This window comes from Benincasa hispida, chromosome 3 (genome assembly GCF_027475165.1).
Source record: "Benincasa hispida cultivar pf3 chromosome 3, pf3_genome.v1.1, whole genome shotgun sequence".
NCBI lineage: Eukaryota > Viridiplantae > Streptophyta > Magnoliopsida > Cucurbitales > Cucurbitaceae > Benincasa > Benincasa hispida.
In genome coordinates, this window is record NC_143480.1 from 9,779,841 (window position 1) to 9,851,929 (window position 72,089).

Consider the following 72,089-nt stretch of genomic DNA (forward strand, 5'->3'; position numbering starts at 1 on the left):
CGCAAGTATCCCAAAACATAGCTCTAATTATTTCGATGTAAAATCAAGGTTTACGACTTTTTATTAGAGTCAGTTATGTGTTGGTTAGTTTTAACCTTTGTATACTAACTTAGTTACTTTTTATCTCCTTTGTATATATATATGTATGCCTTTTCTGCACATTAATAAAATAAGGCAGATATTTTGTATCTCAAAAGTTAATATGGTATCATAGCGGAAATTTACGCTTCCTTTCCTTTGAGATTTTCCCGCATCTGTCATGGCCAACAATGAAAAGAATCCGTCTTCCTCCTCAAACCCTAATCTTTCGACGAATTCTTTTGAGTTGAATCTGTTGATTCCGCCAATAATGAATTCGTTACCGTCGGTGAATCCTACTGTTCTTGAACAATACACCATTCTGATAGTACCAATCTTGTTCTTATTTTCAATCTACTCATTGAAACAAATTATACTTCTCGAAGTCAAGCTATGGTTATCGACCTCACTGAGAAGAACAAATTAGGATTTTTTGATGGATCCATTCCACGACCGACTGCGGAGTTGCTCAGTTCATGAATTATCTATAATGGTAGAGTCACAGCTAGATCGATCTTCAAGAACGATACTAGTATAAAAATCGACCAAGAGTATTTCAACTTCGTCGCAAGTTATCGATCTCAAAATCAAACTTCGATAACTGTTTATTATGCAAAATTGAAAGCTCTATGAAACAAATTAGTTTCTTATCGACAGATGTGTTCATGTGATCGATGTGCCTATGGTGGAGTCAAGGATCTTGGTAATTACTTCTAAACGAAGTATGTCATGACCTTTCTTATGGGTCTCCATGACTCTTTTAGTCAAATTCGTGCTCAGTTACTGGCGATGGAGCCTGAACTGACTATTAATCATACTTTCTCTCTTGTTGTTTAAGAAGCAGAACAACACACGATTCCATCTTCTCACTTGACATCCTCTGTTTCTTCCACCACTGCACTAATGGTCAACAATTTTTCAACGACTAATACAACTTCTATTGATACTTCTAATCATTCAAACATGTCTAAGAAGAAAGATAAACCTATATGCTTACATTGCAGTATACATGGACACATTGTTGATCGTTACTATAAACTCTATGGTTATCCACCAAGGCATCGCCTTCATAAAAAAAATTCTTCATTTGAGAAGATAGACTCCTCTGATTCACTTTCTTCTTTGATTGATGAACAATGTCAAGGATTTTTGTCTTTACTACAGTCTAATCTGGCCAAATCTAAGGTTGAAACTGAGCCATCTACTACTACTTCACATTTTGCAGGTATTTGTCCTCATTCCTCTATTTTTGAACTTTAATCTGGTGTTTGGTTTTTATATTCAGAAGAAAAAACTTATATCTATTATCAACGAGACTTATTTGCATCTCTTATCCCTATTACTAATGTTTTATTGTCCTTACCAAATCAGCCTAAGATTGTTGTTCATTATATGGGATATGTGAAGTTATCTGTTGGTATTGTTCTCCAAAATGTTCTATTCATACCTAATTTTTTATTCAATTTAATTTACATCAGTGTTCTTACTAAGCATTTACTTGTTATTGTCAAGTCTGTTAAAGCTTCTTACTAAGCAATAACTTGTGGCAAAGTCTTTATTTGTTTCAAGTTGAGCAATAAATTAAGCAGGTTCTTAAACCTGCAATTGTTTGTAATGCCTCTCCTGGATTGGTTGCTACTTGCATGCTAAGCTTAGACACTATTCTCATAAATATTTGAATGCTTTTAAAGACTTTGTTGTCAGTTGATTCTTTTAAAGTTTCTTCTCATGGATCATGTTTAATATGTCTTTTAGCTAAACAAAAAATTTTGTCTTTTCATTGCAATCAACATTTAGTTAATAAGATGTTTGATTTGATTTACTGTGGCATTTGGAGGTCTTACCCTTATACTACATATGCTGGTTGTCAATATTTCCTAGCTATTGTTGATGATTTTTTAAGATATACATGGGTCATCTTGATGAAAAATAAATTTGATGCTTTAACAATTATCCCACAGTTTTTTACTTTGGTTGAAACTCAGTATGAAACCAAGATCAAATGTTTTCAATTAGATAATGCACCTGAATTGCCTTTCACTGAATTTTTCTTATCCAAAAGTGTCATTCATCAGTTTTCTAGTATGGGATGTCCTGACAGAATTTAGTAGTTGAGAGGAAACACCAACACTTATTGAATGTGGCAAGGGCTTTAATGTTTCAATCTCATATCCCTATTCAATTTTGGGGAGAATGTTTATTGACTATTGTTTTTTGTTTTTTTTTTTTAAAAAAAAAAAATCAATAGAGCTCCTTCTTTTGTTTTGAATTGGAAAACCTCTTATTATCGGTTGAATCAATCTTATGTTAATTATACCATGCTTCCAGTGTTTGGTTATCTCTGTTTTGCTGCATCACTCCCTACTAACAGATCAAAATTTCATCCTCGTGCTGTTCCATCGGTTTTCATGGGATATCCTCCTAACATAAAAGAATCACTAGAAGAATTTCGGGCTTTAATGTCGGTTGGAAAAGTGAAATCGGATGTATAATATCGGTTTTTTTAAAAAAAAAATAAAATGGATCTTTAATGTCGGTTTTAAAAATAAAACGGATCCTTAAATCGACATTAAAGGTGTAATCATTCAGGATTAAGGTCAAGTTACCTATAGTCATTCTAGTGAAATGTAAGTCTTTTCTGAAAGATCTCTTACCGAAGAGTTCCATGAGCACGTTTAGATCGCTCCGATCTCACTGTGACCGAAATACACATTATATATTCAAAAAATACAATTATGCAAACAAAAAGTAATTATCGGCATGCTAAGAATAAGATAATAACAATGGAGAGCGTTCCATACCAGTTGAACACGATCTTCAAACTTTGGAACTCAACGCAGCGGAACCCTCCACGCGATCTACCAACGTCTAGTAGCAGTGTCAATAATAGCAGCATAAAAAACTTCACGAACACGAATGCCGCGAGGACGACACCACCAATAAAGAGGCCCGGGTATTCTCGACGTGAGAACCCAAAGCATGGTCTTTGATAAATTTGGTAGAGGAAGGAGAAAACACGGATCGTGTAGGCGATAAGCAAGTGGGAGGGAAAAAGGCGCTATCACATAGCACGATGCTTATCGTTTAGGAGAAGCTATACGATCGTGTAGATTTTACTGAACGATCGTTTAGGAAATTTTATACGATTGTTTAGCAAAATCGGCACACTATACAATCATTTAGAGAAGCTATCCGATCGTGTAGGAACTAGTGTGTGATCGTTTAGGCGTGAGGTAGACGATCGTTTAGGCGGAGAGGTACTATCGCATAGGCTCTCGAAATGCTTAAGCAGTTGATTAGCTTTTCACCAACGCGCGCCTGTGATTTCTTTTGGACGATGATTGAACGAATTATTCAAAAAATGAAACAATTTCATTTTTATTTCATCAGTTACAATAACCAACTCATTTCCACTAACCCACGTCCAAACGTGATTTTTAGATTAATTATCATATAATTAATCAATTAAAATATTAATAAATATAATCATATTATATTTTTTATCCTATAGTTTGATATCACATATCTACTATAGTATTTTCTCCTCTACTTGATATACATCATATTTATATCTAATTTCCTCCAAAATAATGTATCTCATACATTTAGCCATTATATCATATATAATTAACCAATTCAATTATATCATATATAATCAAATTTCCTCTTGTTAATTTGAACATTTCAAATTAACCCAAACACTGGTTCTCAACTTTATCCAAGCTACCCAGAGGACCTAATGGACCTGTGGCTCGAAGCTTCAAGGGTCCATGAATAGCTGATTAAACTCTTTAGCCACGAGATCCACCATTCGTTAACTGTCAGGTATTCCACTAAAGACCAACAGCTGAACTCTTTTCACCACATATATATTTCTGTGTCCATCGAATATAATCAATCATGAGTACGATGACCCTTCACAGATGCTCGTAAGTACAGCTAGGCCAAATTACTGTTTTACCCCTGTAGTTACATTTCACTCCTTAAGTACCACTGATTTCTCTAATGAACAAGATAACATAGTTCAACTATGTGTGAACACCTCTTAGGCCAAAAGAAGGTGTGTGGCGCCACATCGTCCAAGCCCTGGAATCAGCCCTTAAGGGAGCTATCTATCTACTTACCCCTGCTTTGGGAAAGGAGTGAATTCCATCTTGTATAGCTGAGTTCTCAGCTCCCAAATCATACGAATCCGGTAAGTTTGAATAGGCGACTTGGCCACTCGCACCCATACAAATCAAAGGACCGCCCTTAATGGCAGAAGTTCTCAACTCACTCAGGATTGAGATCATGTTACCTATAGTCATCCTAGTGAAGTGAAGTCTCTGTCATGAACGGTATTATATAACGAGATGTAACACTTCGTGGTCAGGTCTTATACAAACTCTTTGTATAGGACGCCCCCGCTCGCATGTCCCCAACATGAAAGATCAGAATCAAACCATCTGTGACAAGTCACAACACTTGTGACCATTCCATAAATCGGGTCACATCTGTAGCATTACCAGGATAATGTTTCCCTCCTATATCCATATACTACAGACCATTTTGTTTATCACTCAAGACATGATCCACTTGTATGTCACCACATACATGCTTGAGTCACATACATATAACCAAGAATTTTATGTTGATTGGTTTGTGGTAAAACAAATAAAACAAGTAACTGAGCAAAAATACAAGATGTAAAGTAAATATGATATATTAACAACACAAGCTTTCGTACAAACTATTTACAAACTACAGGACACGAGACTTTAGGGCATCAACCCCAACATTTTCAAGTAACAACGTTATAAAGAAAGACTAATCATTTCGGCGGTCCGGTCTTATACAAACTCTTCGTATAGGATATCTTCACTCGCATGTCTCCACATGAATGATTAGGATAAAATCGTTTGTAACACTTTACAAATATTGTAACAATTATAAAATGGGTCGTATCCATAGTGTTACTAGGATAAGGTACGCTATCTCATCCATATACTATAGACCATTTAGGTTATTACTTAAACATGATTCACTTGTATGTCAACCACATATATTTTTAAGTTATATAAAATAACCTCAGATCTTGTTTATTGAATTGAGTTATTCAATTCTAAATGTCAAATAAAATAACTTTTTATTTTATCAAATAAATTAATTTTGTTTTATACATTAAAAACCACGAGATTTAGGGCACAATCCCAAATATCGAGTTGTTCAGCCTTTCATACCTGAAAGACTTTCTTTGTAGTCTTTTGAAGTCCCATCTATTGGATCCCTTAACAACCGAGTTTCCATTACACAAATAATTAGTGTATGATAAGCTCTCCTCTGATTACAAACACTTTGCCTTGACTATATTGTTCACCTTTGAACCTGATTTTTATCAACAAGATGCTTCTAATGAGCATTGGCAAAAGGCAATAAAAGAAGAGCTAACAGCCAGGGAAACCAATAGTACTTGATCTATCCTTCCTCTACCAACTGACAAGCATTAGACTGGGTGCAAATGGGTTTATAAAGTTAAATTCAAAGTTGATGGGACTATAGAAAGGTATAAGACACGCTTAGTTGCAAAGGGATATACTCATTAAGAGTGTCTTGATTATGTTGAAACCTTTTTTCCAGTAGCAAAATTAGTGTCTGTTAAAGTCTTAATAACAGTGGTTGCGTCTCTAAATTGGTCTTTGGTTTAGCTGGATGTGAACAATGCCTTTTTGCATGGTGACCTTACAGGAGAAATGTATATGGATTTTCTTTTGAGGTATAAACATTACCATGTTGCACCTAAGGGGGAGAAATTGGTTAGTAAACTCCACAAATCCATATATGGTTTGAAACAAGCATCCTGACAATGGTTTGATAAGTTCTCTCATGCTATTTTGAAGCTTGGTTTCAAACAGTCCAAAAGTGATTACTCACTTTTTGTTTGTGATAGTGGTTCTTCCTTCATTGCATTATTGATGACATTATCATCACACTAGAGGATTTGATGTTGATATCAGTCATTTAAAACAGCATCTAGATGATGTCTTTAAGTTAAAAGACTTGGGATCTTTGCGGTATTTTCTTGGGTTAGAAATTGCTCGTTCAAGTACAAAAGGCAGTTTTGTGTCCCAAGGAAATTATACCCTGGATCTGTTAGAAGACATGGGTTTCTTAGCAGCCAAACCCTCTTTTTTTTTCCTATGGATCCAAATGTGAAGATGAGTAGTGATGAAGACACATTGTTAGAAGATCCAAGTTGTATCATTGGTTAATTTGAAAGCTTCTATATTTGACTATTACTTGTCCGGACATCACTTTTGTTGTTCATAAACTCAACCAATTTGTTTCCAAGCTAAGGAAGTCACATTTAAATGTTGTTCACACTCTTTTAAGATATTTGAAGTCTTACCTTCAGCAAGGAATCTTCTTACAAGCCTCTTTTTCTTTCTAGTTGAAAGCATTCTCTAGTGTTGATTAGGCTTCATGCCTAGATTCAAGAAAGTACACCATTGCTTTTAAATTTTCCTCAATGAGTCCTTTGTATCTTGGAAAATGAAGAAATAAAACATTGTCTCTCGTTCCTCTATTGAGGTAGAGTACCAGGCCTAAGCTACTACCACCAATGAGCTGGTTTGGTTGAACCAATTGCTATCTGACTCTTAGGTTCCTTCAATTCAACGATTTTGATATTCTGTGATAATGATGCTACCATTCATATTGCAACCAATCCTATGTTTCATGAGCGCATGAAGCACATTGAGTCGGTTGCCATTTTGTCCGTGATCATGTTGTTAAAGGAACTATAAAGTTGATGCCTGTTCGATCCTCTCTTCAGCTTGCTGATGTGTTTACCAAACTGCTTTCTCCATCTTCTTGTCTTCCTTTATTATTCAAGATGGGTGCTGTTGATATTCTCATTCCATCTCGAGGGGGAAGTATTAGAGTTAGTTATATGTTGGTTAGTTTTAACCTTTGTACACTATCTTGAGTTACTTTCTAATTCCTTTGTATTTGTGCACATATATATATATATATGTCTTTCCTGTACATTAATAAAATAAGGCAGATATTTTATATCTCAAGAGTTAATACTTTTAAAGCCAACTAATAAACATTCATGATCGTCAATAATTTTTATGTTAAAAAAAATTGTCAATAATTTAATATGATTATTCCAAAACGAAAATAATAACAAAAATTGGGTTCGACTTTCTCTAATGTCCTACCAATATTATATCAACTTATGTTCCACCAAAATTCATTGAATCAAAGAATTAGCATATTTTATAGTAAAATTTACAATATATCTCTTTAAGTTACTTAAAGTTTGAATATCAACATTTACTCCCGCTTATGAAAATCCTCCATTCCAAAGAAATGTAAATATTTTATTTGGACAATTTTTCACAAAAATCTCAACACTATATGGAGGTGCTGCAGAAGAGATTGCCTGGTATCGCTTTAAATCCAAATTGGTGCCCTTTATGGAAACAGAATGGAAAACATCGACCATCGTTTTATTCACTGCAATATGGTAAATCTCCTCTAGAACAGACAGCAAAATTTGATGGGGATTAATATTAATAATAGAATGGACCTTCTCTCTGCAAAAGCTTGTGTTGTCTGAAGTTAACTTCCAAAAAAAATATCATCATTTTCAATTCCTCTATTATTGTTTGTTGGACTATTTGGCTGGTAAGAAACAATTGCACCTTCCTCGACGGGTTTCTGGTCTTATGGATCAAAGCACTTCAAAGATTATAGTCCCTCTACCATCTCACGGTGCTTTTATGTAACTTTTATCTCTCTTTGCCTTCTGTAGGGCTTCTCTCTAGCCCAGCTCACTACCTTTCTGCTCTTGGCTTCTTTGACTATCCCTCTATACTTATTGTTCTATTGATGCAAGTGAAGTGGGATATGATGATGGTATAACATAATTGAGAAATTTCGGTGCACCTATTATCCTATACTTTTGTATCTTTCGCTAAAAAATTATTTAAAATTTTGAATTTCCCACCAAAAGTTGAATAAAAATCGACATATACTTGTGCATGACCCAAAAATGAAAGTTAGATAATTGGAAAAGATGCATTTTTTTGTTTAATTTCTATTTTGTTCTTAAGTATTACATGTTGCACTTTTACCCAAAGTTTAGGGTTTAAATTCTATTTGATCTATAGGTTTCAAAATGTTACATTTTTATCCCGGAGTTTTAAGTTTTGTTTCCATTTTGTCTTTTAAATTTCAAAATTTACTTTTTTTTATTCTTGATTTTTCACTAAATACTCACCTAGCTAGAATTATTGGTGTTAATACCTATTAACTAATTTAAAAGAATTAAATTAGTTTTCACTAATTTTCCATCACTATTAAAATTAATCTTGAAAATTTACATCATAATTATTTTAAATCAATTAACTAAAAAGTAATGCAAAAAATTAAAGTGAACATTAATAAAAGTCGAAGATAAAAATATAAAATTTTGCAACTTAAATACCAAATAAAAATTAAACTCATAACTCAAGTAGTAAAATATAATATTTTGAAACTTAGAACCAAATTTGTATTTATTTATTTATTTTTAAATATTCTTTAATATAAAAACTGAAATTAAATTAAACACAGGCCGGCTTCCATACATTAGATAAAGTGTTAAAATAAACACAGAGATTTAAGTGATGCTATCCAGGCAAAAAAAAGAAGTAGCAACTAGCAAATATATCTCTTTATTTTTTTTATTATTATTTTTTTAAGACTAAACATCTCTTTATTATATAAATATAAGTGTAATAATTAGACGAAGATAGGTGTAGTCTAGACTATAATTAATTATTATTTTTAAATATAAAGAAAAGTTTGGTCTAATTAATAGAGCTTAAGTTTACATTGATGGAACAGAAATATAAGAAAACCAAATCGGTGAAAAAGAGGCTAACTTAGGGTTTTCTTTTGACAGAAGAGAGAGAGCATAAAATTCATTTTCATGACAGTGGCCGGTGACCGGTGCCTCTCTCTCAAAACAAAACTCCAATAACGCTCTTTCCTTCTTCTTAATTCTTTAGTATTATTATTAATTGGGTGAGTGGAGAGTGAGTGTGGTCAATTAGTGGAGGATTGGCCATGGAAGTCTGGTAAGATTTTACGGCGGCGTTCATTGTGACCGGCCAAACGCCTCCGGCAGCTTCTCTTTGTGTCATCGAACTCTGATACTGCATGAAACCTGTCATAATAATACAACAAAAACCATCTCCATTCCATTTCCCATCCAATATTAATAATTTAATTCTGCTTTATCAATAATAATAGAAAAATACCTAGATGTAGTATGGATTGCACTTCTATTGCATTAATTAAATTGACAATATTTTTTTAAAAAAAAAGAGTTTTCTTTTACAAGTACAGAAAAAGAGAGTATAAGCACTTAAGTATTGCTCATAATCATATCACTTCTTTTTTTTTTTTTCCTTCATATCAATTTTCCATTTTTACTTCTACTTTATCCAACATTATTCAAATTTACTCCCTCTAGTTTTTCTTTATTATCATTATATATTACAACCTTATTCACATTGTAATGATTTACAGTAATATTTTTTTCAATTGGAGACCAATAATTTTAACTCTAGTTTAGCTATTAAGATTAAATTTAAGATTTATTAAAAATAAAATAAAATAAAATTATAAGCAAAGACTACAATAAAAAAGAATCCAACAAATTAAACTTATAGCTACAAAAATCAAATGGATAAAAAAAAATTGCTTCCAAATCCAACTATTTTAGGTATCCAATTTGAAGGGTTACCGCTAAAATGAATAGTCTCATCGATCATAAAAACACCATACACAATTATTTTTTTAAAAAAAAATATGAAATTAAAAGTTTAGAGTTAGAATTGACTTATCAATCTATCTATTTATATTCCACCTAAATATATATAGTAGTTATGTAAAATGTCGATTAAACAATTTCAATTTTTTTTTTCACAAGAGAGAAAAAGAATCAGTTTGCCACCTTTAAACAAAATTATTTTTTTTTATAAGAAAATCAACATCATTAAGAACGAAGATGGTAATGAGGGTGCTACAGATGTCAACCTAGTTGAAATATCTCGTCCCTCCTCTGATCCAACTACTCTCTAATATTTTGGTTAAAAAAACATCATTAAGAATAAAAAAAGTTCTTAGGATGTATTTGTTAATGTTTCAAGTGTTTAATTTTAAAAATAATCCATTGAGGAAAAAAAATGAGATGTTTAAAAATCATTCAAAATAGTTTTTGAAACACTTTCAAAGTTTATTTTAAACAATTTTTATTAAATGATTTTAACTAAAAATAAGTTTGAGATGATTGCCAAACATCTCAATTTTTTCCATAATGATTTATTTTTAAAATTAAATACTTGAAACATTAAACCAAACACACACTAAGAATTTTTCGAAAATAAGTCATTTTGGAAAAAATTGAAATGTTTTACAATAATTCAAAATAGTTTTTTAAACACTTTCAAAATTTATTTTGAACAGTATTTATTAAATGAGTTTAACTAAAAATTAGTTTTGATAAAAATTCTTTTTTCTCTAATCAATCCAAATAGGCTCGTAATTCATTAACTTTAACCTATGATCTACTCTTTCATACTCGATATCTTTAGACCTTGATTTTTTTCTTTTTTCTTTTTTGGAGACATAGACCTCAAGAATTATATAGTCAAATAAGACGCTATTGTATTAATGAGCATTTTATAGTCTTGATTGAAAATAAATTAATATAGTAAAAACCACTTGGTGACACAAATCACTATTAACCACAACTTTTTTTTAAAAAAAAAACAATATAACTATTGATATACAAGTTAATATTCAATCAGAAAATTCAAAAAAGAATTGATTCACTGTAGTGTATAAGTGAAAATTTATTATTTATTTTCCACTAATAGTATACTCTTTGAATTTTTCAACAAAAAATTATTCCATATAATAGTGAAATATTAATTTTGGTTTAGAAGGAAAAAAAATAATAAAAAAGTAGTCCAAATATATTCTGTTCAAATTAGTTGAAAATATTTTTCGAATATAAATGGAAAAAGGTTTTCTAAACACACTCTAAACAGAATGGCTATGTAATTATTCCCAAAATTTCTACACAGCAAATTAACCAAAATATTTCCAGTTTGCTACATTTCTTATACTATTTTGAAACAGAAGAAAAATGATCAAAATTCAGCTTAAAGTATGGGAAACTATAAGCAGTACCAAATAATTTAACGGACCCAGATTAGGGTTTTTTTTTTTCTTTAATATTTTTTTTTCTTTCTTTCTTACCTACTACACTGCTGGCAAAATCGCTGTTCCAATCCGGCCAGAATCACCACCGCCGCCTTGGCATGGAACTCGCAGACCTTGTGGCGGCGGTGGTACGGTCTGGCACAGCTCAGATCGGCATTGCAGCCATCGGCTTGGCAACGCGCCACCGTTACCCTCCCTCCTCCGCTGCCACCTCGACCACCGGTTAAAGCCGATCTCCTCCTCCTCTCATCTTCTACAAACCCTATTTCTTCGTTGTCGTCGTTGTCGTCATCTTCTTCTACAACCATGTCCTCCCAAACTTGATCTTCAGAGTTTGTCATTTTTGCAAAGAAGCCTATATGTGGCGCAACTTAGAAGAACCACATGACTATATATATATATATATAAAAGCTAGAATGGAAATGAAAAAAGTGAATGAAAGAGACCACTGCTTGTATTTCTTTTCTATAATAGGTTTATAGACTTTTAATTTTCTTTTGTTTTATACGCTTTTCTTTCAAAATTTTAAACTAAAAGTATACATTGATTCGTTACAGAGAAATTAAAGTTGAATATTGAAAGATCTATTAAATATTTTTTAAATTTTTTAAATTTCTTAATTACACCATTAATATTTTAAATAGACACAATTATATAAAAGGGGTTTCAAATTTATAAACTAACACATTAATTAATAGTTAAAATGAGCTTAGCTATTGACATATACTCCCATCCAAAAGTGAACTTCAATATTCCACTAAAATTATTGCACTAACAAAACCATAATTAATGATACCTTCAAAAGCCATTAATTAATGATAAAAGAAAATGCAGCGTATATATTTCTATATATTTGAAGTCCTTGTCCAAGTGCTATTCTTTTCTTTCACTTGTGTGGTTGCTGCTGCTTCAAAAATTAAAGATTTTCTTTTTAATCTTGGAGGATTCTTCACTCAACTAACTATTGAACTTATGAATAAATGTAAAAACGAGCATAACTCAAATGGTATATGATTGTGTTAGTAATCAAGAGGTATGTAATTCGAACTATCCTATTTCTATTGTATTATAAAAACAAATAAACTTTTAGTATTCTTTGTAGAAATGAAGATGAACTTGAACCTCTGACCTCTTGGTGTGATTGATAATATTTGATCTTGATATTTGTGAAGTGTATGTATATATATGATTTAGGTTAAACGATCAGTGTGGTCTTAAATAATCGATTGACCCAAAAGCTTAAAGCTAGAAGATGAAGGTAAATTTGATTATATATCATCTAGCATATGATTGATGAACTTTTACATTTGTATTATGAGATCCCTAAATTTTAAAATTGTTAAATAGGTTTGTTTTAAAACTTAGATAATATATTATAGATAAATTTGATCTTTGCATCTAATACATTTTTTTACATTTAAAAAAAAACATATATAATAAATATTAGTGAATTTCAATTTTTTCTTTAATGGACTCATGAATTTTAGAAAATAATATGAAATAGTTTGATGATTTATATTGAGCACAAAATTAAAAGTTCAATATTTATTTGATACGAAATCAAAAGTTTATGAATTTATTAGACACATTTTAAAGTTAAGAAATCTTATCAAACTTAAAAGTTCAAAGACTAATTTGAAACCTCTTAGAAGTTTAGTACATGTTTGAGACAAATTTGAGATTTCATAGACTAAACTTGTAATCTAACTAAAATTATCAGTATATCACATCAAGAATAAAATAATATTTCATGAGAGTGACATAGTGTAGCTTGTGTTCCATCTCAATGTTATAGAAAATTCTTCAGCTTTATTGGATAAACTGAAAGTAAAATTTAGAACACAACTTAATAGAAGGAATCGTGAAAAACAATATAATAAGAATGAAAATTTGAGCACCTTTAGCCTCACAATATAGTATTTTTATGCATGTGTGCATATATATATATGCTAAATATGTGGTCTAATTTTTTTATATAAATTTATAATTAACTATAATCTCTAAAAATTTTCTACTTTAATACCGGCCAATTTTAATAGATAAATCACCAATATAAATATAGTTAAATTGACATAAAACATTAATTAAATATTAGTTCAATTGATCAAGAGGTTAGAAATTTGAATTATTAACTCCAAAGATTGGTGAACTCCAAAAAAAAAAAATTACCAACCTAAAAATGTGTAATTATAATTTCAAAAATGTCAACGTAAATATAGTTCAATTAACACGAACATTAGAAGATAGAAGTTTTTATTAAAAAAAAAAGGAAAAGAAATTAAGAAATATGTCACATGGTGAAATGTATAGTATCGTATGGGAAAAGCGTATTGGAAGAGTCGTTGTCGGTATTATAGTCGACAATCATTTTCCATTGGAGAGGACGATTCCGAGTGTATTATTAACAAACCGGGCCCAAACGTGACAGCCATGTATCAGCCAATGATTTCGGCACTATCTTCCTATAGATCTCCGCCACGTGTCTCTATATGGTGACCGCTTAGGCATGGTAGCCTATACCCTTATTTTATTTTATTTTTTTGCAAGATTTGAGACGATTTTTGTTTTGTGAGCGCCAATTGGTTTGGAGATAAGTGGGCAAGTGTCCTATATTCTTTTATGCTTTAATATTAATTTTTCGGGGCAATTATCGGGTACATCAAGGACCACAATAATGCAGCTGTATCATGCGTTTTGGTCCACCAATCTGTACGAAAAGATAGCAAATCAGAACCTCATTCGCCTGCCAGCTGTCTCCACTTTGACCAACTCAATTTCCTTTTTCCTCTTTTTCCCCTAAAAACAAAAAGAAATCCAGTAAAATAACACAACAAAAATGGTATGCTACGTTTTTCTTTTCTTTTTTAAAAAATGTATATATTTCTAAAATGTACAAATAAAATTTAAAGGATAATCGAATATATGACATAATGTTAAAAATACGTCAGCATCCTTATCATATTAGAATGTAATTTTTTAACATCCCAAAAAGTAGGATTCCTTGAAAGTAAAGTTTGGTTCACGGGTATCATTTTATAAAGTTTAAAAAGGAATTACAAATATAATGTATTTTTATTATTGGTTAAATAACACCTTACCATTTTAATTCATTCAGACGTTATGTTATTAAAATTGTTTTAAATATTAACAATAACACATTAATAACACATTGATTAAGAGACAACATGGTCACAAGAAACAAAAGAAAAAAAAAAAGATAGTACCAATTGGATAATATAAAAAAGAACTAGAGATAAATTTAGTTAAAATATATTCTAATCGTTTATTGTATAAAAAAAAAAATTAGACATATACCTGTCATTATTTTATATAACCTATTTTTCTCTCATGTCATATTAAATTATTCATTATTAATTCAATTAACACAACTAATGTAAATAATGAAGTAAATGATGGAGATTAATAAAAAAAATCAACATCATCATTGGAATTATTTAAAGTTCAAAGACACAACTATATAAATTTGTTTTATATTAATTATTTTTCTCAATTATAAAAAATACATAACATAAACAAAATGGCTTAAAAAGGTCCATATTACATTGATGTTTTGAACATTCTATCTTTTACAAAAAAGACCTATTGAGCTTCATATTTTTACTAATATCAGTGGGTTATTCACACACACACTTCTTCCAAGCGACGCAAGTGGTAGGCAACAACAAACAACTGGACGATGAACGCTGATTCTTTTCCATTTTCCTCAAAAGGGTTTAATTCACTTTCTTCTAAGTCTCGCCAGAATCCATGGCGATACACGCTCAGTTCTACCCCAAAAATCTTAGCTTTCCCTTTGACTGTAACCCACCACTAGATGTCATTGCTCAGTTTAGCTTCTAGAAACCATTGTTGATTGCCCCCACTAAGTTTCTCTTTGTCTCTAGCGAAAGCGGCAACGGTGGCAATGGTGTGGACGGGGGCTCTATTGTTAACTTCTTGAAGAATCCTCACCAGATGGCCACCGCAACGATCAATGCGTCGAGGTTTTCTCAATGTTTGAGTGCCCATATTGAGAAATAGAGACAAGAGATCGACCATTACGTTAGATTACAGGTTCAATTATGTTAAGACAAAAAGTAGTATTGGACTTTTGTGCACACAAATCCAAGAGTCTCTTCTTTTTTTTTTTTTTTTTTAACTCTGAATATTATATATACTGTGATATATGGTACATATAATGATTTATGTTGAAAAATCTATGATATATACTATGATTTAGGTTGAAAATTGAGCCAATTTGTGATTTATATACCGTGTTATATATTTTTGTTTATATCCGACTAATTTGATATAAATGAGATGGTTTTTTAATTTGAACTACTTGTTGATATATATTGTGTTATATATTTTTTATTTGAAAATTGATATAAAATTGATATTTGATATACCCTTGAATATTGAATTAGATTTTTGTAAATGTTATAATCAATATAAGAAATATACTTGTACATATATTTGATTTGTACTCAGATGCAACGGGTTTCATGGCAAGTAGTTGGTTTTTCTAGCAGATTCATGGTTATTTTTAAATATACCTTAAAACATTGTATTAGATGTTTGCAAATATCCTAAGCAATATATGAAGTAATTGATAAGTATATTTGAAATGTATTCAAATAAATTGTTGTATCATTCGAAAGTTTCGCAATTAGTATGATTCTAAAATAGATAGTTATTCCAAAATAACTAAATATACATGGGTAGATATGAAAAAGTTGAAGGGATTGAATCCCTAGCGGAAGCGTGTGAACACCTTATATTTTTATTTTTCAATTTATATGCTACAAAATCCGAATAGAATAAAACCAAAACAGAGGATAAATCATGTTTATACACTCAACATGCCTTCTAATAAGAAGAAAAGGGAAGAATATTTTCTTAAATTTGTAGATCCCTTTGTCTTCATGAAAATCCCAAGCTTTTTGTCCACAATGTATCTCCAACAAATAATGAATACCACCATAAGAGAGACCTCGATATTCTCTTGGAATCCAAGGGTATAAGAGTGGTCTCTAACCCTTGGAGGAGGAATATTCAGCAGAATAAAGTGTTGAGAGAATTGATAAATTAACTAATTCTTTATGAATTTGATTCATAAAAATTCATTATTTGAATCCTATTCAAATATTTCTCTCTTAATTATCGATCAAATATGTAATTAACCATTCATATTAATCTCATTAATATGCTATTTTATCAATTGATTTAAACAATTCAAATCATTCCTCTTGTATTTCCTTTAGTGAGCTATCGAAGGGACCTTATGGATCTATATATTAGAAGCTCCAATGATATAAGATTAATTTATAAACGCATTTTATCCAATTAATCAAAATTAATTAACTATCGAGTACTCCAATAAAAATCGATAACTGAACTCTTCGCACTGTAGATTTATTTTTGTGTCCATGGATATAACCAATCGACAGAGCGATGACCCTTCATAAATGCTCATAACTACAACTGGGTCGAAATACCGTTTTATCCTTGCAGGTACATCTAACTTCTTAAGTACCATTGATTCCTCTAATGAATGAATAAACAGTTTATAACCCAACTATAAACTAACACCTCTAGGGCCAGTGATGAAGGATCTCTTATCGAAGAGTTTCATGAGCGCGTTCGGATCGCTCCGATCTCACAGTGATTGAAATATAACAATATACATTCAAACGTATATTTATGCAAACAAATAGTAATTATCGGCATACTATGAACAAGAAAATAACAAGGGAATGAGTTGCCATACTAGTTGAAGATGGTCTTCAAACTTCGGAACTCAACGCAGCGGAAACCTCTACGCGATCTATCAACACCCAGCAGAAGCGTCGATTGTAGCAGCACGCACAACCGCAAGCTCACGAACACAACGGGGTCGACACCACCAGAAAAGAGCCCCGGGTATTCTCAAAGTGAGAACCCAAAGCGTGGTCTTTGGTGAATATGGTAGAGGAAGGAGGAAGCACGGATCGTGTAGGCGATAAGCAAGTGGGAGGGAAAAAGGCATTATCGTATAACACGATGTTTATCGTTTAGGAGACACTACCGATCGTGTAGCTTTCACTGAACGATTGTTTAGGAAAAGGTATACGATCGTTTAGCTAACACGACACACTATACAATCTTTTAGGGAAGCTATTCGATCGTTTAAGATTTAGTGTGCGATCGTTTAGGTGCGAGGTGGATGATCGTTTAGGCAGAGAGTGACTATCGTATAGGCTCTCGAAATTCTTAAGTGATCGTTTACGATTCACCAGCGCGCTCTCTTTTTCTTTTGGACGGACGATCAAAATGAAAACTATTTTCATTTTAATTCATAGGTTACAATAACCAACGCTGCCCCCACTAATCCACGTCCAAACGTGATTTTTGGGTTAATTATCATATAATTAACCAACTAAAATATTAATAAATATAATCATATTATATTTTTAACCTATAGTTTAATATCACATATCTATTATAGTATTTTCTCCTCTACTTTATATAAATCATATTTATATCTAATTTCTTCAAAATTATATATCTCATACACTTAGCCAATTATATCATATATAATTAAGCAGTCCAATTATATCATATATAATCGAACTTCCTCTTGTCAATTTGAACATTTCAAATTAACCCAAACACTGGTTCTCGACTTTATCCAAGCTACCCAGGGGACCAAATGGACCTGTGGCTTAAAGCTCCAACTTCCTGTAAATAGCTGACTAAACTCTTTAGCCACGAGATCTACCATCCGTTAACTGTCAGGCATTCCACTAAAGACCAAAAACTGAACTCTTCTTACCACAGATATATTTCTGTGTCCATCGAATATAACCAATCATGAGTACGATGACCTTTCACAAATGCTCGTAAGTACAGTTGGGCCAAATTACCGTTTGCCCCTGTAGTTACATCTCACTTCTTAAGTACCAGTGATTCCTCTAATGAACAATACAACATAGTCCAACTATGTGTGAACACCTCTCGGGTCAAGAGAATGTCTGTGGCGCCACATCGTTCAAGCCCTGGAATCAGCCCTTAAGGGAGCTATCTATCTACTTACCCTTGCCTCAGGGAAGGAGTAAATTTCATCTTATGTAGCTGAGTTCCCAGCCCCCAAATCAGACGAATCCCCAAAATGGTAGGTTTGAATTGGCGACTTGGCCACTCACACCCATACAAATCAAAGGACCGCTCTCAATGGCCGGAGTTCTCAACTCAGTCAGGATTGAGGTCATATTACCTATGGTCATCCTAGTGAAGTAAAGTCTCTGTCATGAACGGTGTTATATAACGAGATGTTAACACTTCATGGTCAAGTTTTATACAAACCCTTTGTAAAGGACGCCCCCGCTCACATGTCCCCAACACGAATGATCAGGATCAGACCATCTGTGATAAGTCACAACACTTGTGACCATTCCACAAAGCGGGCCACGTTCGTAGCGTTAGCGTTACCAAGATAAGGTTTCCCTCTTATATCCATATATTACAAACCATTTTGGATATCACTCAAGACATGATCAACTTGTATGTCACCACATACATGCTTGAGTCACATACAGATAACCAGGGATTTTATGTTTATTGGTTTATGGTAAAGTAAATAAAACAAGCAACTGAGTAAAATACAAGATGTGAAGTAAATATCATATATTATCTGTAGTAAGGAGAGTTCAATTGTCGGTCTTTAGTGGAGTGACTGGTAGTTAACAGATGGTGGATCTCATGATTAAAGAGTTTAGTCAGTTATTCACGTACCGTTGGAGCTTCGAGCTACAAGTTTATAAGGTCCCCTTGGTAGCTCAATGGATTCAAGTTGAGGATCAGTTCTTGGTGTTAATTTGAATTTTTCAAATTGACAATAGGTAATTCTATTACATATGATATGATTGGTATGATGTATAAGATACATCTAGTGGAGGATTAATGTAAATGTGATTTACATTAAGAGACATGAAATAGAAAAGAGCTATGGTTTATATGTTTCATGAGATGAAATATTAAAACTATAGGTTATAAATATATTATGGTAAGTTAGTTATTATTTATATTTATAATAATATTAATGATTGGATAATTATCTCTTTTTCTCTAATAACCAATTGAGTGGGAGGTTATTGGTGGTTTCATGGTAACCGTGAGATAAAAGGAAAAATATTTTCCTAATTTCAGTAAGATCTGCTAAGTTGTTGATTTAATATTTCCAGTCTCAGAAATTACTTACGGATAGTTCTCAAATAAATCAGATTTACTAAACGACAGCTTGGAGTTAGCTAAACGATTGTGGAGTGTTCTTACACGATAGACACTCAGCTAGCCGAGGAGCTAAACGATCGCATAGCTTTTGCTAAACGATTGCATAGATTTTCCTAAACGATTGGGCATCGACCTATACAATAGGTTGTTTCATCTCCCACTTGCTCAATTGTTTACACGATTGTTCTTCCCCTGATTTTCTATCTCTAACCAAGTCCACACAGAGCCCACCCTCTGGATTCTCACACCAAGAATACCAAGTTAACCTTCTTGGTGGTGTCATACTTAACTCAACATAGTCAAGGTTCTGTGGAGGCTGTTCGCGATGTTCGAGGTGTTCGTGACCTTGGCGATCGCTTTGTTCAAGTTCGTTGTGATCGTTCATTGTAGCGACTGTGTTGAACAACATTCGTGTGTTTCTGTATTGCTGTGATCGAGCGTTTTTGATCAAATTAAGGAACTTGAAGATGAGTCTTCAAAGGTTTGTTAATTCTTTCCCTTGATCATGTAGTAAAGCATACTGTAATTTCTATTTTATGCATAACCGTATGTTTCCGTTTTTTATTGTAATTGTAATGTTCATATACTATTAAAATTTGGAAAGATCCTTCCGTTGCTCATGAAAATCCTCGTGTCTGATTTCCTTCAGGAACAACTTCCAAATCTGTGAGAAATTTTATGAGTCAGGCGGCTTATTTAGCAGCTTCACAAATAGCTACATACTCAGCCTCCATAGTGAACACTGATCTTGATGTGGATTTCCTTATATCCTTATCCATCTCAACATTAGAGTCAGTTTATCCTATAAAGATCAAATTCTTAGCACCATACACAAGCATATAGTTTCTTGTTCTTGTAAGATACTTGAGAATAACTTTAACTGTTGACCAGTGATCAAATCCTGGATTGGATTGATATCTACTGACTACTCCCACTTCATGATAGATGTCGGGTCTAGTACACAATATGGCATTCATAAAGCTACTCACTGCAGATGCATAGGGAATCTGTCTTATCTCCTCAACCTCCTAAGGTTTTTCAGAACACTATTCCTTAGGCAAGATAATTCCATGCCTAAAAGGTAACAAACCCTTCTTGTAATTTTGAATCTAATATCTGACAAGCACTTTTTCAATATTAAAGGATCCAATGAAGGTCCTTGAGTGGAAGACCGGATTTAACTCAAACCCAAAACTTACGTAATATAAATTTTACAGCAAACATACACAATATTATGCATTTAAATTAATATACAACATGCTTAAGATAATAAGAAGAGAAAAGGGGAGAGAAGACTTACCCTTTATTGCGGTTGATGCCCTAAATCTCATAGGGTCCCTATAGTTTATAAACATTATTGAACAAACTCATCATGTATTTAATAAGATATATGATATTTTATTCGCTGCCTATAAAATATATGATATTTTAGTTGCATTAACCACAAACCAATAAACTAACATCCAAGATTATCTTTGTAACTTAAACATGTATGTAGAGATATATGGGTGGATCATGTTTAAGTGATAACCTAAATGGTCTATAGTAGATGGATAAGGTTGAGTACCTTATCCTGATGACACTACGAGTATGGCCCACTTTGTAAGTGTTACAATTGTTGTAAAGTGCTACAAATGATCTGATTCTGATCATTCATGTATAGACATGCGAACGGGGATGTTCTACAAAAAGGAGTTTGTATAAGATCGGACCAGGAATGTTTAGTCTCATTATATAACATCGTTCATAATAGAGACTTACATTTCACCAGGATGACCATAGGTAACATGACCTGAATCCTGGGTGAGTTGTGAACTCCTGTCTATGAGGGTGATCATTTGATTTGTATGGGTGAGAGTGACTAGATCTCCAACTCAACAAGCCTACCATTTTGGGGATTCATTTGATTGAGGAGTTGGGAACACAACTACACAAGATGGAATTCACTCCTTCTCTAAGGTAGGGGTAAGTAGATAAATTGCTCCCTTAAGAACTGATTCTGGGTCTTGGACAATGTGGTGCCACACCCTCTCCTGGCTCGATAGGGGTTTAGTCATAGTTGGACTATGATCTATTGTTCATTAGAGGGATCAGTAGTACTTAAGGAGTTAGGTGTAACTATAGGGGCAAAATGGTAATTTGGCCTAGCTGTAATTGTGAGTAATTTATGAAGGGTCATCGTATTTTTGATTGGTTATATCTCATAAATAAAGAAATATATCTGTAGTGCGAAAAGTGTAACTGTCAATCTTTAGTGGATTGCTCGACAGTTAACATGTGGTGAATAATGTAATTAAAAAGTTTAACTAATTATCATGTACCGTTTGAGCTTCAAGCTAGAAGTCCACGAGGTCCCCTTGGTAACTCAAAAGGATTAGTTGAGAATCAATTTTTGGATTAATTTGAATTGTTCAAATTAATAAGCAGATTTAATTATATATGATATAATTAAGTTGTTTCAATTATATGTGATATAATTGTCATAATGTATTAGATACATTATAGCTTAATGGGAGGAAATAAATATTTAAATGAGATTCAAATATAGTTTCTATGAATTGGATTCATAGTTGTTAAATTTAATATAAATATGATTTATATTAAATGTCATATAAAAGACAAAAGAAACTATAGTTTATATTGTATGTGATATAATATTAAAACTATAGGTTATGTGTTATATTTGATATAACATATAATTTAATTTTTATATATATAATATGATAAGTTAGTTATCATATTTAATTTTTATATATATAATCTGTGGGTGGTAGTTATTTTTGCAAGTAGAAAAGAAAAAGTTTCTTCTTCTTCTGGCTAAGGCTGTTGGACGAATTTGACAGTAAAGAAAAAAAACAACATAAGAGTTTTGTGTGTTTGAGTTTTGAGAGAGTTCTCAATCTTTCCTTATAAACATTAAGTTTTCCCTTAAAACCAAAATAGTTAGAGCCACCACTCCTGGGTTCTCACCCTGAGAATACCGATGAAACAATCGTGGTAGTGTTCATTCTTGTTTGAGGTTAATCTTGAAGAAAGTCTTCAAGTTGTTCGTGAACTGTTCAAGGGAAAACGTGAAGAAAGGTCTTCAAAGGTGAGGTTTTCTTAAACTTTTTTCATTAGCATGCTGTAATTTATAATTAAATGCATATCTTGTTTCTTGTTTACAGTGAAACTTTGTATTTAATGAAAATGGAATTTGGTCGATTCATTTCCGCTCAAAGTTCTCTTCCCCATAGAGTTCCTTCAATTGGTATCAGAGTCAGGTTGTAGGTTTCTGATTCCAAATTCCATTCTTTTATTGAATCGTTTTACAGTAATGGTGGGTTTTATAATCTGCATTTTGTTTCATCCTATGAATGATTGTGGATGTAATTTGTTGATGGATGTTTTTGGATAGAACGCTCTGTTTAAGGTTTTCTTTGTTTACAATTTTGGTTTGTATAGGCCCCTGCGTTTTTGGGCATTAATCTTGCTATAGAGTCTATAGTTTGTAAGTTTGAGTAGCTCGTGTTGTTCCTAGGAAACTTCAAAGAAAGGTTGCAGAGCACTGTTTCGATGGAGAAGACGAAGCAGAGATTCGAGATCGTGTAGCTCTTGCTATGCGATCTTGTAGCATTTGTTAAAAGATCGTGTAGCTAATGCTACAAGATCACACAGATGCTTGCTACACGATCGTGCAGTCTTTCCTACAAGATCGCTCAGTTGTTTGCTACATGATCACTGCAAGATGGTTCATTGAAGGGCGGTTTAGTTCGAGCGGTTCAAGGCCAGGTTCACCTGTTTTGAACCCGTTGACTCAAGATTATGTAATAGATAGCCTTTTATTTTTCCTTTTAGAGGCCCTATCCCGGTCCATCAACTGTTAGTGTAAATATACATGCGATGTATGTTTTATATTATATGTCATAATGTATATCATATAGTTTTAGAACTCATCATAGGTTATATATTCATGCATCATTTTATATTATAAGTATTATAATATATAAATATGTATGATTTAAATTACATTAAGCATGCTCATGCATCATATAGTATAAATGTTATAGTATATGTATGCATGCATTATAGCATATTCATGCATCATTTATATAATAATTGTTATAATATATGGCTAAATGAATGTATGAAAAGTATGCTATAGCATGATTCATTACTTAGTTATATAATTGTTATATATTAGTAATAAATGAAAATTGCATGAAGCATGACATTACCTTAGGTTAATTTATAATTAACTAAAGTATGTCAAGCATGGTTGTTTTTAATTGTTTCATTTATTTATAATTGTTATAACTAAATTAAATTAGAATTAAAATCAATAATTAAGAGTTGCATGCAAACCTTAGGTTATAATCATTTTTTAAAATTGTTTTAAAATATGATTGAGATAGACCTAAGATCACATTTCTAATAAGATTAGAAACCCAAGTTTAATCTTTTAATCGGTTTAATAGGATTAAATTGATTCTTAATAAAAGATTAATATGTAACAAATGTATCTATAAGGGACCTTTTGGCTAAGGCAGGTTCTGGCTAGGTTGGGCTACTTAAGTTGATGGAAACATCGCACCCCTACCTGAGAACCTACTTGGAAAGGTGAATTAGATAGATTTGTTACATACATGCAAGTTTGATCAAAGTCTATTAAAGAGTTTAATGAGACTTTAATCAAAATTGTTTAATCATCAAAGACCAGAGTTGTTGTTTAGAAAACTAAACAAACACTTAGATAAAATCAGTAGCCGGATTTTTTTTCTAAGTTAATTAATCCTAGATAGAACACTCAGTGGGAGAAAAATGGGGTATATGATACTTCATTTTAGCCTCTACATGTTTCTCCCTAAAAGTTCACACCGTGAGATCTACTCTCGGCCTCGAGGCTGTCCCCCTACGGGTGGCATTTGGGTAGGCCAATAACAAGGTGAATGGAGAGAGTGTTTATAGTAAGTGGGAGCGAGACATGTGACAGTACATCCCTTGGTCTCTCTCATTAGGTTAAATAAAATTTCTTGCATCACCTCGTGGTATTGTGGTGTCCCCCTAAAGGATGGTTGTATTGCATGACACTTTATTTGATCTCCAGAAATGGATAGATGCTTTAATTTCATGTCCCAATCGGTTTTTCCCTAAGTTGGCTCATTGGGGAAAAACTCTAGAACCTAAAATGAGAGGTTACACTTACACAAAATTGTAAAAGACGTTAACAAATTCTGGACCAAACAATGGTGACTGTTAGTTACAGTGACAAGGTGTTGTTTCTGTCTAATAGTTGAGAATGTCTCATTTCAGTGAATGGGAACTTGATCACCCTATGGTGACTCTTGTCTTGCCTCACTGAAACAACATTGCAAAATCGATGTAACTTAGGGTACACTAAACTATTTTTCTAAAAACTGATTGGTTTTCTTAAGTGGTTTAATGCAAGTAGACTAAAATAGTTTGTTCCTTTTCAGCAACATCATTATAATGGCTATTGCTAAGTTTACTAGCCATAGATAAGTTAACAGAAGAAAACTATGCTAGTTGGAAAAACACAGTCAATACTATTCTGATCATCGATGACCTTCGATTTGTCCTGATTGAGGATCGTTCTCCCATTCCATCTACCAATGCTTCTCGAAGTGTTCGGGAAGCATATAAGCGTTGGACGTGGGAAAATGAAAAGGCCCGAGTGTACATCTTGGCAAGTCTTAATGAAGTCTTAGCCAAGAAGCATGAGCCCATGCTCACAACTCGTCGAAGGAAATCAAGCATGAGAATTTTCATGAGCAGCGAAAAGATCGTTCCAAATTCCATTCGAAATTGAACATAAACAATCACAATCTTAAAACGGAAACTAACAGGTCATAGACAACAAGAAATTACAACATATTTTAAGATTAATAAAGGGATAGAGTATGTGTACCCTTGAAGAACTATACTTCAAACTCCCTCGATCAATCTATAAGCATCCACAGCAACACAGCCCTCGAATGCAACAATTGGTGCACAACATGATCAACAACACGAACACGACAAATGGCCAACGGCTCCTTGAAACCAATCGAGTTGAGTGAGGACTAATGCGCTATTTTATGAGGTGGAATTATGGATGAAATGCGATGATGAAAATGCGTTGAGCACTCAAGTTTTCTTTGTGGAATCCAAGTGTAAACCCCACTGAGTTTTCTGGTAAGTCCAGGGTCGAACTCAGGGACTTGGGAAAATAATATGCGGTGGTAATTTCTCAGAAGACTTTGCGGTAACCAAATAAATCAAGTAGTTGTTGGGAATATTGTTTGCAGTAATAAAAAAAAAACAAATACGGCGGAGTTTCGAAAAGAGTTGATAAAACGGAAGATGCGATGAGTATGCAGTGAATGGGTTGAGAAGGTTTTCGGCTAACACTTCCTAGGATGCGTTCATGCTATGTGATCATGCAACACACATACAATAGTAAACCATCTTTCGATGCGAATGCTACGACTTCTAATGCTAGAACACATGCGATATATGTGATGAGTCTATAGGACCTACACATAAGCCTCTATTCTTATTTATGCGATGACAAAATGACACACACACAAATAAGGCGACCACATAATATCATACCTATCTCTAGGGTGCATGCGATACAGGTTGACAAACAAAGCTTATCTCTAAGTCCCTATCTCTTATTTATGCAGTTTTAATCTTGCTCTCTCGAGTCTAGATTCTAACCTAGCTCTCTCAAGTCTCAGGTTCTTTCTTTAGACTCTCTCTCGAGTAGCTCTAAAGGGGTATTGGGCACAGCATAAAACAAGATAATAGGTCATGTTAGCTTAGTTTTTCTCAACCCATTCGATTAATTTAGTTACTCATGCGTGCTAAGAGAGTGAACAGATGTAGAATAAGAACTTCTATTGTATAAATATAAAGTTGAAGTACAAAATAACAATGCAATAAGAGAATAAAGAGCCTGGTAGCAATCTTTTACTTCCCAGGCTTTTACACTATCTTTTACTCGTGTTCAAAAGATAATCTCGCTCTTGCAAGAGTCGGCCCGCTCTCTGCTTTCTATGCCTCTGGATTCTCTCTCGAGTTTCCCTGAGCGATCTTTCAGTGTCTCGGCTCTTATCTTGCTTTGCCTTAAAATAAAAAGGAAACTATGGACAAGGCTATTCTAACTATGGAGAAAATTATCTAAGTATCCGAACTCCTTTTCTGAAGGATGTCTTCGATATTTATAGAGCTTCGGGGTGAAGGGCGGCTTCTCACTTATGATTGCACAGATGAGAAAGCTTTAATTCTCTGACTGATGCTCCGAATATTTGTCACCGAAAAGCTGAGTGTACTTGTTATCGTTAGTGGCTTGTCAACTTAATTCGGATTCAACCGTCATCAGCTTTCTGTCCCATCGTGATTAATTATGCCTTTCACCCAGATGCGTCGACTCTATGCAGCAATCCTTCTTCAGCATATGTTTGCGAACACAAATCACCGCAAAGCCTTGCGGTAATGCTGCGCTCATCCGTTGATTTCTTGTGATCGCGCTTTTCACCTTGCGTCAACGCATATTCTGCATAAAAATACAAAAATTAACTATTTCTATGCGATGAACGCATGTGATCACAATGTTATGAACTTAATGCTTTTTGGACGCAATCTAACATATTTTATCAACACAAGCCAGCATTGTTTAAGAACTTAGCACTGTAATAACGTGCATTTCTGCCCGTTATCAAGGACACCACCACAATGATTCCCTTGGTATTCTCGTTGTGAGAATTCTGGAGTTGTGGGCTCCGTATGAACTTAGCTTGAGGAAGAGAATGGAGGACAATGATGGTGTAGACAATCCAGTAAGTGGGAGATAAGAAGTTGTCTATCGTATAGACGATATGCTCGGTCGTGTAGTAAATGTCAGCCTACCGTATAGAGTTAGCCACGCGATCGTTTAGCTAGGACCAGCTGAATGACTATCGTATAGTCAAAGCTCCACGATCGTTTAGTCTCTCTATAGCTATCGTTTAATCAAATACTTTCACTTGATAGCTTTCTCCGTAAGTTATTTCCGAAAGTAGCAACTCTAAATTTAGGAAAACATTTTTCCTTTTATTTCACGGTTACCATAAAACCACCAATAACCTCTCACTCAATCGGTTATTAGAGAAAAAGATTTAATTATCAAATAATTAATATTATTATAAATAAATATGACAACCAACTTACCATATTATATTTATAACCTATAGTTTTAATATTTCATCTCATGAAACATACAAACCATAGTTCTTTTTCTATTTTATGGTATTTAATGTAAATCATATTTACATTAATCCTCCACTTGATGTATCTCATATATCACACCAATTATATCATATATAATTGAATTTCTTCTTGTTAATTTGAAAACTTCAAACTAACTCTAAGAACTGATTCTCAACTTGAATCCTTTGAGCTACCAAAGGAACCTTATGGACCTGTAACTTGAAGCTCCAACGGTACGTGAATAACTGACTAAACTCTTTAGTCATGGGATCCACCATTCGTTAACTACCAGGCACTCCACTAAAGACCGACAGCTACACTTTCCTCACTACAGATATATTTTTGTGTCCATATCAACCAATCAATAGTGTGATAACCCTTCACAGATCGCTCGTAAGTACAGTTGGACCAATTTACCATTTTGCCCCTGTAGTTACATCTAGCTCCTTAAGTACCATTGATTCCTCTAATGAACAATAAGTTATAGTCCTAATATGACTGGGTCCTTTCTTCCAAAGAGAGGATGTGACCACTATGTTGAAGACCCGGAATCAGCCCTTAAGAGAGCAATCTATCTACTTACCCCTGCTTTGAGTAAGGAGTGAATTCCATCTTGTGTAACTGAGTTCCCAGCTCCCTAATCAGACAAATCCCCAAAAAGGTAGGCATGTTGAGTTGGCAATTTGGTCACTCTCACCTATACTAATCAAAGGACCACCCTCAATGGCAGGAGTTCCCAAAACACTCAGGATTAAGGTCATGTCACCTATGGTCGTTTAGGTGAGATGTAAATCTTAAGTATCAACGGCGTTATATAAAGAGACTAATCATCTTGTGGTCCATTCCTATACAAACTCTTTGTATAGGACACCCCCGCTCGTATGTCCCCACATGAATGGTCAGGATCAAACCATCTGTAGTAGTTCACAACACTTATAAACCTCTACAAAGTGGACCATATCCGTAGTTTCACTAGGATAAGGTATCGCTCCTTAATCCGTATACTACAGACCTTTTAAGTTATTACTTAAGGCATGATCTACTTGTATATCTCATATACATGCTTAAGTTTACATACAATAACCACAGATCTTTGTTTATTGGATATGAGTAAATGCAAATAAAATAACTCTTATTTTATTCATAACAATATGTACATAGTTTACAAACTACGAGACTTCGGGAGAATTAAGACACCAATCCCAACACTCGTGAGATTATGGAGTCTCTGAGGGAAATGTTCAGACTGTTAGAGTATATCAGCAAGCAGCGGAAGTAACAAGGATCAACAAGCACTCTAATTCATTGATTTTGGTAGTAACTAAAGCATGTTCATACTAAAACAAGAGGGTTTCAAGCCATACCTCTGTAGAACTTCTTGAAATCTTGATTCTCAACTGCAAACTTCTCCAAATCTTATTGTAAACCACCTCAAGATCTTCTCCACTATTCTCTTGGAGCTTTAGATTGAGTTGTGGGACTCAAAATAAGCTTGGATTAAGGGAATTTAGAGATTAGGTTACTACATCAACATTGTTGAAGACCTTCTTCAACTTCAAGCTATTTCAGTAACAATTATCAATGGCATCATCGATTCTCAGCCCAATCTTCTTAATTTATTGCATGACTGTCATGCAAATACCATTGTTGCATGTATTGTCGCTCATGCTTGGAAGATAGACTCAAATTCATGGTGGAACTATGAACATGCTACTTGAATAGAAAGTAGACAAATCCCACTTTTTGGGATTTTCCATTTTTTATTCTTTTTCAAAATTAATTTTCTTTTCAAAAAATGAAATCTTTATTAATTTTACAAAAACAATTCAATAATTAATTTTTCTAATAAAATTAATAATAATTAATTAAATAATTTAATTAATTCTAATTAATTTTACACAAATCCACATTCATATATTTAAATCATATTTATATATTAATTCTCCTATTCCATTTAATTCTTAAAATTAAACGTGTAATTATGTCTCATATAATTACTAATTTTCTTAATTCTAATTTGAACGTTTCAAATTAACTTATCACGCTACTCTAAAGCTAATCCATTTACGAGCTAGAAGGGGAACCTCGTGGACCTATAGATCATGGGCTCCAACAATCCGAGATTAATTGGCTAAACTTATTACTCCGAATTAACCCTCATTCATTAACTAATGGGTCTCTCCACTAATGCCCATAGTTGAACTTACCTCACTGTAGATATATTATGTCCATATGATTTAACCATAATTAGTAAGTCGACCCTTCGCAGGTTGTTTGTAATAATGGTTGGGTCAAATGTCTGTTTTACCCCCAAGATTACGTCTTGTTCCTTAAGTTCCTATTGATCCTCAAATGAACAACTGGTTTTTGATCCAGTCACTAAACCAAATCTCTCTCAGCCTAGTGAGAGGGTGGGGCCCCTTGTTCAAAACTTGGATTTAGTACTTAAGAGAACAACTTTTTTTTCTATCCCTAAATCGGGTAGGCGTGAATTCCGTCTTGCACCCTATGTCCCCAGTTATCTATTCGGTCGTACACCTGAAATGAGAGGCTTATTGAGTCAGCGTTGTTGAGCCAACTCTCACCTATGCAAATCTAAGGATAATCCCGAATAAACAGGAGTTCATAGTTAGCTCAAGATTAAGATCGAGTTACCTAGGTCATCTAAGTGAAATAGTCAGTCTTATACGGTAAACAACCTCATAAAGTAAGAGTGACTTATTTCTTGGTCCGATCTTATGCAAACTCATTGCATAGGACACCCCCACTCCTCATGTAAAATACATGAACGAATTTGGATCACTTTGTTTGTAGTAACTTTACAACAACTTGTAACAACTACAGAGTAGGTCACATCCAATAGTGTTATCAGAATAAGGTACTCAACCTTAATCATGTACTATAGATCGTTTTTGTTATTTACTCGAACTTGATCCATTTTTATGTCTCTACATAAAGTTCAAGTATGCATATAATAGACATGGATCTTAGTTTATTGGATTTAGACTTTTATGTATGCAATTTATAAAATCAATAATAAGTTTATTGAGTATAGAATATATTATCTTTTTACAAACTGCATGTTTTAGGACATAAATCCCAACAATACTCCCACTTGGACCAAAACTCCAGTGGCTCAATATATACAAATATATACAATGTTGAGTTTACAGGAGAGAACAAAACATATAAATACAATAAACTAGGGCATTTTAATACACATAAATTCTCTCACTTACCTTAGTGATGAATATCTCGTAGACCTAGTTCTACTAGATGACCCTCAAATACTTTAGCTGAGAGGACCTTTGTAAATAGATCAGCTACGTTGTCTTAAAAAACTATCTGCGTGACAATTACGACTCCTTTGTGTACAATCTCCCTGATGAGATGGTACTTCCGCTCGATATGCTTTCCTCTTTTATGGTTTCGAGGTTCCTTTGAATTTGCAACTGTTCCACTGTTGTCAATATAGAGAGTGACAGGCAGGTGCATATTAGGTACTACTTCCAGATCAGTCAGGAACTTTCTGAGCCATACTGCTTCTTTTGTTGCTTCACTTGTAGCTACATACTCAACTTCCATTGTGGAGTCAGCTATACAACTTAACTTGATGCTTTTCCACAGTACTGCTCCTCCATTCAGAGTGAGTACTGACCTTGAAATCGACTTCCTAGAATCAATATCGATTTGGAAGTCAGAATCAGTGTATCCAGTAAGCATTAGATCCTTAGCACCATACACAAGCATATAATCTCTCATTCTTCGAAGAAACTTGAAAATGTTCTTAATAGTAGTCCAATGATCATATCTAGGATTAGACTAAAATCTGCTGACTAATCCTACGACATAGCATATATCAGGACGAGTACACAACATTGCATACATTAAACTCCATACTACTGATGCATATGGAATTCGTTTCATGCCCTCAACCTCATGAGGTGTCTTAGGACTTTGTTCCTTAGATAGGTGAATTCCATGTCTAAAAGGTAACATTCCTTTCTTGGAATTTTTCATTTTATACCTAGATAACATCTTGTCTATATAAGATGCTTGAGATAACAAACTAGTTGTTCATTAGAGGATCAGTGAAACTTAAGGAACAAAAGGTAATCTCGGGAGTAAAATAGACATTTGACCCAGCCATTATTACGAACAACCTGTGAAGGGTTTACTTACTAATCATGGTTATATCAAGTGGACATAATTTATCTACAGTGAGGGGAGTGCAACTGTGGGCTTTAGTGGAGTGACCCATTAGTTAACGAATGAGGGTTATTCGGTGTAAAGAGTTTACTAATTAATCTTGGATCATTGGAACCCATGATCTGTAGGTCCACTAGGTCCCCCTACTAGCTCGTAAATAGATTAGCCTTAGAGTAGCATGATAAGTTAATTTGAAACGTTTAAATTAGAATTAAGGGAATTAGTAATTATATGTGATATAGTTACGCGTTTAATTTTAGAATTAAACGAGATTGGAGAATCAATTAATATTTAAATATGATTTAAATATTAAATTCATGAATAGGGATTCATGATGGTGGAATTTGTGTAAAATTAATTTAATATTTGATATTGAATTAATTAGAACTAATTAAATTGTTTAATTAATTATCTATTATTAATTTTATTACAAAACTAATTTATGAAATTAATTTTGTAAAATTAATAATTTCAATTTTGAAATCAAAACTGATTTTGGAAATCAATTTGAAATTGGAAAAGATTGAAAAACACAAATGGAAAAAGTGGAAGAACTCCACTTTCTCAACCAAGTAGCTCACACAATTCACATCTTATTCTTGATTCAATCTTCCAAGCATGAGGTGTTCTTCATTCAGCTTTCTTCTTTGCATGATGGTCTTGCAATAAATAAGGAATATTGAGCTGAGAAAGCTGAAAAACTTGAATTGAAGAAGGTGTTCTTCTAAAGGTGCAGCGGTGAGCTTCTTCTCCAAATTCCCTTCATTCAAGCTTATTTTTTAGTCCCACAACTCAATCTAAGCTCCAAAAGAATAGTAGGGAAGACCTTGAAGTGATTCACAAGAAGATCTGGAGAAGATTTGCAGCTGAATTCGAGTTTCAAAAGGTTCTACAAAGGTATGTCATGAAACTCTCTTATTATTGTATGAGCATGCTTTATTTATAGCCAAAATTAATGAATTAGAATGCTTATTAATCCTTGTTGCTTCTGCTGCATGCTAATTTAATCCTACAATAACCATTTTCTACTAGTCTAACCTTAAAGATTTACACCTTTTCATCTATACCCAATTTCCTCTTGTAGATCCATTAGCAACCTATATGGGTTGTTCTACAAGTTCCCAAATAGAATATGAGTGCATAGACTCCATTTCTTGATCCATGGCTTTGATCCATTCATCTTTGTCAACGTCAACTATTGCCTTCTTGTAAGATGATGGATCCTCAACTTTATCATATAATATAACGGTTTGAGTTTCTGTTAAACCCAAATAGCGAGTAGGTTGGGTTACAATCCTCCCACTATGTTAAGGCTCTCTTAATACTTGAGAATGATGTGTTTGGCTAGATGAAGCAACATCAATAGCTCTTGTTGAAGTGCTCGTCCCTTCAACAATTCTTGTTGAAGTTTCAGTAGTTTCTATGGAAATTTCATTTAATACGATTTGGCTCCTTGGCTTATGTTCTCTAATGTGGTTTTCTTCTAAGAAAGTAGCATTTGTCGATACAAATATTTTGTTTTCTTTTGGATCGAAGAACATACCACCTCTCGTTTCTTTAGAATAACCTATAAATAGGCATAATCTTGAACGTGATTCCAATTTCTTTGGATTTGTCACAAGCACATATGTTGGATATTCCTAAATCATGAAATGCCATATACTACTTTTACGACCTCTCTATAATTCGAAAGGTGTTCTAGTAACACTCTTTGATGGAACCTGGTTTAAAAGGTAAGTTGCAGTCTCCACTAAACAACCCCATACAAGATAGGTCGAGAAGCATAGCTCATCATAGAGCAAACCATGTTCAACATGGTTCTATTTTCTCTTTTCTGATACACCATTTTGTTGAGGTGTATCAGATATCGAGAATTGAGATATGATTCCATGTTCTATCATATAGTTCTGGAATTGAATATTCATGTACTTTCCACCCCGATCTGATTGAAGTATTTTAATCTTTTTACTTAATAAATTTTCAACTTCAACCTTATACTCTTTGAACTTTTCAAGTGTGTCAGACTTTTGTTGCATTATGTAAACATGCCTATATCTTGAATAATCTTCCGTAAAAGTGATAAAATATTCAAACCCTCCTCTAGATTTTACACTCATCGGATCATAAAGATCTAAATGTATAAGCTCCAAGGATTATTTGGCTCTATAACCTTTTCCAGTAAGAGGTTGTTTTGTCATTGTTCCCTCTAGACAAAATTCACATACTGGTAAAAAACATATATAACTCGTTTAGAAGTCCATTCTTAACCAACCTCTCAATCTTATTAAGATTAATAACCAACCTCTTAATCCTATTAAGATTAATGTGACCTAGTCTTAGATGCCAAAGATGAGCATTATCTTTAGGAAAAATTTTATTTTCTTAGTTTTGAAGGAACTAGTGAAGGTCCTTGAGCGGAAGCATGAGATCAGACCAAATACCCAAAATTTACAGAATATAAATTTTATAGCAAAAACAAACAGATTATGCATTTAAAAGAAAATTGAAGCATGCTTTAAAACAGAGAACGAGAAAGAAAAAGGGTTTAAGACACCTTACCCTTGAAGAACTCTTCTTCATGAAATTCCTTCTCTGAATCTTGTCACGATTAATTTTGAACGCTCTAACCGTCAACGAGGACACCACCAGGAATGTTTCCTCTATATTCTCTAGATGAGAATCTAGGAGTTTGTAGGCTCTGGCTATATTGGAAGAGGGGGATTTGAGAGTATTGAGAGGAAGAGATATATTCCAAATTTCTCACAGAATAAGAACTACCTCACTTCTTACTTTTCCACTACCACATTTTTTAGAGAAAAGAGGGGAAGGGAGATACAACTCCATTCCAAAATGATTTTAAAATAAAATAAAATAATTTATTTTCATAAATCAATTTAATATATATTTATATGGTAACTACTTTATCATATATATATTAAACTATATGTTATATCAAATATAACATATAACCTATAGATTCTATATTATATCAAATACAATATAATCTACCGTTTCTATTTTCTCAACAATGGCATTTAATATAAATCTTATTTATATTAAATTTAATTATATGAATCAAATTCATATAATTAATATTTGAACCATATTCAAATATTTATTTCCTCTCAAATAAATTTTATAATGTATCAAATACATTATAGCAATCATATCATATATATAATTAGATTAAATTAATTATAGCATATATAATTAATTCCCTCAATTAATTTGAACAATTCAAATTAATCCAAAAATTGATTCTTATTAATTCCCATTATGCTACAGATGGGACCTAATGGACCTATATCTTGAAGCTCCAACGGTACATGAATAATTAATTAAATTCCTTTAATTAAATTATTCATCATCTGTTAACCGTCGGGCACTCCACTAAAAACTGACAACTGCACTCTTTACATTACAGATATATTTCTGTGTCCATTGGATATAACCAGTCACTCTTCACAAATTGTTCGTAAGTATAGTTGGGCCACAATTACCGTTTTGCCCCTATAGTTATATCTAACTCCTTAAGTACCACTGATCCCTCTAATGAACAATAAATCATAGTCCAACTATGATCAAACCCCTCTCGAGCCAAGAGAGAGTGTGGCGCCACATTGTTCAAGTCCTGGAATTAGCCCTTAAGGGAGAAATTTATCTACTTGCCCTGACATTGGGGAAAGAGTGAATTCCTTTTTGTGTAGTTGTGTTCCCAACTCCCCAATCAGACGAATTCCCAAAATGGTAGGCTTGTTGAATCGGCGATCTAGCCACTCTCACTCATACAAATCAAAGGACCGCCTTCATAAGCAGAAGTTCACAACTCACTCAGGATTCAAGTTATGTTACCTATGGTCAAGCTGGTAAAATGAAAGTCTCTATTATAAATAACGTTATATAATGAGACAAAACATTTTGTGGTCCAGTCTTACACAAACTCCTTTGTATAGGATATCCCCGCTCACATGTCTCCACATGAATGATCATGATCAGATCATTTGTAACACTTTACAACAATTGTAACATCTACAAAGTAAGCCATACTCGTAGTGTCACCAGGATAAGGTACCCAATCTTATCCATCTACTACAGACCATTTAAGTTATCACTTAAACATGATCCACTTGTATGTCTCTATATACATGTTTAAGCTACAAAGATAACCTTGGATGTTATTTTATTGGTTCGTGGTTAATGCAACTAATTTTGAAATAAAATATCACATATTTTATTACATAAATAAAATATTTGTACATTACAATTAAAAACTATGGAACCCTACGAGATTTAGGACATCAACCCCAACAAGTTTTAGTGGTTGCATTGTTGAACATTTCAATATTGTTGAGCATTTTAGATACTAATGGCCTTAGTCCACCGATTCCTCTAATGAACAAACAGTTTATAGCCTAACTATAAATTAACACCTCTCGGACCAGTGAAAGGTTGATGCCTCATTGTTCAAGACCCGAAACCAGCTATTAAGGGTGCAATTTATCTACTTTCCCAAGGAATGGGAAGGAGTGAATTCCATCTTGTGTAGCTGTGTTCTCAACTCTCTAATCAGACTAAACCCTAAAATGATAGGCTTATTGAGTCGACTATCATGGCTACTCTCACCCATATAGATCAAAGGACTTTCATCATAAATAGGAATTCACAACTCACTCAGGATTAAGATCAAGTCTTCTATGGTCATCCTAGTGAAATTTAGTCTCTTAAAACATATTAGACACTTGTGCAAAATATCATTTTTCATTTTAATCCAATCATTTTAGGAAAAACTAATAATGAACCCAACATTATTTATTTTGCAATGATGCATTCAGTGATTTGGATAAAATGTCACCTCAGGGTGTACAGTTATTCTTTATCACTGAAGTAAAACACTCTCAATCAAATATTATCCCAGAATAACTCCTTATTCATATAATATTTAATTACCATTCATTTGGTCAATAAATCATTAAGTGTCTTAATGCTTTATCGTAAGTGTAACCGTTCATTTTCAACCCTATAACCCTGCCTCAACTAGTCTGCCTCAAGGAAGAACATGATCAAACAATTGATTGTAGCGATCTTATCTATTTCTGGAGTTTGGTACGTCCCTTTTCCATGCAAATACCTTTCTAAAGGGGATGCTCCCAGGGCACCATGAGGCCAAGCATGGAAATGACGTTTCAAACCAATGAAAGAGACCGCAAAATGTGTTGACACACGTTCTTCTCCCACTTACTATAAACACTTTCTCCATTCACCTTGATATTGACCCATGCAAATACCTTCCTAAGAGAGGGTACACCCAGGACACCACGAGGCCGAGCATGAATCTCACCTTGTGAACTTTTAGGGTGGGTGGAGAAATGACATATTATATACATCTTTTTCCTCCCACTAAATGTTTTGCAAAAGATGAGTTTATTAACTTAGTAAAATTAAACTAATTAATGTTTAGCTAAGTCCATGTTAATTTGCTCAATACAACGCTTATATTGAATATTTTAACAATATGTGATCTCATTCATCAAACTCTCTAATAAAATTGATCATTTATTGCATGCTTATAAAATATTTGTTTGATTCACCTTCTCGGTCAATTCCTAGGTAGAGGTGTTCCGTTTCTGTCAGCTTAAAAACCTCAGCCTAGACAGAACGTTCCTTCGACAAAGGTCCCTTTTGGGTAATTATTTTATAAATTTAATCTTTTAATCGAAGTTCATTCTAATCCTATTAAAGTGAATCAAAAGATTAACATATTTCTAATCTCATTAGAAACGTGTTTTAATCTCAAGAGTTCTTTTAATCGAAGTTTATTTTAACTCATGATTATAGATTTTAATTCTCATTTAATTACTTTTATAACCATTGTAAAACAATGAAAAAAATAAAATCTATAAGTTTGCATTTGGTGACATTGATTAAAATATAATGCTTATTTTAATCTAAGTAATGTCATGCTCAATGCAAACTTTTTTTCCATTGTAAAATATAACTCTTATATTAAATAATCATTAAGCATCATCAACCCTCATGTTACCATACATTATAACAATTATAATATTGCATGATACATGAACATACTTAATTTACCATACATCTAAAAGATATAACATTTATATTAAGATGCATGAGCATGCTAATTTAATCATGCATCCAAAAATATAACATTTATATTTAGATATGATGCATGAACATGTTTTATTTTAATGTGAGATTTTAATCTAAATGGAATACATTATGCACCATTCAACACTAATTTAAATCATACATCTCATGCATAATTAAATTAAACAACAATTAATTGGATCGAATTTTGGCACTCTATAAAGCAATTAATTAATTAAATTAATATAACATTTATACTCTTTTAATTAATTAAATAAAATTAAGTTATATAAGCAAATTAGGGCAAAAGACAATAGCCTTCATCAGCTCCTTACACGCCATACAAGCCCGTCTGGTCCTCGGAGCATCGCACTGCTGAGGGGTCAGCGTCGCGACGCTACGAACGTTGCATGCCGCCTCGCCTTTGCAACGTTGCGATGCTGCACGGCAGAATGCCCCAGATTTTGCAATTTTTCAGCTCTAAACATCTCTAAAAACCACCGTTTCTCCCTGATCTCCTCAACAACTGTTATTCTTTCGATCGACACGGACTTACAGACTCGAAGCAAGAAATTAAATGCCTAAAAACACCAAGCCCTTACATTTTAATCAAAATAAAATGCAAGATCTATGTGCCAAAAATCGTAAACATCCAATATTGCAAACCGACATTCAAACATTCTAAATGTAGAACATCAAACCCACCTCTAAGCTAGATTTTGTTTCAAAAGCTAAACCAAAAATCGAAAATGAAAGAAAATTGGCTCTGACTAATTGAAGGGATCGAATCCCGAGCAGAAGCGTGTGAACACCTTGCATTTCGATTTTTTGGTTTATATGATACAAAATCACAAAATAATAGAACAAAAATAGAGGATAAATCATGTTTAACATTCAGAATGCCTTCTAATAAGAAGAAAAGGGGAAAATAACATTTTATTACCTTTGTAGATCCCTTTGTCTTCACGAAAATCCTAAGCTTTCTCTCCGTAACGTATCTCCAACAAACAATGAATACCACCATAAGAGAGACCTTGATATTCTCTTGGATTCCAAGGGTAGAAGAGTGGTCTCTCATCCTTGGAGGAGGAATAGTGAGTGTTGAGAGAATTTTTGGAAGAACTTTGGAGGCTAAGTCTTCACAAATGAAAATCTCATGTTTAATTTGGGCAAAAGAAACAATTTATATGGAAAAGTATTTACCCCTTCTCCAAGTATTTTCATATTTGCCCTTAGGGCTCAATTAATCAAATAACATTTATTTGATTAATTAGCAAAGCTAATAAATAACTATATATACTAAATCTAATTTAATGTATATAGTTAATTAATTAAATAAACATTATATGTTTATTTGTCTCTACCTCTCAAAATTAGCTAATTCTTTATGAATCTTATTCATAAAAATTCATTCTTTGAATCATATTCAAATATTTCTCTCTTAATTATAGATCAAATCTATAATTAGCCATATCATATTAATCTCATTAATATGCTATTCCATCAATTCATTTGAACAATTCAAATCATCCCTTCTTTAGTAAGCTATCGAGGGACCTTATGGACCTACATATTAGAAGCTCCAATGATATGAGATTAATTTATTAAACTCTTTTAATCTAATTAATCAATATTCATTAACTACCGGGCACTCCATTAAAGACCGATAACTGCACTCTTCACACTGTAGATTTATTTCTATGTCTATGAAAATAATCAATCTGACCTTTCACAAATGTTCATAACTACTATAATTAACCGTATCATATTAATCTCATTAATATGCTATTCCATCAATTCATTTGAACAATTCAAATCATTCCTCTTATATTTTCTTTAGTGAGGGACCTTATGGACCTATATATTAGAAGCTCCAATGATATGAGATTAATTTATTAAACTCTTTTAATCTAATTAATCAATATTCATTAACTACCGGACACCCCATTAAAGACTTATAACTGCACTCTTCGCACTATAAATTTATTTCTATGTCCATGGAAATAATCAATTAAGAGAGCGATGACCATTCACATTTAACTCCTTAAGTACTATTGATTCCTCTAATGAATAAATAGTTTATAGTCCAACTATAAACTAACACCTCTCGAGCTAGTGAGAGGTTGATGCCTCATTGTTCAAGACCTGAAACCAGCTATTAAGGGAGCAAGGTATCTACTTTCCCAAAGAATGAGAATAAGTGAATTCCATCTTGTGTAGTCGTGTTCCTAACTCCCTAACAGACAAATCCCGAAAATGGTAGGCTTATTGAGTCGGCTATCATGGCCACTCTCACTTATATAGATCAAAGGATTGTCATCATGAACAAAAGTTCACAACTCACTCAGGATTAAAGTCAAGTCTCTTATGGTCATCCTAGTGAAATATAAGTCTCTTCTAGTAACGGTGTTATATAAAGAGTCTATCATTTCGTGGTCCGATCTTATACAAGCTCAATAGAAACAAGACTAATTAATTTTGTAATTGGATGAAGAAGATGAATATATATGACAAAGTATGTAGAATATATACATATGAAATTACCTGGGAAACCTTTAATATACCATTGTATATATTTGAAATGAGTCTCGTATACATACACATAGAAAGCACAAAAAATAAATAAATAAATAAATTTGAAATCAAAAACCTTAAAATAAAACCATATTAAATACATTATCTCTCACCTTTTGAAAAAGAGGAAAAATTTATATTAAATGCATTTTTTCTCTTCAATTGAAAATGAGAAAAAAAATCATATTAAATACATTTTCTCTCTCCAACGTTAAAAATGCTTCGTGAATAGAAAAAAAATATATAAAAAAAACAGATATAAATAAATGAAAAAAAGATAAAATTATCCAAAATTAACACTTAAAAGTCTTCTTAAAAAAAATCAAATTTTAAAAGACATTTACGAAATATACAATAAAAATCTCAATACAAAACATGACATGAGAAGCAGACATATTGGGCAGGTTGAGCCCATTTAGGAAGATTCCTACGGGAAAAAGCCCACAGGCCCAAGTTTTGCGTCCCTTTTCAAGCAGAACTTTTTCCGTCTTCAACGGAAAACGTAACAACTTATTTTATAAAAGTAAACCAAAGAACAAACCTCCTTAATGATAATTTTTACGCGTTTATCTATTTGTCAAAGTTTATTTACAAAACTAAATTGTCCAAACTCTTCAGAATTTAGTTAGTTGCAAACATTTTTTATATTCTCAATGTTTCCTAATCATTCCAATCAAGTTAAGACGGGATACTCTTTTCTTTTCGTATCTTTATTTAGACTCTCATAAAACTTCACGTTAATAATTTTATCAATTGAAATTTTAAATTTTATAAGTATTTAAATTTAGACACTCCATTTTAAAATTTTAATATATAAATTTTACTCATAAATAAGACCTCAGTAACTTTTCATTAATGAGTGATTTTTCATAATTTTCTCATTCCTCAATTTTCTTCAACTTATTTAGTTCTTTTTTTTTTTTTTTTTTTTTCCTACTATGGTGAAATTTTGAGTCAAATAGGTGAGTTCAAATTATTATCTCCCTTTTGTTAAACTTAATTATAAGATATATGCTGTTGATCAAGAGATCAAAGGGTTGAATTCTCCACTATTTATTTGAGGATTTAATAGCACCGGTCAAAGAGCTAGCAATGACTTTCTTCCCACCTAGAGTGATAATTAGGTTATGACCAAGAGAACCCTTCAGATACCGTAAGATGTGTTTTACAGCTTGAAGATGTACGATGGTGAAAGCGTGCATGAACTGACAAACTTGATTGAAAGCATAACGGATGTCAGGGTTGGTGAGAGTGAGGTATTGAAGGGTATCGACAATGCTACGAGATTTTGTTGCATCATAGAGAGGAGCACCGAGAGCTTTGAGCTAGATGCAAGGTGTGTGTTGTTGTATTCTTTCCTATATTTTCCACTTTGCAAGTAAGAACTATCTGCATACGAAAGAGAACTTATTTAGATGAAAAGTGTGACGGTGCTATTACCCCCAAAAAATACTCTATATTAAATGTTCGAGTAGAATTAGACATAAACCAAGTCCAAGAAGACCGAGGAGGTCTTAGGGGGACGGTAGCGCACTAACTCGATTCTCCTTTTCTGCTACTAGGGAAGCATGTACTACTACTACTACTTTTAAAATACAAGTTTCTTATTTTTGTGAATAAGAGAATAATTATCTTTTTTGGTCTCTTGAGTTATTTTTTTAGAGTTCAAATTTGAACCTCTAATATCGAGCATTGCTCACTTAATTTAACCTCTTGTCTCTTAAATTGTATCGTGAGAGTCTAACATACGTTCCAATAAATATTTGTGCATATTTTCTCTATATCTCTAATCGTATATGACATGTTTCCAATAAATAAAATGAAAAGAAAAGCAAATAAGGAAAGAAAAGAATGTATGGAAATGACATAGAGGGGAAATTGTGAAGAAAACATTCTTGAGGGCCCAATGGGAGGGATCATTGAAGGGTTGAAAGTGCCATAAAGAACAGTCCAAAATGCCTTTAAAAACCCATAATGAATACCTCCTTCTTCCTGCCTTTACCCATCCAACGTTCCGTATTTAACAAATCCCACCTTTCACCTTCTATCCCGTCACATCAATTTACTCCATTTTAATTTACCCCGACACACATTATTATTCCCATTTTAGCACTAACCAAACACTAAAGTGATAATTGAAAGAATACCATCTTATTATTCTTTTTTAAAAAAAAAAAAATCAAAAAATTGACATGTACTCATTTTCGTTGAGGCTTCTACTCCACTCGTTATACTCAACATATATATTTGACTAAAAATCATGAATTTAAATGTGAAAGAAAGAAAGAAGGGGTTGTTTGAAATTTTCTGTAAAAACAAAGTGAGATGTGAGTATTTTGTGGGAATTTCTTAGTACTACGAGAGTATCATATTTTCTTTGTTCATATTATAAATCTATCTTCATAAATATTCATAAATCTCAAATCAATGTCAGTGAATTCCACTATATTTTAAAAAATATGTTGATATGATACCTAATAAATAGAGGTGGTATGAAAATTTGAGAGGCACTTTGCATGAAAAATGAAGGAAAGGGTTTGACAATGACCCATCGATGCTCATAATTTGTATCATCTCAGGCCGCGTCCGCAGGACATGGCATTGGGTCATTTTGGAACTTCCCAACCAAATTACTCCAAACTCCAAATTCATGTCTAAATCAATCTCTCTTTCCATTAACTCATTGTAACTTGTCATTTTGTGAATTTTATCCACAATTATTTTATATATATATTATAACAAAATTATCAGTAATTGAATTTGTTACCGGACTGTGTACTATATATAAATTTTTTTATTTTATTGGTTATGATTTGATATTTATCTCTAATAATAAAATTATTCTCTCCCTACTTTTAAAAAAATTACCAAAGTCATTTATCCTCCTTTCTTTATAGGCTTGAAATCTCACAAATTTGCTTTTATCACTTTCATCCAACTTCCTTATAAATTTAGGTTTTTTTTTTTTTTTTTTTTTTTTAACTAAAACTTCCTTGTTAGATTTAATTTAAATTTAATATTATCATTAATGTGACTCATATACATTATCTACTCTTTTATCTAATATTTTATTAGATCAATTAAGTAAAATATAATTTCTTAATTTAAAATAAAAGACAATTCACTAATTAAACACACAATATCTATATAAATATAAAACCTGATGGATTGGTCTATCTTTGGCCAATTAAGTAGTATTTTTTCTCCATCAAAAAACCAAATCTAACTTCTTTCTAATTTCATTAACGGTTTATTCATTGAAGGTCGTGTTATTATAATAATTAAATAAAAAATTATTTTGAATGACAAAATTGTTAAAAATATTTATAATTAATAACAAAATATATCACAGTTTATCTGCGATTGATCGCTATAGACTATTATGTGTGTTTATCTATACCATGATAGATACGAATGGTAGTGTATCGGTGTTTATTATAGATAGAGTTGTGATATGTTGCTATTAATTGGTTGGTTTTTTTATATTTGAAAATAGTTGTAATTAAAGTGAAGGTAGCTAATTGAGTAATAATAGTTAAAATTTAGGTGTAAATAATGGGTTTTAAGTGAAGAGAATACGAATATTGAAAGTGATTATGATGGTTTTAAAAGTTAAAAAAATAGGGAAATGAAGAGATGGAGAAGTGAGTGGGTTGTTTTTATTACAGAAAAGTGTGATAATGAATCAAAGGATAGAGATCTTTGTCTCTGCAAGTTGGGTTGTGGTCAGCCATTGATGGCTACAGCTATCTCTCTCTATCCCAATTTCCTTTTTTCTTTTTTTAATTTTAAAAGAAAAAAACTCTGTATTTGGAATCTCTTGATTGATGGAGACGGCGGTGGTGGCGGTGGTGGTGGTGGTGGGAAGAAATTGAATGAAATTGTGGGTGTCCTATACACTATACTTATGGACCACCCCTTTTTTACTATTTCAAATTCCTAAATTCTTACCTTCTCTTTTACGATATTCCTCCTCTTATTTTATTATTATTATTATTATTATTATTATTCATGTATATTAAATAAATGGAATAATAGTAACAAATACAGGAATTTTCGCTACCCAAAAAGAAAAAACATAAAATAGAGGAAGTTCCACAGAAGTTGAGGAAAAACATGGTGCACGAAATTCCAAGTTCAAACATTTTCCATCCACTTTCCTTCCACCTTACCAAACAATTCAATAGTCTTTCTATCCATTATCTACTCTATCATTTTTATCTATATTAATACAACATTTTTTTAACCTAATCATAATTATGGTTTTTAAGAATTTCATAAACGTGTTTGATAAACATAAGAATATAAGATTATGAAAGATAGATATCATCGTTGTTAGTTTGAATCTAAATCTTAAAAGTTTTTAAAATGTCAACTTCAATAATCTATTGGGAGCTCTTCTCTAGAACCTTTGGTTGAATAAAGAAACAATCATTTTTTTTACAAATAAGTTTAAAGCACTTTTTTACTCTTTTGGAAGATATTGTAATAGCTACTGTAAATTGGTGCTCTAAATTTGCTATTTTTTCGTAATTATGATATTTCTATTATTATTCTAAATTGGAGAGTTTTCCTCTAACTCTCTTCTTTTTTGCAATAAATCTATCGTTAGGTTTGAGATTTGATGAAGGTGTTAAAGGATGCGTCAACCTAGATAGTTGAAATGTTCGGGTGCACCTCTCAATCTCTCTTTCTTGTAATTATCAGAAAGTTTGTCAATTACAATGAAAAGATTAAATGTAGTACATCGAGTTGAGATATAGATGAAATGTTAAAGATTTGTTGAGAAGTTATCAATGCTACGAGCTTGTCTTTGAGAATTACCGCTCAATAAAACAACGATAATTAAGGTTGTAAATACTACTACTTTCACTTCCATATTTGTTTCTTTTTGTTCTATTTCTATGTATGTTTAGGATTTCAACCAAATTTAGAAAGACAAAAAAAAAAAGTCTTGAAATTTTGTTTTTGTTTTTAAATTTTGGCTTAGAATTATTCAAATGCATTCCTTAAAAAAAAAAAAAAAAAAAAGTGAAAGACATATCAAAGAAATTGTGAACAAATTAAATTAAACAACAAAGTTTTAAAAAACATGTATAAAAGGCAAGAACAAAAAAATGTTACGTTATCAAATAAACTTTTTTTTTTGTCGTGTTCGTATATCTTTACAATGATATGTTATTATCTAATTTAAACGTACATAATATAAACTTAATTATTTTTTCTCATAACTCTACTAATTATTACAAATTATAAAGCAAGGTTTGGAAAGATTAATTCCAACGAGTAATGATTAACTACAATCTAGACTACATCTAACTATGTGCATCCTTCTTTCTTATCCACAATATAAATATATATATATATATATATATATATATATATATATATATATCTTTTCTAAAAAAATTATTTGGCACGTGTCAGAATTTTATTAGATAATTTCTTGAGATGTATTGAGATAGATGTTATTAAGGGAGCACCAAATTTTTTTTTTTTTATTTTTTTGAGAACACCTCACGTCAAATTTTGGAGAGTGGGGCTTATAGTTGTAGGAGTAGGAAAATAAAGTGGAAAACTTTTGGCAGGTAATTCTTTTATAGAACAAAGCAAAGATTCTTTGAAGAGGGCAGTGGAGGTTATTCATAAATCCATGTTCTAATTTATGAACCATACATAAGGTAAAAGATTAATTAATCTAAATAAATTACAAAGTTACATTTTACTTTAACTCATAGAGTAATTTTAAATGAAGAAAAAGTGAGAGGTTGGTAGTAAAGAGCAGTGTGGATTGTAATAATAATGTTTATCATTTAACTTTATCCAAACAAATTAAAGCTTAAATATTTTCTTTTTGTAAAAACAAATTAAGGGGCTGCTGAAAGTATAATGATGGGGGCCAGAATTTTAAGGAAGAAAATCCCTTGGAGCCCTACAAAATCCATTAGTTCTCTAAGCTCTGATTAATTTGCCTTTTCTTTTTGTGTGTGTGTGTGACAGATAAATGAGCTGCCTTCCACATGGCTCTGCACCTCCCTTTGCTTTCTCTCTCTTCCATTAACACCAAAGAAACAGAAATAAAACAAACAGCCACACAGAATTTCAGTCTCCAATGGCCTCCTCTTTCCCCTCATTCATTTCTTCACAAAACACCAAACTCTTAACCATTTACATTCATTATGTTCATTGCTTTGAATGAAAATGGCAATCCAGGATTTGCTTTCCATGGACTATTTAGCTTGTTTCATAAACAATATTAAATTTATCCTCGTCCATCAGTTTAAATTTTAGGGTCAATCAATGATTTAACATAATATCAAAATAGATGATCAAGAGATAATCATTGAGACTTCTACTGATCTTCTACATATTTCAAATCCATACGTGAGGGAGAGTGTTGATTTAACATCAGGGTTTCTTTTTAAAATTTTGATCGTATTATATCACTGATTGACCTAAAAGCTTAAATTGATAAATTATGGGAAGAAAATTGACATTTGAACACATGACCCTTACTCTTCATATTGCATTAAATCTATGATTGACCTAAAGTAGACTTAATCTAAATAAGTCTAAGTGTCAACTAATTAGTTATCTTATCATATCTAATTCTAACTTATTAGGAAAATGTAAATTCTATCTCATTCTCCCTATAAATATATCATTATAACTTCATATATGAGGTAATTTGATATGTGATCTAGATCTTAAATTTTCAACTTTCATTTCATTCTACAATTATGATTTTTGATTTTGATATCAGACTGTTTTTCTTTGTTTTGCAAGTTCTCTATTCTTCAAATTACAAATTTATTATTGTTGTCAGATAAATGTCAAGTACGTCTTCCTCTATTTAAAATTTGATATTAACAATAAATTATGATAAATTTAATTATACCAACGCTAGTTGGGAGGGCCAATTTGAATAATAAAAGGAATGTTGTTACGTACTGAAATTTGCTGTGTGCTTAACTTTAGTCTCGTGGAAATGTTTTCTTTACAATTTTCTTTGAAGCATCCGAGATTCATAACTAATATGATCTTTACTTTATCTCCTTGTCTTATCCTTCCCTTTCGAATTTTCCCATCTGTTTCTTCGGGTTTTTAATCATAAAGTATTCGAAATTTGGGGTATTTTTTTAGACCCACCACGTGAAATTTCATTACAAAAATGTAAACTTGAAGCTGTAATTTTTCGTTCTTTGTAACAGTCTTTTTGTCCCTCTCTTGCACTTTTTGTTAAAATATTTTAACATTTATCACTCTTAGATGTTAATTTTCTCTCTTTTGTCATCTTATAGCGTCTCTTTTTACCCTTTATTTTAATTTCATTTCACAAGAAAAACGAAAGCCCCTTAATATAATATAATAAAACCAATTAAGATTAACAAAATTGCCCTTAGTTTACCTTTACATATTTAGTACCAAAACTTTTAAAGTTGTGTACAAATTTTATATAGTGTTTATCATTTTTCTAAACTTTTAATGTTGATCTAATAAAGTTATAAATTTAAAATATATATATATATATATAGATAGATAGATAGATAAATAGATATAACCTGTAAATTTAAAAAGTTCTAATAACTAAGTTGATGAACATTGTCTCTAGATCATATACCCAACTTTTTAAAGTCTAGTAGTCCAGGTGACCTATATAATGGATACCAAATTGAAGGAAAAAAAATACTTAGACATATCTTGGATTGTACCTAACTCTATGTTGAGCTAACCTAAACGTCCAATCATAGCATGTCACATGACAAATTCTCTTTTCTTTTCTTTATAAATATTTTTCTTTAGTTACATCTATGTGATTGGAGTGAATTGTTTTGTTTTGACTACTACACTTTAAATTTGTCGCACTTATTGAATACTAATGAGAATGGGAGTGTAATATGATAAGAGTGTTAAGAATTTGTCAATTTAATTGAGATATTTCAGTGTGCACCTACTAACCCATGTACATAGCGTATGATAAACTCCTATGAAGCACAGATACTTCATGTGAGGCAAAGAATCTGTATCAGGCACGTATCGGATACCGATACTTCCATATACTTCCCAGATACGTATCTGACACGCGATTTGACGTATCTATTTCAACGCGTACCTTTTTTTAAAGAAAAAGACAAACAACTCATCTAATCTTTCCCAATCTAAAACTAGGCAACTTATTTAAAAAGTTCACTACTCAAGTCCAAAACTAAAAGGAAAAAAAATAAATAAAAGACCAAACCCTAGAATCATCTAATTTCATCTTCACATTTGAGTCCCTACAAAGTTCACCAAAATATAAACCATTTGAATATCTTCAACAATTCAATGAAAAAGTTCTTCATTTATCTTCGTCCTTCTCTCTTCTTCTTTGTAATATGAGGCACTTTTCTATTGTATTTTATTAACTATTGTACTTCAACATCTTATATGTTGCTTTTTGTTGTATTGTATTCTATTTTGTGTTATTGTTATTAACTTGTATGCTAAATTTATCTATATCATAGGATTTTTTAAGAAAAAGAAAATGTATCTTCAATGTATCAGTATACTCGTTTTTTTAGAAATATATATATTAAAAATATATAAAACAAATGACATATCCGTATCTTAATTTTTTAGAAATTGACGAATCGTCATATTTGATCATATCCATATCGTATAACTGTATCTATATATGTGGTTGATAGATAAACTCAAATAAAAATTTAAGTACGTACGAAAGAGTTTCATTTTAAAAAGAAAAAACACAAATTTGGGTTAATGGAACGTAGATTGAAGTACATTCATTAATCTATTTGAATATTTGAATGGGTTGAGAACATGAGTTCTTTTTGTATGTTAGAAAAATGGTTTATTAATTTCAAGGATTTGTTTGAGTGGAGAAAGTGTGTAGCAACTGCAAGAATATTTCTTTCTTCAACTGTATTAACAAATGGCCACAAATTTCTCTCTCTCTCTCTCTCTCTCTCTCCAATTATTATACTCAACATGACCCTCCCCTCATTTTTTGTTGCTTAGCTTTTGGAAGAGAATATCTACTTCTTCTCTCTTAGTTTACCCTAATTCAAACCCATCTTACTCTCTCTCTTTTCTTCTTCCTTCTTCTTTTTCAACCTCTTTCCTTTAGAATCTCTTAAATGATAAAAAGGGTTGATCCCTAATGGCTTCAACTTCTAGAATTATGGACAAACCCCCTCAACAACAACAACAACAACCACCATCCGCTACTCTAAAGTGCCCTCGTTGCGATTCTTCCAACACCAAATTTTGTTACTACAACAATTACAGCCTCTCTCAACCAAGGCACTTCTGCAAAGCTTGCAAACGTTATTGGACTCGCGGCGGAACCCTAAGAAATGTCCCCGTCGGCGGCGGTTGCCGGAAGAACAAGCGCCTCAAAACTTCCTCTTCCTCCTCTTCAGTCAATGCTACTTCCACGTCAACCCCAAGTCAAAACCCTCGCCTAATTCACAACTCTATCAATTCTACTACTACTCCTCCTAATATTGTTTCTTCAAATCATATCAACAGCCCAATGTTCTTTGGGGTATATTACACTAACCCATCTCCTTTAAATCTTCATTTTTCAACTCTTGATCTTTTTGTTTCTAATGGGTTTTTTTTTTTTTTTTTCCTTAACCTTTTTCCCCCTTGCAGTTGGATTCCATTGGTGGTGGTGGTTTAGGGTTTTCCTCTTCTGGTCTTCTCTCACAATTCCATGATCTCCATCAACAACCCTTCAATTCAAATCACTTCCCTCATCCCACCATCTCCTTTGATCGAACTTCCCACCTTTTGGGTAATTTCGAACCAAGTTTGATGACGCCGATGAAGGAAATCAAGATGGAGGATTTGAACAGGTTACCGCTATAATAACTCAAAAGCTTAAATTGATGGATGATGAACGTGATTTTTATGAATTGTTTGTTCATATTTATTTAATAGGTTGTGCCAAAATCAAACGGAGCAAATCGATCTATCGAATTTTTCCGACCCTTCTTCGATCTATTGGAACTCGGGAACAACGGCAACGGGCAATTGGCATGATCCGACGAATAATAATGGGTCCTCAATTGCTTCTCTATTCTAGTATCTGTATTTCTATCTCCCTCTCTATTTTTAAGGGGAAAAAAAAAGGAAAATTAAAAAAAGAAAAATAAAGTTGAGGAGCAAAGACGAGAGGAGTGGGATCGGAGCGATCATGTCAGCTGCAAAAGATGTGGGATTGAGAATTTCATAGGTAATTGCGCTGAGAGGAACCTCGGATCCTCTTTCATTTCGTCACTTTATAATATTATAGCATCCTATAAACCAAGTTTTTTTAAAAAACTTTTGAACAACAACTTCCTTCATATCCTTAGTTTGATGCCAATTTCAACATATAGAAACTAGATGAGCCTTTAGCTTCTTCGGGTGTACTTAATTATTTACATGCATGCATTCAAAAGGATCGGATACTTTTTTTCTTTCCCCCTTTTTTTGGGTATATATAGTTAAGGGTATAGGAAGAGAGATGATAAGAGGGAGATTTGTTATTTTGTAATGGTGATTATGAGACTTAGATATGGTTAAATTTAATGTTAATTATATCTATGTCATATTCCTTTTTCTCTATGTGATATGTTAGAGGAAACATGTATAATATAATTTATATCTTCATTTTCAATTTCATTGTGATATGAGAAATTTGTTGGTTACTTTGGCCAATCTCTCCTTATACTAAAAGTTAATTTTCCTTAAAAACTTTTGTGTTTTTTTCATTTGAATTCTTTTTCCCTCCCTTTGTGTTCAAAATTTTGTGAGACTCATATAATTAATCTTTTAGTTCAAATTAAAGCTAAGATTTGAGAATTAATTAATTAATATAATTTCAGTTCTTTTTGGAATGTGGGATGGTTTCACTTAATGATGAAGTTGTCTCTTAAACTAATGAATTCAGTTCAAGTTTGGGACCCAAAGCAAGTGTAGCTGCATCATAAAGTATAAAATGGAGACAATATAGATTGAGTGCCTTTATCTTTAAATTTTAAAGCCATTTTCTTTTGCCTTTTTTCTTGTCATTTTTCTTCGTTTCTATGCAAACTGAGCTTTCCCTCCTATCTCTTATACGCTTTCAATAAGAATACGGACATAAAATGAAACAAATAATGGAAGTTAAGACCGGATACCTACGTTTTACAGGTCAATCCGAACATAGCTAAGTCGATAAGACACTTATAAATAACGAACGATAAAATCTAGCTTGAGTGTTGTTTAATAAGTCATGCTTGATAATCTCTCTTTCATAATCGTAGATTTGAATCCTCTGATATTGTAAAAGAATATAAGTTTTTAAAATGAGATTTTTTTCAATCACTTTTGGATTTTAAACTTTTCTAGAATTAAGTAACAATTTAATTCATAATTGTAATAATTTAGTCTATGTATACTTCATTTTTTGTAATCATTTAGGGGTCGTTTGGGACAACAACTAGAAGTTAGTCAAGTTGGGTTATTATAGCCCACTCTATGTTTGGCTACCAAATATAATAGCGGTATATACAACTATTTATAATAGTATAATAAAGGGTAATTGCAATTGGTAGCATTTTTAGGAATAATAACAAAGTATGTAACATCATTTGGAAAAAATTGCAAATATAGACAAATCTACCAATAATAGACTTCTATCGTTGATAGACTCTTACCAATGATATGGTCTATCACTGATAGACTCCTACAAATAATATGGTTTATCACTGAAAGACTCCTATAGACTATTTAAAATTGGTCGTATTTGTAATTTTTTTTACATTATGTTGTATCTACTAATACTTTGGATCTAATGTCTATATTTGCAACTGTTCCTATAATAAATACTATTTCAAAACCTTCTTTGCTATACTATTTACTTCAATATTTACTATTTGTCACTCATCTTCTATTTTCTTATTTGCTACGGTATTTACTGTTTCTTACTCAAACAAAAATAGTTTTCACCCCAGATACAAATTATTATAATCCAAATTAAAACAATGTGCAGTCCAAACACTAACTATTATAATTTATTGACTATTATTATTCACGAACTATAATAACCAACTCAACATTTCAAATGCGTGCCCTCTTAATTTTTGTATTTAATCCTTATCTGTGCAATTGTTGTTGTACATAAGTATATCAAAATTAGATATGGATCCAAATTGTTTATAATTATACTACAAATTCTAGATCGTTAGGCAATAAAAACTAATATTTCAATTTGATTGAATTTATTTAGGACATGATCAAATGATTACAAATTTGAAAGTGTCGAAATTAAATAGTTACATGTATTTAAGAAATAAATTGTTATAAAATTGAGATTATAAAAGATAAAATTATTATAAATTAAAATTTAAAGACTAAATTATTATCTTTGTGAGAGTTTCGAGACGAAAATTAATTTTTAACCTAGATATAGATGGATGTAAATGGGCTGACGTGATTAGAATCAAATCAGTATCGTGCCATATTGTCTTTATTAGTTGGCCCAAAAGTACACCATCATACACCACCAAACTAGATCCAATTGCCACAACAGTTGCCTCTGATTTTCTTTCAATCAATTTCATCATGTAAAAAAATAAAGTGCACACATTTATTTAAATCTTACTTCCTAACTAATTCAAATCAATTTCTCATTAATCTCCTTGATTAATTTTCTAACAATTCACTTAATTTCAACTAATTAATTATTGTAACTCAACATTTTGAAATACTAATAATAGGTAAAAAATGCCAAAGTGAATTTAGTTCAATGGTAATTAACATGACCTTCCTCCCTAAAAGTTGAAGGTTCGATTCGATCCTCATCTCTACAGTTATTGTAGCCTAAAAAATAATGGGTAAAAAAGGTTCAAGTGAAAACCATAAAATTTCATCTAATTTCCTCTATAAAATTTTGTAGGTATAATTATATTAAAGAATCAGATATGGTGTTTTTTTAAGAAAAAGATACATTAGAGTCAGTAAGTGTACTAAGATATCTCAACGAGGTTGACACCTCCTTAACACTCTCATTGTAAGAATGAGATATGATTAAAGCATTATAATTACAAAATAACTTAAATTTGGTACACCAGTTAGTAGCTAAAGTTACAATGTCCTCTCAGAGATTAACTTGATCATTTGTCGAATCTTCAAATATTCTATTGTTGCGTTCAAGCCAAATAGATCACAGTTCTAAAAAAAAAAAAACTCTTTTCTTCGAAAGAGATAAAAACTAAGAATAGCCCCATGATGTTACTTAGGAAGGGAAAAAATCCTAAAACTAAAGTTACTTTGGTGACAAATAATAAATAGAGATAGTATGTAAAATTTTTCATAGTACTGAAAAGATATTACAAATCACAATTAATTTCAATATATTAATTAAATTCTAAGACAAATAGATAAAATAAGAATAAAAGGAAGACTATCCCAAATTAGACCAAGATGCAAAAATAAAATAACATAAACTTTGTTAGGAATGATTAAAATAGGAGTATGAAAGCAGTACGTATGAGGAAGATGATGTTAATGTAATCTTAGTCGGAATGTTCTTAAATGACACCAATTTACATTATGACAAAAACATTCTATTAACACTAAGAAACACAACACGACAAGTAGTCCAATGAAAAAAGACATTGAAGCAGTGGTTGTGGTTTTTTTTTTAAAAAAAAAAAAAAATTATTATTATTATGCTGACTCATGCTTCACCGACAATAGTTATTTTTCCTTAATTTCTTTGTCCCTTCCTATAAACTATACATATATATTATTTATGATTTGGACCATTACATTAAATTATCTACTAAGGTCGTTTATATTTGGTTGCCTTCGAAGCAACCTCGAACCTATTCAACATGTTCTTTCCCATGAAAAATTGTACAACACAAAATCAGGATATAATATTCCATTTTTGAAACTCGATCCAAATTGTTAGATTGATTTGAAAAGTCTACTGTGCAATATTTAAAATAATAATTAAATGAGGGAGGTTTTATTTATTTATTTATTTTTGGTAGCAGTCACCTTGCTGTTGTACTAATTTTTGAATTTTACTGGATGCATTTTTTTCTACATATGTATAGTTTTATTATTGTATTGTCTTTTACATCTTTTGTTTTGTTTTGGTTTTCTATTTACTTTCTTCTCTCTGTCATCTGTTATATATTTTCAGTTTCAGAACAACGTTTTTTTAAAAAATGAAAGAAATTCAAATTATTTGACTGTGCTATGGCTTCTATTTTCTTATCAAAGGAAGAAAAAATATAGTTTTTCTTTTCTGTTTTGATATGAGAATGTGAACATAAGTCATCTCATTGGCTATAAATGGAAATGATCTATGTAATATAAATAAGAATGTAAGGCCTGCATTCTAACTAAATTTTAAAAAATAAAAACAAAAAATATCCATGCAAATTCTCTAAATGGTTAATATCATATCATAGTAGAAGATAGAGATATCTATTTCTTATTACCAAAATAAGCTAAAATACATATAATTATATATAAAATGACCTTTTTTTATAATTAGAAGGAAAAATTTGTAAATTTATGTAATCTCCAATAGAGGTTATATATATCAATCAAAAGACCTCACAATTTATAAGATGAGTTACTTCTCTCATTGTCAATTTAATTTGAGATGAAATATCGTAAAACATGTATTTGGTCTAAAAAATGATAATAGTTGAGATCTAATCCAAGAATGTTGAACCCAATATCGAATTCTTTTTCGGATATTGAATTTCTAACTTGGATATTGATATGTCAATAAAATTATACTCATCAGGTTGGCAATGGAATTCTACTTTACTTCATGTTACCATAGTTAACAACGTATTGTAACTGTAATCAATAAAATTATGTTTAGGTGGAAGCACCATATAAATAATGATTGTATATGCAATTGAGGAGTAGGGTGATTTTGAAAAGAAAAGTGTTTGAAAAAAGGAAGTGGGTGGTGATGATGGATGGCAGAGAAGAAGGGTGAACGTGGCCATTTAGTGCAACAATGGTTTTAAAAGCTGAGGAAGCTATGGGGCATTCATGGCGATAAACAATTCCATGCAATCATAGCAAATTGTGTGGGGTGTACACACCAGAGGAAGAAACAGAGAAAAAAAAGAGTACCATATAAATATTATTAATAAATGGTTGAGTCAACAATAGAATGGAAAGGGTTAATTATTATGTGATGTGGGCAAAGGGGCAGAGGTGACCAAATGATGGTTGGCAGTGGCAGGGTACCCTCCCAGTCTTGGCCCAATGTGATGTGCTTCCTTCCTTATATTATATTTGAATGGGAATTATATGGGTCCTCCACTCCACTCGTGCATGCCTTTAATTTAACTACTTCAATTGCCATACCCTCCCATTTTAATTTCAACTATTTTCATCCTATCAAAATCGACTAACCATCATAATTTCATACATAAAATACTCATTATCATTTATAGTTCGTTTCATTCTCTACTTCTACTTCTATCATGGTTGAACTATACGAACCAATCATGTGCTTATCTCTTTGATTTGAAGAAAAGAGTTAATCAAGTGTTTAGAAACAATCTCGTGAACGGAGCAATTTTGTGGTCTATATGAGTTGAGTGCAACAACATAATACTCGATGATATAGTCAATCTAAGCTTATTTTATAGCTATAATGTTTCTATTTTTCTCTTAACTTGCATAAACTTGTATGCTTTCTTCTAGTCTCGACCATATATCGAATCTTATCTTAATGAAGGTTCAGTAAAAAATAGTTAAATTTTATTTGTTACATACAATTTACAAAAGAGTTAAATAACATTCTCTCTATATTTCCATTGAGAGATCAAATATTTGACTTTCGGTTTTCATAGTGATTTTGTAATTTTAAAATTTGTTTACTATTTTTGTTTTTTTAAAATATATTCATCTAGTTTTGAAATTTTGGTAAATTTTATAAATATCTTTTTGAGATACTTTCGAAATAAAAGGAGTTGGTTATAACCTTTTAAGGTAACCTTTAAAATTTCAATTTCGTTTTATAATATTGAGTTTTCTTCTATTGAGTTCCTATTGCCCCTGAACACTTAAAATAATAATGTGAATTTTTAAAATATTGATTTTTATGAGGTGGGGTTAGTTATAGTTTTTTCTTTTTCCTTTAATAAGATATTAGAGGAAGAGGATCAAATAGTACACCGAGACATCTTAACTAGATTGACACCTCTTTAACATCCTCATCACACCCCGATACCAAAAACGAATTGTATTAATCATTAAAAAAAAAAAAATAATGTACTCAGAAGAGCTAGAAAGCAGCTCAAAAGATGAAAATACAACAAAGAAGCGGCTATAGAATAGCCTTCCAGCTACTAGAGGTTATGTTAGTTATAGTTACATTTTAATAAGTAAATTTTTTTTTTCATATTGTAACGAACTCATTTTTGGCCAGTTAAATTATCGAGATTTATGTCATATTAAGTAGGTAGAATTTTATTCCAATGACCCAGAAGTTTAAATTGATGGATGAACATAAATATAATATTATATATCAATATCTTAACAATACAATTGTGTATCAATATATATGAGTGAAGGTAAGATATATCTTGGTTTTGTTGTTCAATGATCTTCTTATGTAATTGTCACATATGCATGTAGGAGATAATACTATTTCATAAGAATTTGGGTGTTATCTAGACTACACTTATCTATGACAGTTGCCTAACAAAATTCTACAATATGACAAATATTTTTTTAATGATTTTTTTTTTTTACTATATATATTAAAGGAAGACCGCATGAGATTAGACTGCACTAATCATTGTCGTTGTGTTGATTGAAGTATAAAAGAGCAACCATACGTTGGATCGGAGAGAATTGGTCCTTTGAGGTCAGCCCAAAACTTGATTAACAATAGAGCTTAAGATTAATTGTTTTGTGATCTCAAAGAAATTAAAAGGGAAGAGTTTATTGCAGCTATGAAAATAGAAGGGCTGACCCTAACAGACTGAATGAATATCACAAAATTCCCTATTCTTCCCAAGCAAAAAATTACTCCATACCTATCAGTCCACACAATAACATGCTATAAATTTAAAAGGATGCATTTTACTTAAAAATCCAACCACAAAATACAAAACAATCTTTCAAATATCACAATTAACCAAATGTTAATAAACTCTATTTTCACTTTTATTATTATTATTATTGGAAATTGAAGTTAAAAATTCAATCAAATAGTTAATTTTCTGGGATTAAACAAACAAAACCAAATCACACAAAAACTTGTGCAGCCAACTTTAACAGAGAGCCACATTCATCTGTCTGCCTCGATTATCATCATCAAGAGAAGAAGCATTTTATTCTCTTCTTTTAAGGATTTCTTCATCTCAGTCTCAAACCACTTTGGGCAGTAAATTTAATTAGCTAGCTAGAGATATGTACCAAAAAGAAAAGTAAAAAGGGGGTCTCCAATCTCAAACAAAAGTACTAAAAAACCATACATACCATAATCATAACACTCTCTTTAATCAAAAGTGTTCAAGAAAAACAGACCTAACCCAACTAAAGACATTCTTTTTTCTTTGCCTATATTAATACACACATTGACATTACAATAAAAGCTATGTTGTTTGTAACCAAGTTAGCTACCCTAGCTCTTGTTCCTTACAACATTCATCAAATTAATTATACCCTTCAAATTCCATATAATTTCCATCATCAGCTAGCTCTATGGAATTTCATCAACATATATAATGACTCAAAGCATATTCATATATATAATATCAAAGGTAAGATCTTTTCAGGGTTTTTTTCTTTTTTTTTTTTTGAAAAAAAAAAGAAAAAAAAAAAGGAAAGAAAGAATCAAATTCCTCCGATTTATGATCTGTGGTATCTGCTGCCTTTAAATCATGTCATGGAGGAGGACAAAATCCCGGCATATAATCAGGCCACTGGTTAGTTGTGGCATTATTGGCGGTGGTGGTGGCGGTGGCGGCGGTATTGTTGTTTCCAGCTGGCCAGACAATGGCGTCTCCAGCGGCGGCCATAGGGTTAGAAATAGAATTGTTGATGTAGCTTTCTGGCCAACCCGCCGGCGGAGAAGATGAACTCACGGCGGCCTTCCCCGACGACTGACCCATCATTTCATAGATTATTTCTTGTGGTTGAATTTGACACTGCCCTTCTGATGATCCAAATGAATTAATCCAGCTTGACGATGACAACAAATCCCCACCTGCTCCATCAAAAAACCCGTCATAAAAATTGAATCTTTATTCAAAAATTAATCAAAGAAGAAAGGGAAAAAAAATTCAACTATAATCAAAATCAAGGTTAATAGTTTTCATCTTTTCTCTATATGAAAATTTCTCGCTCTACTCCTGTTACTCACCCGGATTAAAAAACGACGGCGGAGTGATAACAGGAGTACCCGAAAAGATTACGTGTTGTGAAGTTGTTGTTGATGTTAAACTCAACGGGAGCGGCGGTGGCAGTGACGGTGACGGTTGTAGTGACTTTACAATAGTATTGGATGATTGTGAAGATTGCTTTGGTCGTTTACCCTTACGACAACCGCCGCCGACGGGGACGTTTCGGAGAGTGCCACCGTGAGTCCAATACCTTCTACAGGTCTTGCAGAGATAACGAGGCTGAGACAAACTGTAATTATTGTAATAACAAAATTTGGTATTGAGAGAATCACAACGAGGGCATTTTTGAGGTTGTGGTTGAACTTGATCTTGCACTTGTACACTCTTCAATCTCCGATCTTGATACTGCATATCTCTTTACCAAATTCAGGGTTTTTTTTTCGGAATTTTAGAGAAATAAATGGAGTTTTAATTTCATGAATCAGCAGCTAGCTAGGGTTTTTTTTGTGGGGGGGAGGTAAATAAAAGATGGGAATTTGAATTTAATTTGTGAAGGGAAAAAAGATGCTGAAATTTTGCAAAATGATATTGAGTTTCAGAGACACAGAAGTACGGCATGTATTATTGGAGAGAAAAAAAAATGATGGTCTGAAAAAAAAAACAAAAAGTTCAGTTTTATGGCTTTTGATGAGCTGAAGAAAAAAAATTGGAGCGAAAATATCATCACATAGCTTTAAAGAATAACGCAAAAGATTTAAATTTGATAAATAAAAGGATATATATGTGAGATATTTGTGGCGGCGATCAACGGCACGGCGGCGTGGGCGGTGGTTGACGGATCGGATGTGGTGGGGATTAGATAATTCTCTTTGTCTTTTGAGACGTTGTGGTTTCTGAGAAAGGTTTTTTTTTTTTTTTTTTTTTTTTGTGAGTTGTACTAAATCTTCTTTCTGTTTCTTCAGTAATTTATTTATTTATTATTATTATTTGGGTGACATCATTTCGACAAATTGGATTTGGACATATATCTTATTATCCTGGGAGGGTGACCCTTGGCCTTCTAATTTTTTTTAAAATACCTAGGATATTTCCGACATCATTTATTTTTGTACATCCTACTAAATTGTGCAATAATAATTTATCATATAGTAAATTTTTTTCTTTTCTCAAATATTTTAAAAAAATGATGATGTCCATAATGCACATCATCACCCAAAATGCATACACCCACGTATTACCCTTTTTTCTCTGTAATAGGATATAGAGGGAAGAATCGGACAATAAATCTTTTAATCACTAAGATATATTACATGTTAGTTTGAATGATGTTGGTTTTGACATAACTTTTTAATTATAAATTGTTTGTTACCTTTGTTATTAAATTAAATTTTAATTTTTAAATTATCTTAAATGGACCCAATTTCCAGTTAAAAGTCTCCACTTCCATAATCATTTTGTCCCAACTTCAAGTCAATCTCTAATCCCACTTTTTAAAATTGTCCATCCTTGTATAAGCTTTTGAAACCCCACAATTTTATTGGTTTACAGTTACACATTAAAGTCCAAAGTTAGATTAATAAATAAGTAATTAAGATTCCATTAGACAATTATTTGATTTTTTATTTTTTATTTTAAAAATTAAATTTATTTATTCTTCATTTTCTATAATAATTTGCATCTTTCGTCAGTACAATGTTTGAATTTTTAGCCAAATTTCAAAAACAAACACAACTTTTTAAAAGCTACTTATCTTAGTTTTTAAAATTTGGCATAATTTTTTAAACCATGGTAAAAAGTAAATGACAAATAAAGAAATTTGGAGGTGGAAGTAGTGTTCACTGACTTAATTTTAAAAAAAAAATCTAAAAACCAAATAATTAACAAAATAAGTTGAAATGGTTATCAAACGGTACCTGATTTACCTTTTTTTTTATTTTAAGTAATATGGGATGAAAGATTAGTTCCTATATATAGTCATTAACACATATTTTATATTAGTATTTTTATTTTTATTTTTAAACTTTTTCATTTGTTAGTCTTACTGAATTATTTCATTATTGAGGAATTTTAAATAAATAATTAAAATTTATAATAGTCTTACTGAATTATTTCATTATTGAGGAATTTTAAATAAATAATTAATATTTATATTTATATTAAAAAAAAAAAAACAAAGAGGAAGAAACACAACTATCGATCACACCTTCATTGGTGTGGCACACGTTGGTTTGAATGATGAAAGTTATTAATAGTTATAGGGAAAAAGTTAACACGAACATAAAAGATGTAGAGTTGAAAAGGGTGTGATATAATTGGGATAAAATATGTATTATTGACCAAAATATATGAAATTCAAATCTCTAAAATTGAACTCAAAAATATCGTGAAAGTTGTGCTTTTTTTTTATAACAAATTACTTTATTTCGCCAGAACAAACTCCAATAAATGGGAGAGTACATCAAAAAGACAATACATTGGTGGTTGAACAACTGTACTAACTAAAGATATCAAGATAAATATCATAAGCACCTAAACAATTCTATCGCCGGCTTCTCCTTCCACTCCATCTTCGCCGCCTCCCACTACGTTAAAGCTTAATTTGTGTGTCTAATGACAATTAGATTTTAAAGTTTGGTCTTAAGTTCTAATCTCATACTAATTAACATTTAATATTATAGTTATTGAGGTTTCGTCTTGTAACCATTTTTTTTTTTAAAATTAAGTTCATGGACGCTACTTCTACCCTAATTTTTTTTATTTATTTATTGTTTACTTTTCATCAATGGTTTAAAAAATCAAGTCAAATTTTAAGAAGTAAAAAAAAGTAGATTTCAAAAAGTTGTTTTTATTTTTTAAATTTGGTTAAGAATTCAACTATTGTACCTAAGAAAAATGCAAATTATTATAAGAAATATAAATGAAATAGGTTTAATATAAAAAAAAAAATAAAAACAAGAAGATCAAATGATTATTAAATGAGACCTAAATTTTTAAATTTTAACAAAGTGCTTAATAAATCATCAAAGCTTTATTTTTGTGGCTAATGACAATTAATTTCTAAAAGTTTTAAATTTTATGTCATAAATCTTTATGCGAATGGCAAATAACTATTAAACATGAAATTAATAATTCAAGAGCATAATCTATTTAACTTTTTTTTTTTTTTTTTGTAAGTTGAAGTATCTATTAGAAATTTAAGAACCATCTTTAAACACTTAAAATATATATAATGTAGGATACAATAATATAATACAACTTCCATCTGTATTATTTTCGCAAAAGGAAGTGTTCCGTCATGGATACTCAGTCAATTTAATTGATGTATCATATATTTATATGAATGGAATAATGAACAATATTGAATAATATTCTATGCAACATAGGTAATAAATATAAGGCAGATGTAAATTGATAATAAGATTAAAGGAAATATTGTTTTTTTACTAAGGAAAGAAAAAAAAGAGATGTCATTCCCAAGGTTTAAAATATTGACGATATCAAGATTTTAATTTTCGATAAAATGTGGATGTTGATTAATATTTTTAAAATAATTATAAAAACAAAAAATTAATAAATAAATATTTTTAGATTTTTAAATAAATCAACAAGTAACATGTTTATTATTTATAGTATATTCATTAAAATATTAATTTACCTCGTGGTTGATAGAAATATTAAGAAATATTAGGTTGTTTGGTATTGAGTTAGTTGTATGAAAAAACCATTTGGAAAAAATCTTAACCATTTTTACATTAATTTTACGTTTATTTTAAAAGTAATATTCTTCTAGCTTTTAAATTTCCATAAAAAAATCAAGAAGAATTTTTAGTTAATATTTAGTTTTCAATTTTATACTTTAAAAAGAAGATTCATTTTATATAGTTAACTATTTTTCACCTAATCAGATCTATTTTCTATTTTTCACGAGTTAAATGCATCATTTAAAAAAATATATCATATTCATTTTTTTAAAATAAAGCTATTTTCCTTAATAATTAAAAGGTAATTTATAACAAACAAATTTTTTTATACAAAACAATTATTTTAAATTTTAAATTTTAAATTACCAAAAATGAAAAAAAATGATTATAATTCTATTTAGTTATATCTAAAAATATATGTTTTTGTATTTATTTATCAAACACTATAACCTATTTTTCAAGTTTAAACTGAATTTACGAAATACTATTTAAGTTATTTTTACAAATTTTTCTAAAAATATAATTATCAAAAATTATTTTAAAAGCTACAACCACGTTGAAACGTCACGAGAGTAAGGAGGTAGAGGAGAGAAACATAAGGCATGGGTTGTGAGTGTGAGAAACAGGAAAGTGACACGTGGGAGAAGCAAAGGTGACGATAAATAGAAAGAAGGTGACAGGCAGTCACAGTAGGTGAGATGACGAGCGTGTCCATTAGCGGTTTCAACTGCTCCATTGGAGTCCCCAAATTTTTGACGTTGAGTTCCAACTCCACGCTCTCCATCGCCCTTCACAGTTCACACTTCTCATCATTGTGGGACCCATACTCTTTCACCAAATCCCTTAAGGCCTTATTGGCCCATTTTTCCTTAAATATGGGCCCATTTTAAGGCGAAACGCCTGGCCCATTATTCCCGTCTCCAAGCAACTACTGCGTTACCTTGGAATTTGAGATTTGAAATAGAAAAACACTATGGTGCAAGCGGGTGCACCTAGTAGTCCCACAGCACCCAATTAAAAGCTGTCAAGGTTCAATTTATTTTTTCAATTATTTTTTTATGTGTGTAAAGGAAGACGAGCAAGGACTTAGTATAGTTAAGTATTGCTCTCTGAAAAAAAAAAATAATAAAATAATAAAATAATAAAAATAATGTGGACATATAAAATAAATTAATATTTCAGTTAATCGAATGGTGAATGGGAAGACTACATACCGGTATACTATTTCTTCAATTTAGAAATTTGCCTTAATAAATATTTATGGACCTCATATTAATGTCAGTAAATCTCGGCTTATTTCTAAAAGCAAATTAACGTGGCATACAATAAAATTTCTCCAAATTTATATTTTGTCAAGTGTCTAATGAATTTTTAAATCTCTTATTACACATAAATTTTTTAGAGAAATTTTTACATATATAAAAAATGTCAAATTATTTACATAAACAAAAAAAAAAAAATATCGATTGATCGACTTTTATCTAGGGATGGCAACGAGACTAGGATGCACTCTTCATTCCGTCTACATTTTTAATCCCTATCCCCACCCCATTCCCCGTTTTGGGAGATTGGGTTGGGGAAATCTCATTTTTTTTATTTTATTATTTAAAATTAACTAAATTTAGTATTTACAATGAAATTGTACATTTTAAGTAAGAAATTAGTATTATTGTTACATATATTTGTTTAAATTAACAATTTAAAAAATATTTTAATAATTCTCTATTATAAATTAATAAAAATTAAAATTTTATTATATTAGAAAAATAATTTTTTTAAAAAAAACTGAAATGGGGTGAGGGCAGGGGCAGGGATCCCCTCCTCTGTCCCCAATCAGGAATCCGATTTAAATCTCTGGTTTGACCCCATATCTAGTCAAATTGGGGATTCCCGTCCTGACCGGGTCGGGAACCCACGGAAAATTTTGCCACCCCTACTTTTATCGACGTTTATTAGTGATAAAAATTTATAGAAGACTATCATTGATCTAGTATGATAGAAGTCTACCAGTGTCTATCGGTAATAGAAACTGATAGAAGTAAAAAAAAAAATATTAAATTTTGTTAAAATAATTTTCCTTATTTTTTTCTATTTTTGAAAATATCCCTAAATTTTGGTATCATGGAATAAATTGGTTGATTCAGAGACCTATTTAACACAAATTTAGACATTTATTATATTTTTAGAAAGGCTAGCATGATGTGTTTTGTGACAATTTTCAAAGCAAGTTTTTTTTTTTTTCTTGAGAAAAGTAAGTTATGATTCAATGGGATCCAAATTTATATACTAAAAGAAATAGAATACACGAATTTTTAAATTTGTGTCTATATATATAGTGCTTGAACTTTAAAAAAATTTCTAGTCGGTTCCTAATTTTTTTTTTTTTTTTTTATCTAATAGATTATAGAATATCAGTATTACATCTAATAAGTCTTTTACACATTCAAACGGTTAAAAACTATTTTTTTACTAGAAATTAGATTTAACTTTGTGCCTAAGAAATACATTAACATTTTTTTAAGGTTGAATTTGAGATGAAAATATTTTTTCTATCTAATAGATTATTTGATTCTTAAACATTTTAAATATTTTTTAGATTTAAGTGACTCGTTAGAACCAAATTGAAAGTTTAAAGATTTATTAAATACACTTTTAAGATTTATGGACTAAACTTGTAATGTAACATTCATACATATGTAGTTTTAAATGCACGGATATATGATATATAGATTAAGTAATATTAATTACAAATTTACAATAATTTTTTTATAGGATTATTGAACTAATTATATATATATACAATGTCATTGAAAGTATTTTTTAAATGGAACTGTTTCTTCATTTAATCAACTGTTGTAAAATAATTTACAATAAAGAATTTAAATTTAAAATAATTTTTAAATATATGCGGTGTTGTATTTTTTATATATGTGGCAAAATTTTTAATATAGATAGGCGTCGAAAAAAAATAGAAATATATATGTATTATGAATATTCATTCATATTATTCATGTGCCATTTAGTTATTCATGTTCGGTGTCAATGTAAGTCTACGTCTTTACCTATAAATAATAACATTTGGTGAATCTTAAGAACACAACTACATTGGTGAAAATTTTATTTCCATCAATTTTCATATTATCTAATTTAATGATTTTTATTATTTTATTTTATAATTTTAGTTTTGTTTATTTATTATTATTATTATATAAAAATATTATTATATTATATTTTTCATATTCAATTTTCACATAACAATAGGAATATTGTGAAATGGAAACAAATACATAAACACACTATGGATGAAAAAAAAAACTATGTAGGCTAGATACGAACCTGCGCCCTTTGACTAAGACAAGAAGCAAAATTAGAAATTCGCCACTTTGTAATAATAATATTTTGCAAAAATGGGTAAAGGTTTGCCACGTCATTTTGGGCCATTCAATGGGCCTTATACATTCGTGCTGATCTCGTTTGATGGGCCCCTTATGTAAGATCCAGTTCATATCACACCAATTCCACAAGAGTATAGTAATGAGAATGACAATTTCTTAACTAAGAAAAAGTTATACAAAGATATGTATTAAATTTTTCAAAAGAGTAAATACAAAGTTTTTTTCTTTTCTTTTCAAAATGATGTCATGAATAAATTTTATAATTATCTATTATTATGTATAGTATAATAAATATAAAGTAGTATCTTGAAAATAATAATAAAAATATAATTGTTAATATGCTAAAAAGTGTACTATATGTTACCTACTATGAAGCATAGATACTTCTAATTATACAGAGAATCGATATCAGATACGGATAGATACATCCTTGATACGTGATTTGAATTATTTGATTTTTTTAATTTTTAGATATGCATATCTGCTTCCAGATACGTGAAGGGAATACATGAGTCAATTTTTTGTTTCAAATTTAAATCCAACCATTTAAAAAGCTCAATCTACACCCATTTTATTTTAGTGCATGTTTATGAGTGATTTTAAATATGAAAAAAAATCATTTTTTTTCATATTTAAAATCACTCGAAAACACAATTTTAATTACTCAAAATTAATTTAATTTTCAATTTTACACTTTTAAATACAATTTTCATATTATCAAAATTAGTTTTGAAAAATTAAACATGCTTCACGGTGATTTTGAAAATGACAAAAGTGATTTCAACCATTTTAAAATCATTTCCAAACATAAAAGTCCACTTAAATTGAGAAATCCAAAATAAAATAAATTAAAAATGATAAAAACATACAAAATTTTAAAAAACAACCCGAAACGTAATTAAATCTTCATTCTTCCCTTCTCTCTCACTATTTAAATCTGATTCACACCTCCTTCATCCTTAACTTCATTATTCAATCTTCATCTTCTACTTCTTTCCTACCGTCTACTCTAGTCACTCAACAATCACTCAACGTTATTGGATTCTTTTTTTCACATTTTCACTCTCTTCTTGAATCTATTCTAATCTAACTTAAAATATGTACTATAGCAATTAATTAGACGTTATATATATATAATACATATCTTCAACGTATCTGTATCTTAGTTTTTTAGAAATTAATTTATCGTCGTATCGTATCTGTGTCCGTTAAAAAACCCACAAATTAAGCAAATTAACACATCAATTTTTGCAAGAATGTACTTCCAATGACATGATTTAGATGAATCCATGATTATGTAAATTAATAGAATATTACTAAAATATAAGAAGAATTAGTTACATGGTGACTTTTTAATCATTTGAAATTTATTTGTATACCTACATATTTGTTGTAAGGAAAAAAAAATATTGGGTGTGATATTCTTGTTACAATTATTATTCTCTTAACTTCCTATACATATATAAACCATGTTCAAACATATTGGAAAATACTTTCTTGAGTATGTTTCAATTAGTAAAACTACGATACATCATTTTTTAAATGTTAACATTTGATTCTTAACCCACATCGTTTATTTCTTTTCTTTTATTTTTTTCTCAAACATATAAACGTGAGAATTCACATTTTGACTCTTTTTTGTTTTTGTTTTGTTTTTTGTTTTTTTGTTTTTTTGTTTTTTGTTTTTTTGAGATTTGCTCAAACTAGATGAATTATACTTTGGCTTCTGCTCCATTTCAAATTAAGATTTAGATGGAATAACATACTTAAGAGGTGTTTGATAAATGGGTTATTGGGTTTGGTGAGTATTTATTACCCATGTTTGTAAAACCTATGAGTTATTAAAACCATTTTTTATCCACTCAAAATTCTTTTTTTTTATTTTTTTTTTCCATCATCAAACCTATGAGTTATTAAAACTCATTTTTTACCCACTCAAAACTAATCTTAAAAATCAATATATTTTCATTTCTTTCTCTCTTCACCCATCTTTGCCGTTTGGATCTATATCTGGTTTATTTTTTTTTATTTTTTATTATTATCGTCAAACCTTTGGATTCTATTTTCATTTCTTTCTCTCTTCCCTCATCTTTGCCGTTTGGATCGCCAAATATACTATCCATATTATATAAAAATAAACTGTATGATATGTGAAATAATAAAGTTAAGTTAACAAGATTCAATATATATACATACAATATATCAATTAGTAATTGGGATAATTACCTTTAATATATATACATACAATATACAATATACCAATTAATTGAGCAGCAATATGAAATATATTTTATTGGTATGTTTTATCGATTGAAGATAATTAAAATTGTTACGGTTTTTGAAAAGAATATATGAAAAATAGTATATTATGTTCTACAAATTGAGAAAAAAATTTGAGATTGTCCAGTTTATGTCATAAATGATTTGAGAAAATACGTGTATATTTGAAAATTAATCAACAATAGCAAAACATAAAACTAAAAAATAAAATAATGAAATAAAAAACAAATAGAAAAAAATAGAACTTAATCTCATTCACAAAAAAACTGCATCAGATCTTCCAACTCAACTCTACTCTACAAATAAACACAAACAATTTAACTCCCCAGATAATTTAACTCTCCAGATAATAATTACCAACTCAACTCAATTCAACTCTTTACTTTTATCACATACCAAACACACCCTTATAGTTTAACCTCTCCCCTGTTTCTATTAGTTTATTAAATTAATAAAAAAAAAAAAATTCAATATTATATTATACCAATTAATCATTTTCAAAATTTAAAGATCTCATTTGGTAACTATTTGGTTTTCTATTTTAGTTTTTTAAATTTAAGCCTATAAATATTATTTCCATATCAAAATTTCTTTTATAATTATCTACTTTTTACCAATAGTTTAAAAAATTAAGTCAAAATTTGAAAACTAAAAAAAGTAGTTTTTAAAAACTTCTTTTTGTTTTTGAAATTTAATTATGAATTCAACCATTGTACTTGATAAAAATGGAAATGATTGTAAGAAATGAGAGAAAAATAGACTTAATTTTTATAATAAAAAACAAAAAGCGAATAGTTATCCAACGGGTTTTAAATTTTCAATTTCTTATTGTGTGATTAGTTGATTTTTATAACATCATTTAACTGTTTGGTTCTCTAAGTAATATCTATCTGAATGAAATAGAAGTAGGGTTGGCAATGGGGCCGGGGCCGGGACGACGCGTGAGGGCGTCCCCTGTCCCCGGCCCCGTAGGAAAAATTGTCCCCCATCCCCGCCTTCAATGGCGGGGACGGGGGCGGAGATTCCCCGTCGAGGAAATGGGGTCCCCGCGGGACCCCATTCGTGGCAGACTTCAACGAAGAGGAGGGATGAGCGAGAGCGATGCAGAGCGAGAGGAGAGGGATGTTTTGTTGCAGATTACAGAGAGCGAGAGGGGACTGGGGAGGGGATAAAATATATATATATATATATTCGGGGTCGAGGCGGGGATACTGTCCCCATCCCCTCCTTGTCCCCGGACGAGCCCCCGAATAAATTCCTCAGTTTGACCTCATCCCCGATCAAACCGGAGAATCCCTGCTCCGACGAGACCCGCCCCGTCGGGTTTTTTTGCCAACCCTAAATAGGAGGTTTAGGAAAAAGCTTAAAATAAGTCATTATGAAACGAAAATCTCTCACAATTACTCGCCGAAAATCAGTTTAGAATCACCTTCCAAATGATTTAACTAAAAATCAATTTAAGTGATTTTGGATTCATATAAAATCACTTATCAACCAATAATCGCAAAACAACCCTTAACCAAAACAATCAACCAAAGCAAAATATCACACTTTTAAATTAGAAGTGATCTTAGACATTTAATTTTAGAGCTCGTTTAGATTGATGTGAGAAAATAATTAAAAAAAACTCATTTTTATTTTGAACAGTTTTAAGACATTTTAATTTTTTCCAAAATGTAATTTTTTTCTTAAATTAAATATTTGAACATGTATTTCAAGTACATCCTTAATATTTCCAAAATTAGTTGTGGTTAGAGGGCATCAGTATTATTTTTGTGTTTTTGATATTATAATAAGTAAATATTAAAATTTCTAACCTTTTATTAATATATAAAGTTTTATCCATTACATTGCTCACCCAATTCAACTCATACATAAAACTGGGTAAAATATCAATCAAAATAACGACTTATTTATAGGTTTTCTTCATTTTTATCTCCCAAAAGTGTGTGTTCAATTATAAATCTTCTGTGAAATATACTGTGTTGAAATGTTACCATTACACAAACTTCGACTTTTTATGATAGACAAAATCATCGAAAAAAGTCTTTCTAACGGAGTTTTGATCGTCGGTATTATCATTAGGAAAGCCTAGTTGAAAAAACCTTCCCTGACCCAAAAAAACCTCGTCGTCGGTTCCTTTTAGCGTCAGGATAAGTAACCATCTATCGACGCTCAATCAACGATTTGACCATCAGAAAAGATTACCTTTCCCGATGGTGACCCATTTTAGCATTGGGAGAAGGTACCTTTTGCCGATTTACAAATATATCATACATGTTTGAATCTTATAAATTTATCAAATAAACAACTGTTAATAAGATTCCTCTTCAACATTACATAATACCCACAAATTCTTAACCTCAAAATATAAACCACAAAATACCTATAAAATACAATTCTACAATCTAACTGAGCTTGTCGAAAGATGCATCTTCAAAATAAATCTCGAGATACCTACAAAATACAAATTTTAATAATTTTAATGCTTCATATACCATATACTAATCTCAGAATGAATATAAAACTTAAAACTCAACTAAAGAATATTAACAAATTGAAATCAACCAACTCATATTTACACATTTCAATTTCAAATTCGATATAGAACTTAAAACCCAACTTAAACTTAAACATAATTATATATTTATCCTAGACCAATTTTAAACCCAACAAATGAAATTCAAAACTAGAAATATCATTCCTCAAACTTAGAGTTTGTAAATCATGTTTAAGAATCAACAGCTTAGAAAATCATGATAATAAAGTAAAACATTCAAGAATCATGAAATCAGTCGTTCACAAACTCATATTAAGACAATCTCTATTCTAATCACGTAGCTTATTCTAATTATTCTAACTCTTTTTTAACCTGACACTTGAAGTCCAATCCAAATGAAGAATAACTATCCTAAGGCATCGAATATGAAGGGTATTTGTAAAATACAAAATAAAAATGGAATTTACCAAGCAAAAATCCTGAAAAATCAACAGCCCAAGTGTGAAAAATAGCAGTATAAATTTGACAGAATGCAGAACTTTTAAAGTTTCCAACATTTTCCAGCAGTTTAAACCAATTTCACCTAACTCTTGCTTATTTCTTTTCACCTTAAAGTGTATAAGATAAATTCCCAAACTTATTGTTCTTCAAAATCTAAGAAATTCCTAAACAAAAAATTAAAAAAAAACGCTGCTAACTTCTATTCAAAGTTGATGTTTTTGTTTTCTTTTTTCTTTTTTAATTATTTTTTTTTAGAAGGGGGAACTCAAGGGGGATGAAAATTACGCAGCTGTAACGAGGTTGTGTTGTGTTGGAATGCTAGGTGTTGGTGAAAATTTGGGTCTTAAAAAAAAAAGGAAGAATTGCTTCTGAAAATCTCACATTACTTAGGTTGGAAAGAGAACTCTCCTTCATATACTCATATCTTGGACTTTGAGTTTGAGCTTCAAAGGATACCCATATTTCAGAGAGAGTGAAGAGATAGACGAATGTGGGTACGGTGGACATCCCACACACGTACCGCTGTCATCCATCCGGATGGGACGAGTATGTGTGATAAAAAAATTATTTTTTTAAATTTTATTTTACTTTAATATTTTTTTTTCTT

The 72,089-nt window shown here is 31.2% G+C and overlaps 3 protein-coding genes across 3 annotated transcripts; 1 reads left to right on the top strand and 2 right to left on the bottom strand.

The window, feature by feature from the left end:
- Positions 1-8,864: 8,864 nt before the first annotated feature.
- Positions 8,865-11,789, bottom strand: LOC120072520 (squamosa promoter-binding protein 1-like). The gene is made up of 2 exons (XM_039024902.2): positions 11,377-11,789; positions 8,865-9,274 (listed from the first exon to the last, which is right to left on the bottom strand). The coding sequence occupies exons 1-2, from the start codon at positions 11,679-11,681 to the stop codon at positions 9,154-9,156; spliced, it is 426 nt and encodes a 141-aa protein (XP_038880830.1). The 5' UTR covers positions 11,682-11,789; the 3' UTR covers positions 8,865-9,153.
- A 37,822-nt stretch (positions 11,790-49,611) lies between these two features.
- Positions 49,612-51,431, top strand: LOC120074695 (dof zinc finger protein DOF1.4). The gene is made up of 3 exons (XM_039027910.2): positions 49,612-50,281; positions 50,392-50,594; positions 50,680-51,431. Exons 1-3 carry the CDS (start codon positions 49,895-49,897, stop codon positions 50,822-50,824), a joined length of 735 nt encoding a protein of 244 aa, XP_038883838.1. The 5' UTR covers positions 49,612-49,894; the 3' UTR covers positions 50,825-51,431.
- A 6,805-nt stretch (positions 51,432-58,236) lies between these two features.
- Positions 58,237-60,098, bottom strand: LOC120073977 (uncharacterized). The gene is made up of 2 exons (XM_039026916.2): positions 59,126-60,098; positions 58,237-58,969 (listed from the first exon to the last, which is right to left on the bottom strand). Exons 1-2 carry the CDS (start codon positions 59,514-59,516, stop codon positions 58,647-58,649), a joined length of 714 nt encoding a protein of 237 aa, XP_038882844.1. The 5' UTR covers positions 59,517-60,098; the 3' UTR covers positions 58,237-58,646.
- Positions 60,099-72,089: the final 11,991 nt, after the last annotated feature.

Bases quoted from the DNA above. Each gene is read 5' to 3' on its own strand.
- LOC120072520 (XM_039024902.2), bottom strand. From the start codon at position 11,681: ATGACAAACTCTGAAGATCAAGTTTGGGAGGACATGGTTGTAGAAGAA. The intron at 9,275-11,376 runs GTAAGAAAGAAA...TTATTATGACAG, and splicing joins TTTTGCCAGCAGTGTAGTAG to GTTTCATGCAGTATCAGAGT.
- LOC120074695 (XM_039027910.2), top strand. From the start codon at position 49,895: ATGGCTTCAACTTCTAGAATTATGGACAAACCCCCTCAACAACAACAA. The intron at 50,282-50,391 runs GTATATTACACT...TCCCCCTTGCAG, and splicing joins ACAGCCCAATGTTCTTTGGG to TTGGATTCCATTGGTGGTGG. The intron at 50,595-50,679 runs GTTACCGCTATA...TTTATTTAATAG, and splicing joins AAGATGGAGGATTTGAACAG to GTTGTGCCAAAATCAAACGG.
- LOC120073977 (XM_039026916.2), bottom strand. From the start codon at position 59,516: ATGCAGTATCAAGATCGGAGATTGAAGAGTGTACAAGTGCAAGATCAA. The intron at 58,970-59,125 runs GTGAGTAACAGG...TTGATGGAGCAG, and splicing joins GCCGTCGTTTTTTAATCCGG to GTGGGGATTTGTTGTCATCG.